Source organism: Siphateles boraxobius, unplaced genomic scaffold, assembly GCF_051911475.1.
Source record: "Siphateles boraxobius isolate OS27281-9 unplaced genomic scaffold, OSU_SipBor_1 29, whole genome shotgun sequence".
Classification (NCBI taxonomy): domain Eukaryota; kingdom Metazoa; phylum Chordata; class Actinopteri; order Cypriniformes; family Leuciscidae; genus Siphateles; species Siphateles boraxobius.
In genome coordinates, this window is record NW_027508908.1 from 5,784,809 (window position 1) to 5,856,897 (window position 72,089).

Below are 72,089 nucleotides of genomic sequence, written 5' to 3' on the forward strand. Positions count from 1 at the left end.
AAAAATAGGCTAAAAATTGCGTCATAACCACGCGACTTCATGTCGCACAATAGAGACATTACCGTATAGACAGGAGGAGAAGCTCGCACAGTCTCGCAGGCGTACTGACGTTAAATTTTAAATAAATAAATATTAAGCAAAATGACAAAATAATTAATCAGAAGAATACTTACCAAAAGTTGCTGCAGGTCGCGCTTCACCGTCTCTGTGTACGATTAACGTTGGGTGACTGTCTATGGGTGATTCAGATTTGTCTTGGCACAGCTACTAGAAGATTTACAACTGTCAGTCAGGTTGCTCACGTGACATCTACGTCATCAAGCTCAGTTTGAGCCTGCGCAGAACGCTTGGCTATCAGGAAGTGAGTGCCCATGTTCGGCTTCAACTCTCCGTTGAAATCAACGAGGTCGCTGTGTCCATTTCTTTTACTGTCTATGCTTTTCCAGCATTTTTCAAATATTCCCAGTGGGTGGAGTCAGGCTCTGACCAGGGGTTTAGTTACCCTTTAATACACACATACACATTACACTTTTTTAATATATATATTGTGTTTTAAATCTTTTCTGTCTTCTGAAATAAAATAACTTCAGCAGGATTGCCAAGTGTTTATGCTTAATTCTGACACAATATTTTACACTCAAATTGTGTATTGTATTGTATTGTATTGTATTGTATTGTATTGTATTGTATTGTTCCACCTTAACTGTTTTAAAGTTGTCAGGCAGAAAGAATGAGAATAGGATTGAACTGGTGCCTGTGCTGAGTGCTCAGTTTTAGTACTTCAGGCAGAATTTTGATCTGGAACGAATGGAGTCTCTAGAGGAAAACAAAATTGTTGATAAAAGCTCTTTTGTTTCTCCATTACTGCAGGTTACACTAGAGATACATCATTTCTGGAGATGGTGGTTGATATTGTACAAGAGCTGAAGAGGGCCAATCCTAACCTGGTATATGGTGAGTGTTTTTCAGTCTCTCTTATCCTAGGTTAACATAATGCTGTTAAGATCAGGACCTTTTATGCATTATAATTGTGTTTTTTACAGGCTTGTCTATACACTATCGTTTAAAAGTTTGGGGTAGGATTTTGCTTTTGAAAGAAATTAATATATATAAGAATCCTGGAAAAACATTGTATCACTGTTTTCACAAAAATATTAAGCAGCAACTGTTTTCAACACTGATAATGATAATAAATGTTTCTTGAGCATCAAATCTGATTTCTGAAGGATCATGTGACACTGAAGACTGGAGTAACTATGCTGAAAATTCCTTTTAAAATAAATTAAAAAAGAAAATAGTTATTTTAAATTGTAATATTTCACAATATTACTGTATTTTTGTAAAATACAAATAAATGCATGAGCATAATGCCTTGATGAGCTTCCTTCAAAAACATTAAAAGATCATAACAACCCCAAACCTTTGAACGGGAGTGTACATTAACCATGTACAGTAGAGAATAACTTGTTTAACTCTATTTTTCTGTCAGTGTGTGACCCTGTCTTAGGTGACCATGGCTCAATGGTAAGCTCTTCTTTCTTCTGTTCCTTTATGTTCATTATACAGGAAATATAATTTGGAGTAAGCTGACATTTATTATTCATAGTACTCTTTTGTCTTTTGCAGTATGTTCCTCAGAATCTCCATCCTGTCTACAAGAATAAAGTGGTACCTGTGGCCGATATCATCACACCCAACCAGTTTGAGGCAGAGTGAGTAAAATACCCTCCACTCAACATTTTTGTGTGTGTTATTGTGGGATTGGATGTTTCTGTGCTGCAAATGTCAAACCTCAGTGGTTTTCAGTCAGATTGCTGACATAAGAGTAATATTGTAGTGCCCTCTGGTGGTCAGTCGTGGCTTTACACTCAAATCTTCAGTCGCACTGATGTGCAATCTACTCTTCTAACTCTGTGCTCTTCATTCCAGGTTATTGACAGGGAAGAATATCAGCACAGAGAAAGACGCTGTTGAGGTGAGTTTAAACACACACACACACACACACACACACACACACACACACACACACACACACACACACACGTGAGAAATGGATCTCACAGTAGACTTGTAAAAAAGGAGGGAAGCAGAAAGCAATGTCTGAATATAAATTAGATGCTCTAACTGCAGTGCAAATGATACACAAACCACTTAAACTTCCAAATGGTGTTATGTTATAGTATTTTTTAATAATAAAGGTATTATTATAATTTATTATCATTATCATCATCATCTCCAATAATAATATAATGTTTTAAAATTATTGCTATATTATTATCTTATAATTACTAATGTTTTATGTTACAATGAAGAATAACAATTATTGTTATTATTAGGTGGTAATATTAAGGTAATAATAAGAAAATTCTTCTTAATAATATTATGGTCTTAATATTTTCTAATGAGTATTAATTATAATTACTAATATTTATGTTGTTGTTGTTACTATTAATATTAATCTATAATCAATTATTATTATTATCATCATCATCATCATCATCATTAAAAATACAAATAATGTTTTGAAATTATTGCTATATTGTTATCTTAATATTATTAATAATGTTTTATGTTACAATGAATAATAATAATAATTATAAGTATTATTAGATTATAGTATTAAGATAATTATAATATGAATATATTATGTAATCAATTACTATTATAATGATATATATGTATGTATGTGTGTGTGTGTGTATATTTATATATATATATATATATGGTCCTTCTCAAAAAATTAGCATATTGTGATAAAGTTCATTATTTTCCATAATGTAATGATAAAAATTAAACTTTCATATATTTTAGATTCATTGCACACCAACTGAAATATTTCAGGTCTTTCATTTAATTTTGTTAATATTGATGATTTTGGCATACAGCTCATGAAAACCCAAAATTCCTATCTCAAAAAATTAGCATATTTCATCCGACCAATAAAAGAAGTGTTTTTAATACAAAAAAAGTCAACCTTCAAATAATTATGTTCAGTTATGCACTCAGTACTTGGTCGGGAATCCTTTTGCAGAAATGACTGCTTCAATGCGGCGTGGCATGGAGCCAATCAGCCTGTGGCACTGCTGAGGTGTTATGGAGGCCCAGGATGCTTCGATAGCGGCCTTAAGCTCATCCAGAGTGTTGGGTCTTGCGTCTCTCAACTTTCTCTTCACAATATCCCACAGATTCTCTATGGGGTTCAGGTCAGGAGAGTTGGCAGGCCAATTGAGCACAGTAATACCATGGTCAGTAAACCATTTACCAGTGGTTTTGGCACTGTGAGCAGGTGCCAGGTCGTGCTGAAAAATGAAATCTTCATCTCCATAAAGCTTTTCAGCAGATGGAAGCATGAAGTGCTCCAAAATCTCCTGATAGCTAGCTGCATTGACCCTGCCCTCGATAAAACACAGTGGACCAACACCAGCAGCTGACATGGCACCCCAGACCATCACTGACTGTGGGTACTTGACACTGGACTTCAGGCATTTTGGCATTTCCTTCTCCCCAGTCTTCCTCCAGACTCTGGCACCTTGATTTCCGAATGACATGCAAAATTTGCTTTCATCCGAAAAAAGTACTTTGGACCACTGAGCAACAGTCCAGTGCTGCTTCTCTGTAGCCCAGGTCAGGCGCTTCTGCCGCTGTTTCTGGTTCAAAAGTGGCTTGACCTGGGGAATGCGGCACCTGTAGCCCATTTCCTGCACACGCCTGTGCACGGTGGCTCTGGATGTTTGTACTCCAGACTCAGTCCACTGCTTCCGCAGGTCCCCCAAGGTCTGGAATCGGTCCTTCTCCACAATCTTCCTCAGGGTCCGGTCACCTCTTCTCGTTGTGCAGCGTTTTTTGCCACACTTTTTCCTTCCCACAGACTTCCCACTGAGGTGCCTTGATACAGCACTCTGGGAAAAGCCTATTTTTTCAGAAATGTCTTTCTGTGTCTTACCCTCTTGCTTGAGTGTGTCAATGATGGCCTTCTGGACAGCAGTCAGGTCGCCAGTCTTACCCATGATTGCGGTTTTGAGTAATGAAACAGGCTGGGAGTTTTTAAAAGCCTCAGGAATCTTTTGCAGGTGTTTAGAGTTAATTAGTTGATTCGGGTGATTAGGTTAATAGCTCGTTTAGAGACCCTTTTCATGATATGCTAATTTTTTGAGATAGGAATTTTGGGTTTTCATGAGCTGTATGCCAAAATCATCAGTATAAAACAATAAAAGACCTGAAATATTTCAGTTGGTGTGCAATGAATCTAAAATATCTGAAAGTTTAATTTTTATCATTACATTATGGAAAATAATTAACTTTATCACAATATGCTAATTTTTTGAGAAGGACCATATATGTATGTATGTGTATGTGTATGTGTATGTGTATGTGTGTATGTGTGTGTGTGTGTGTGTGTGTGTGTGTGTGTGTGTGTGTGTGTGTGTGTGTGTGTGTGTGTGTGTGTGTGTTTGTGGAGAGAGGGGGATTATAATTATTATTAAAATGATAACATTTGAAAACTATTATTTTTATTAATATTATTATTGCCTTAATATTATCTAATACTTATTTATATATAATTGCTAATTATTATAACAATTATTTAACATTATTATAACCGTTATTTTGTTACTACTATTATCTATTCTAAACATATGATTAATCTATAATCAATAATAATAATTATATTATTTTCTTTAAATGATCTAATTTGTTATTAATATATAATTACTATTGAGATTATAATAGTAATAATAATTTTTATTATTATTAGGAAAACATTTGTGAACCTTTTGAATACAGGCTGCCTGTATTTTTGAGACCTTTTAAAAATTGAGACAAAGCTCAACCATCAACAAGAAACGTGTTGCTGTAAACATTATAATGGAGATCCAGTAAAGGCATCTGACTCTGTGTGTGTGTGTGTGTGTGTGTTCAGGTGATGGATCTGCTGCATAAGATGGGTCCAGACACTGTGGTCATCACCAGCTCTGATCTGCCCCCTCGTCTCGGAGACAGATTCCTGGTGTCTCTTGGCAGTCAGCGCATTTGTAAGTGTGTGTGTGTGTCCATGTGTGCTGAACAGTGGAAGATAATGTGGATTTTGACAGATGACACATCATGAGAGCTTATTGGAATGCATGTGAATTCAAATATTTTATATTTATTTTTGTATATGAATTTATTGCTTTGAACCACCATCACGTGGTTGTATAGCCTAGTGGTTGAAGATCAGGGCTGGTTCATGTATGGTGAATTCTTGTGAAGAATGCAGACATGAACAAAATACCCATGTTTCTGCAGTGATGCCAGACGGTACAAGGAAGACCCAGCGGATCCGAATAGAGGTGCCGAAAGTGGATGCAGTGTTTGTTGGGACAGGTGATCTATTTGCTGCTATGCTGTTGGCCTGGACTCACCATTACCCAACAGACCTGAAGGTACATAAATCATCATGTCATAAATGCATCACAGTGATCATGCAGCGCAGTAATAAAATGCTGATCAAGTGTTATTCTGTCTTGTTCTCTTTCTCAGACGGCATGCGAGAAGACTTTCTCCGTCATGCACCATGTCATTAAGAGGACTATATCTTTTGCTCATGGTAACACAGCAGCCAAACGTTGTTTATGTTATTGTATGTGCACGTTGTATGTGCACGTTGTTACAATGCCAACATTTGTTATCAATCTTTATCATAATTACAAATGAAAACGGTGGCACAAGGCTTTTAAGTTATTGCTCAAGTAAATAGTCAGTAATAACACAAAAATACAAATAAATAAGCAGTGCTTGATGTTTTCTATGCATCTTGCAGCAGTATGAAGCACTTCAATAATGACAAACTTAATAAAAACAGGATATTCACTTATACATTTGTTTGGTTTACAGTTGAAAAGCCTAAACATGTCACTCATCCATCACTATCATTGTTTCATTATGTATATACACTACTGTTCAAAAGATTTTGAAAAAAATTAATACTTTTATTGAGCAAGGACGCATTAAATTGATCAAAAGTGACAGTAAAGACTCGTACATCAAGAATCATGAGACTGAAGACTGGAGTAATGATGCTGAAAATTCACAGGAATAAATTACAATTGTATTCAAATAGAAAACAGTTCTTTTAAGTTACAATAATATTTCATGATATTTCTGTTTTGATCAAATGTATACAGCCTTGGTTAGCCAAAGAGAATTTCAAAAACATCTTCCATGGAAATTGTTCCATTGAAATGCTTTCCTGTGTTTTGTGTTGTATGTTCAGAAATGGCAGGTCCAGGTAGAAGACCCAGCCCGGCTCAGCTGGAGTTACGGATGGTCCAGAGTAAAGCGGACATAGAGGATCCAGCCATAGTCATGGAGGCCACCGTTCTATAGAGCCGCCACACGCCACGTCTCATCCACTCACCTCACCCTCCGCTCACAACTGCACAATGTATAGATGTTGTACATTTTGATATGTAATGTGACATTGCCTTAGAATCTCAGCCAGAGCACAACAGTTCCATTTCCAAGAGACTCAGCAGGGTACGGCCGAACCGGCGAGAGGGGGAGAGCGATCGCTTGCGCAGAGAAAAGAGAAGGGAAGAAGAGAATGGGAGAGATGATCGGCCTCTCATTCACACTCTTGCAGTCTTCACCATCTCTCTCTGTCTCTCTCTCTTTCTCTCAAAGCTCCTCAAGAACTCCGCTTCGTCCTGCACATAAAGTCCGGTCTCTGACATTTCCTGTCCAGGTCAGTTATGTACCTAAACTGCCATCGATCTAGTGTGGACCAATTTAGAAATGACGTTAATATAGATGTGACGCTTTCTACACTCTATGATTTTGAGTCAGAGCTGTTCAGCAGCAAACATAGAAAACAAAACCTCAAAAACTCTCAAGAAATGCCCAAGTCATATTTTTGCTCAAAATCAAAAGGTTATAAATTAGATATTTATTGCGTAAAGAAAAAGAAGCCTATTTTTAAGACCATTATCTTTTAGTGCATTATGCTATTAGTTTTATGTCAGTTAAGTGTAATAATAATAATAAATTATGTAATTTTGTTTTTTATTATAATATTATTATTTTAGTGAGTTAAGTGTATTTTTCTCCAAAATTCTCAGTAGCTTACTATATTGTGAAAAAATATCATTCTCATTTTCAAATCTTTCTCAAATTTCTTTTTTTAATTATATTATTTTACACGTTGTTTTTTAAAAATATAAATAAATATTGTATCCGGAGAGGATGATTTTCATGACTATTGCATTTTTTTCAGGGATAAAATGTGATTATTTGTCACAAAACAAATAATGTTGGTCCTAAAAATAGACTTCCTTCATGCAAAGTTTAATTCTGTATTTTTGTCATTTGAGAATTACCCAGAAAGCTTGGTCTTTTGCTCACTGCGGTTCGTGATAAGATATCTGTATCTGGAAAAGATATGTTGTGGCCAACCTGAAAAATGCAAGTAAGTTGTTAAAAATGTATTCCAGACCCAAAGCACTCATTCGTGTGAGAGTCCAACTTGTGTTTAAATGTGTATTTTATTGTTTATTTTGTTTTTTTGCGACTATTTTCTCCCAAAAAGGGAGATTTTACTGAAGAGATGCACTGCTGTATTTTGTGACTTGTTGATGTTTTTGGTGAGATGTACTGTAAAAATATTTGGCCTTTCTCATGTGTATGATTTACTTCTCTAGTTCCATTGATTTCGTTTTGCATTGAGCATTTACAAATGCAGAACTTCTAGCATTTCACTTCATGTTTGTTTGTCAATGTAACTAACATTATCATCTCATTTGCTTTGAACTGATTGTATTTGCATTGATAATCTACTTGTTTGTACAAGCAGAAGAGACTTTAAAAGTAGTTTTATCTTTTTATTTGATAGTATTTTCATATCTTAAAAAGGAAAAGACTTGTATGAAGTCTGAAGTACTGGGGATACGTCTTAAAATGCCTTGATTAAAAGTAGTTGTGTATGTGTGCTGGTCTGGTGACCTGCGACAGGTTCTCTCTCACTGTGCCAGAGAACATGCTGTCTCTTGGTTACAATGCTGTGAAAGATAATAAAAGGCAGATGAGTTCTACATTTAATCAGACTTGCTCTCCTTTGTTCAGTTCATAAGGAGATTGATTCAGGCGACATCATCTTTTCTTGTCTGTTTATATTTTGATTTCTCAAGTTTTATTTTTGCGTTAGTTTGACTTCTGTTTTACACCTAATTAATGCTCTTCCAAAATCATTCACATTTCTTTAATCCATCGGTTCATTCTTTGAGTTGCATTTGTCTTCTAACCTCTCAAAATTCCTACCGAGTGAATCTCACGAAAACATTCGTGTCACATTTAACCCCATACTCAAAAGAAGCAACAAGACAGAAATAGGAAAAAGTTGCATTTAAAAAGAACTATTTTAGGATTTTTTTTCACTTCTTTGTTATACAATACTTGTTTACGTTTAATTGGAGGAGCAAAAGAAGTAGAACAAAAACAAACATGATGTATAAATATTTTATATAATAAATGTAATAATCATGATTATTAATACTAATTTCAATAATATATTTTTGCATTACCATAATGACATGTTTGATTGTCATGAAAATAAAAAATAAGATAATAAAAATTGTCTAAATGTAGCATTTCAGGCCTACTAGTGCTCAAAAAAATCTGTTATTTTTTGTGACTTCAGTAGTTCTGACTCTTGACTTTAAGTGAGTGTTGGATTTATTTATTTTTTTTACAGTAAAAAAATAGCAATCATATAATTGGCTGAATTTTCTTCAAAGAAAATTTAAATTTAAATTTCTTTTGATTTTGGAGTGAAATATGACCCAGCGTTGTTCTTGAGGTTTCATGAGATTCACCTGTTTTCATCTATTTCAACCACTATCTTATTTTTCATAGCAAAAAAAAAAAAGATGGCCATGTGCAGGACTAATCAGGGGTCAGCATTGCTCTGAGGGGCATGTGCTTCAGCTTTTCGTGAGTTCCTGAGCTGTTATCTTACTTCTTATGTGTACTTGTACATTGTGTACGTGTAAGTCTGAATGACAAAAGGAGGGTTCTACTGTGAGCGTGTGAGTATTTGTGTTCTCTGAAGGAAAAATGAGGGTGTGAAGGAATAACCTGGGGAGAGGGGACATACAGATGAAACTCGAAAAATTAGAATATCGTGCAAAAGTTTGTGTATTTCAGTAATTCAAATTAAAAGGTGAAACGAATATATGTAATATATATATAACTGTATACATATGCATGATTATACTTTTCATAGGGCCGACATTTCTGTATTTAAAATCCTTTTTTTTAATTGATTTCATGTAATATTCTAACTTCATGAGATTTTGAATTTGGGGTTTTCATAAGCTGTAAGCCATAATCATCAAAATTATAACTTTTGCACGAAATTATAATTTTTCGAGTTTCACCTGTAAATAAATAAGAAGAGGCAAGTTTAGTTTTTGTGAATACTGACAGTGAGGTGGTATTCAGATAATCATGATATCACAGTCTCCAAGTGATCTGTACTGCTACCATTTGCTTTTAGCGTAACGGAAGCCAGCTATTTGGTGCCGTGACCCGGATGGGAATGAAGTCTAGGGTGGTTAGTGTAACTGAGGCCAGCTACTTGGTACATTTGGTGCTGTGACCTGGGTGGGAGTAAGGTTTAGTTAGTGTAACAGGCCAGCTAGTAAGAGCTGCGTAAGTAAACCTCACTTCCCTGGCCTCAAGAGGCGTGCTAGTGACTGATGCTTGAGACTGCAATCTTTAAGGTGATGATACACAGGGCAACTTTTTGAACAATGTTACTGAGATTGCCGAGCAATTGCTGCTTGGGCACTTTCCCATTAAAAATGGGCAATAAATTTCTATCTGGATCATTTAGATCGGTTGTGGGCCCTGTGTCTCTTCTGGTTGCCCGTTGACGGCAACATTGCCCAGCAACATTGCTCAAAAAGTTGCCCTGTGTATCATCACCTTTAACATCCTTGTAAGCACACCCACCTCCTGAGCGATTCTAAGCGATTCGAGTAGAACCTGAGGGGTTACATTTGGTGCCGTGACCCGGGTGCGAGTTAGGTTTAGGGGGGTGAGTGTAACAGATGCCAGCTAGTAAGAGCTGTGCAAGTAAACCTCAATCCCCTGATCACAAGAGGTGCACTAGCGACTGCGGTCTTTAGCATCTTTATTAGCATGTCCACTTCCTATGCCGTTTCGACTCCAGCTCGGAGCAGTGCGCGAGTAGGATTGGTTACATTAGCATTTGCGAAAGTGCTACTAAACAGATTCAGTTAAGGGTAAAATGGCTACTTCTGCTTGAAGATGCCTTGGTGAGCAGTCGACCTTTTCTTCTGCAGAAAAAAATGCATGTTAACTATATTTAAAGATGTCAATGATCTGCTTACAATGAGAGCCTGCTTGTGTTTACTGTTAATGAAGCAACGAGTGTTCTGATATTAGAACACCTGTCGGAACCTCATGAAAGACTAAAAAGAAAAAAGTGGGTGGCCAAATATTTTGACTGTTATAGCAGTGATGTCTAGTACATTCCCTGAGGGAACTGTGGTGAAGAACTTTTGAGATGAACTACATTTTTGTTTGTTCTGTAATGTTTGTAATATGTATATCGGTCTGTGGAAATTCTGTGTTGTCTATTGTAAGACTGTGTATCAAAGATGACCAAATGACGCTGAGCTCTAAGTGGACGGAGCTTATACCGTCTGGGGAAAAAACTATTCCACTACCATTATTCAGACTATAAACAAAATAATCTTTAGTATGTAGGTCCTTATTGCCGTTCTTTTTTTAATCTGATGAGTGTAAACAATGTCCTGACTCCATATAATATGGTTATATATTGCTTGGACTTATACCTCATCATGTATATGTCATTTCCTGTTGCACTGAGTTTTGTATTATTAGCTGCCTTCCATCACAAGGCATTGAATGCCTTACAACATGTACAAACGCATTTCAGGCCTGTTAGTGCGCAAAAAATCCATCTGTTCTTCACGTTAGTTGCGGCTTCCATAGCTCTGACTCTTGAAGTGAGTGTAGGATTTATATTGATAGTTTTTTTAAATGTCATTTTTGTTGAATTTCACTTCCACACAGACAGAATATTTCCAGAGGCTGTTTGTGATGTTGGATGAAACATCTCTAGAAAATGATGGAATTCGACAGAAATGATTCATTAAGTCTTGGAAATCATTTCATCTGTAAAATGAGTGTTTAAAACCACTGTGCTTGCTGTAATGTACTCTTGTCCTCAACCATTCTGTTTGATAGAAGATGCTACGGCAAGAGTACATGAGAATACACTTGAAAATGTGCCCTTCTCACAGAACGCCAAATATGTGACATCATAATGGGCAGTATGATATGTTGCCAGGGCAACAATTGGATGCACCATTCTACTTCTCTGTAAATATGTCTGTCTCTCTTAACAGTTCTAATAGTGACATGTCAGTGCTTCACGATTCATTTTGATTCCCTTTCTGTTGACATGGTTGGTAGAATTTTTATTTGTTTTTCTTTCATTAGTTTTTCGTTCTGAATGGGGTCAGAAAAGTCAATAAAAATAAATGTTTGGTAAAGTTTTTAGTGCTTTGTTTTCAAATTCTGAATATTTTATAATATGTAACAATAAAGATTGTAGTGTACAAAACCACATTTATAATGTATGTATGTTATAATGCAATAAAGAAAAACAAAGTATTATATTAAATGCTGTCTATTTGTTTGTCTAGGTGGGGAGGGGTAGTTATAGAATTATAAATGCGTCAAGTTAATGGTGGCTGCTCTGAGAAATGCCAGCTCAGAATTCTGTTAAGACTAACTCATAAAAGCCATACTAAAATTTCGCAACTCATCAAACTTTTTTGTTATCATAATGAGTGTGTATATTTCATTTTCATGACTATATATTCACAATTTCATGATCAGAAATTAATAATTTTCCTGCTCTGATGGTGCTTTGGTTCTGTCTAAATGAAATGCAGCATCAGTGCAGCCTTAAACTTGGTTATTGTCATCATGACAGTGTGTGTGTGTATATATATATATTTCATTTTCATGTGTATATATTCACTATTTTGTATTTAATGATTAGAAATAAATAATTTTGCAGCTCTAATGCTGCTTTGGTAATATGTAAATGAAATGCAGCCTCAAACTTTTTTGTTGTCATAATGAGTGTGTATGTATCTTTTTCATGTGCGTATATGGATAATTTCATGACTAGAAATTAATAATTTTGCAGCTCTGATGCTGCTTTGATTCTATATAAATGAAATGCAGCCTCAAACTTGGTTGTTGTCATCATTGCAGTTCATACATTTCATTTCCATGTGTACATTTTATCAATTTCATATTTAAAGATTAATGTTGCTGCTCTGATGCTGCTTAGGTTCTGTCTAAATAAAATGCAGCTCTAAAACTTTATTGTCATAAAAGCAGCTTATATATATAATTTTTTTTTCGAAATATATTTTCTGCTATTGAATCCCTGCGTAAATGCATATGCAGCCTCTGTGTGCAGTAAATGCACCTTTTTTCGACCATGCAGGCAATATATGCAACTTTTAGTCGGCTTTGCAGTTTAAAGTTAATTTAAGGAAGACTAATTATTAGTCTAAAACACTTACAAATGTATTTAATTCTCCAGAATTGACTTTATTGATGAGGTCAGCGTCTTACAGCAGCCCGCTGAGGATGCGAGAGGAGTGGTGGAACTACAAAGCGCCATTGTTTCTAGTCGAAAAGCAGAGTAATCGGACAGGAAGTCCAATGGCTAGATGCAATGTGTAGAGAGCTGGTAGAGAGTGTTGTGCGTGGATGGATAACGACACACGGACACAAAGAGTAGCGATCATCTGAGCAGTGCACCAGAAGCGAAGACACCAGTTTCTGACAGCACTATCACATTGCATCGCATTGAGCGGATGAGCACGAATCCTCTACGCAGATCCACTGATGACATTTAAGCAGGTAATGCACGCGCATGATGATGATGATGACTTTTCTCTAAACCCGATTAATAACCATCCTGACACTGTTGTTATTGATGTTGACAGATGGAAGCATGCGTCTGCTTATTTTATTATTTTGCATTTGTATTGCAAATGCATTTTTGACATTAGATATGTGTGCGCGTGCGAGCGCTCGAGGTGCTCTCTGTGCTGCAGTGGCCAGTTTATAGGAACAGCATGTTTATTAAGCTCACTGATTAGTAACCAATGCAAGGCAGTTTGACAGCGCAGGGAACACCCGTTTAAGATAGGCATATTTCTCCATTTGCATTCTCCATCTATCTTGTTCATTCAGAAATGATTTGCATTTGAATGGCTATAGATTCGTTGAAGATAAGTGGTGTTTGTGACTCGGTTGCCGTGTGTCATTCTCTTTCCCGACCTGCGTGCACGTCATTGTCGTGCGATGTCGGGGTTACTAGAGTTCAGATGGGGTGCTGGGCTTTTGCCTTCAGTTTAGTTGCTGACTGGGTTTTACTAATGCTCTGTAATTACCATTAGTCATGTTTTTATATCATTCTGGTACACGTGTAACTGCATTGGTCTTTAATATGTCGTAGTATTTTATTGGTGTTTGTTAATATTGTCTGTAATATCTAAACCTTTATTTTGACATTCAGAACCCGTTTAAAAATATATATCCGATTTGTCTTGACGGGAGCTGCACGGTCTTTTGTCCTTTTTTTGTTCTTCAAATAAAAATCACAATTCTGAACAGACCACTAAACAAAATAACAAGTAAGTATTACTAGAGTTTCTGACAAAATGTTAACTGCTGCAGTCTATTTAAATAGTTTAATTAATTTGAATGAGTTATTATTTATTTATTTATTTTAATTGGTTTGTTTGTATGTATGATTCAATGACTCGCTCATAAACGCTTGTTTCATTATTGGATGAAACAGCGTTTTTTAATGAATCTCAAATGATTAATTGACAAATTAATTTTTTACGTCACTTGTCGCCACCTACTGGTGTAAAGTGGTAATTTATACAATCTTTATTTGAAGTGTCAAGTTATTTTCAAAAGGTGATTTGCCTCTATTTTGATCACTGCCGTGGACGTCAGTGTTTATATTTGAACTATAAACTTTTATCCTGTGATCAATTAAATATTTGTAACAGGAAAAAGTACTGTGTGTTTAAAAATAATATTTGTGAATCTAATTCATACCTAGCCTAACTGCTCTCTCTGGCAGCACCAACGCAGATCTGTATGTTTCGGTGTAATTTTGTCAAAGATTTAATTGACACATGAGAATGGTCTTTTAGGAATAAGATCGCGTGGTTGTTTGCATCGAGATCACGATCTTTGATGAACCGATGAAATCATTAGCATACTGTTATTTTGAAATTCTTGTGCCACTGACTTCTAGTATTTCACAATTGACAATTGTGTAATTAAATGCACACATAAGTATGTAATCAGTGGCATTTAAAAAAGCACATGTGTGAATGAATGAATGAAATGTTTCCCTTTTTTAGTAATTTATTTTAATTTGTTGTTAGGGCCAATTATTGGATACTACATACATTTGTTAATGGAATAGGCTATTTATATTATATCGATATTTTACTGAGTGTAATTAATTTATACTAAAGTCTTAATCTAGACCTGTCGTTCTTTGCCAGCCATATGGAACATGCACAATATTTTCTAACCATCCCTTGATGAGCTTGTGACATTTCTTCAATATCATGGTAAAGTGGGTAAACGCATCATTGTTTGCCCTTTGCATTCATGTACTCCGATGGTTTGTCTCTAATATTGCTGCTGCGTTAGATCCTGCAGTAATAATCACTCCAAAGCTTTGTGGCAGTAATGAATTGGCTCTGAGATGTAATTGAATCAATTATGCATGATGCTAATTTTGATTAGGTTCATTTAGAATGCACATGTATAAAGTTTTTTCCAATAATATATCATGTTTTCTTTGTTTTTTTTACTACATTTTGTTTTTCAGTGTGCCGTTACCTACCATATATTTTTAAATAGAATATACATTCATTATTCTTTTGTCCCAATGGGTGTATCCATGACACTGCTTGTGCTTTGTTACTGCGTTCTAACCTTACCTTTAATCCGATACAGCTTGTTAATTAAACCTAACACTATTACTTTGCACCTGAGGTAGATAACAGCAACCTCATCCACCGTCTTGATTGGGGGCATGTATTCACATTGTTGTTGGGAAACTTCGTTTATCTCGATTAGAATGTGGGTCAGAGGTTTTTAGCAGTGAAGCCTTGGCATTATCCTCTTAACAGCTCTCTGTTTCCTTTCGACAGCAAACAGAGCGTATTTATCTTCTTGCTTGTGAAAAGGGCCTGAATGACATCTATTATAATGGCTTTGATTTTGTTTGTTTCAGCCAAAGTAGTTTGTTTGTGATGTCCGCTCATCTGTTTCAGGCTAGTCAAGTCTGGGAGATTTGAGATACAAAGGAAGTAGTATTTTAGTGCAGAGGATAGAAACGCTATCAGTTGATGTCATCTAACACTGTAAGTGGATCAGTGGTGAAAATAATTTGAATGCTAAATGCCGGTTTTGCTTCAGTTGTGTGTTGATAAAAAGATTCTTTGCAAAAATCTATACCTCACCACAGCAACCCAACTGAAAAGATCCAGAGTTTCATCCAAATCAGGGCCTGGTTTTCGGTGCGGGATTGCGCACGATTCTACTATTCTACTTTTTCTCGCAAGGTTGAAGTTTATAATGTGAGAAATTCACGCAAACATTAATTCAATATAGCAGTGTGGGTTGAATGAGTAAACAAAAATGAACAGATCAATTCAATAATTTGAAGTCTTTCTGTCAATCTGCGATTTTACAAACAGGACAAGTGAACCAGCGATACTTTCATTTTTCTTATTTCTTGGTTAAAATTCTATTCAATGATTGCAATCAAACTTCCTTGTGCCATTTTATGTAGGGTAAGAACAAACTAGCGTCCAAATTGAATGCTTTTACGTTTCAGTGAAATAAATGGCTTCCTAATAGTATAAGTATGATTCAGCACATAACTGAATAAATGTCATGAATAAAAAGGGGCATAAAAGTGTATTCTTCTAACTAAGGGATTCTACTTAAAATATATATTTTAGAAACACAAATACTTTGAGTGAGCAAACATTTAGGTGAGATAATTGTAATGTAAGAATCACCTAAGGGGGGGATTTTTCTAAATGAATTTCAGGCCCTGCCAATGTTGTTGAATTGCTGCTGCATTGTTCACAATGTGTGATAAGCCAGTGCTAAGGTTGTTAAAGGGATAGTTCGCCCAAAAAATGTAAATTGTGTCATCATTTTCTCATCCTCAAGATGGTCCATACCTGTATGAGTTTTTTTCCTTCTGTTGAACACAAAAGAAGATATTTCAAAGAATATTGGTAAACAGACTGTTGACGGTAGCCATTGAGTATTATATTAGGAAAAAATACAATGGAAGTTAGACATTACAATGGCTACCGACAACTGACTGATAAACCAATATTCTTTCAAATATCTTCTTTTGTGTTCAATACTTCTGTTCAAAGAAACTCAAACAGGTTTGGAACAACTTGAGGGTAAGTAATGACAAAATGTTCATTTTTGGGTGAACTATCCCTTTCATGTGCAGTTGAGGTTGGGAGGGAAGGGAAAACTGGATTGTGCAGTACAGAAAAAATGTGTTTGTACAGTTGAGTCCAAACACAACTTTTTTTAAGTTTGCTACATAAAAGTGGTCTGTTCTAGCATTCTTGCATGACTAAGAAATAAATGTATGTACAGAAGAAACTTTCTCAGCCTCATTAAGTTTTGGGAAATGCAAGGATTATTTTACCCTGTAATGTTGATAGTTATGATGATAGTCTTAGTTTGTCCAATACAGAAATCATTTTTAGAAACTCTGTTTATTGCTCAATCAAGAATGTGTCTAAGAATATTTTACTATGGTAAATGGCTCTAAGTTTTTGGCTATTAAATGTTGGCCAAAATGTTTTGAGAATATGTAAATAATAAAAAACTTTAGAATGGGACAGTGCATTATTAAATTGTGTCCCTATGTTGTTGGGTTCATAATAATATCTTCTTAATATCTTCTTTGAAACAACATGAGAGTGAGTAAATAATGATATAAATTTTGGGTCAACTATCCCTTTTAATAAAAAAGTGTCACAGCTTACCCTGCTCACCCCTGGTATTTCACCAGTTGTTTAAATAATTATTAGAAGTGTTTCTTTGCTTTTGTTTGCATGTGTAAGACCGATAAGATTATAGATTTAGACACCTTGACCTCAGTTGCAGTCCAGTAAGCTGCTTTGGTGAAATATGGCTCATAATGTATAGGTTTTATGATACAAAGTCTGTAAAAGATGTCGAAGAAGGCACTTTAGCACTGGCTGTGCACAGGATGTTGCACACTAAAGAATGCACGGACTCTCTGCCAGGATTTCTCATTGATTACAGTACAGCAACAAAAGACCAACTCACAACACACAACCTTATGACAAACAGTAATTACCACCATTTTCACATTTTGATCCATTGCTTCCCAAAAAAAAGCCAATGCCTTAATTTATCTTTCTGGCTTTCTCTAGTAAGTACGGCTCTTTTTCTCCTTTCTATCCTCATATTTCCCAAGTGGTCATCGCATCAGAAAGGTGATTTATTCTTTGTTCTCTTTTCCCCCTGTTTACGGATGGAGGAGCACTGAGGTATTTAACCGAGACCAAGCCATTGTCTTTCTTTTGAGAAACCTCCACATATCCTTGGATGCAGTTATGCTGACCTTTCTGAAATTGGAATAATTGAGGAATCTGAGTTTAATGCAGGTATACAGGGTTCACCGGGATAGTATAATCAAAGACAGACGGACACAAAGATAAAAGCAGACAGAGGAAATAATGAGATAAAGCAAGCAAGAGAAGCAGAACGTATAAAAAAAGGAAGCACCAAAGGGCTCTGTTGTGTGATGTGTAGGCCTGTGGCACATTGTGTTGTCCGTTTCTGCCAGTAATGCAGTTATGCAGCTGTGGCTTTGGGCCACAACCTGCCTGATCATCTTTGTCACCATCTCATCTAAACTGGACTCAGGGTCTGGTCAACCTTGGATACCAAGAGCATGTTCACAGATGTACAGTAGGCCAAGTAGAAGCTTACCCACCATGACATAACACCCACCAGAACCACTACCAAAGCGTATCATGCCTCCTTGTACAAGCTCATTTAAATGCCGAAGGTTGGGCTTGTCTCTAAAGGCTCCTCCTGGTGGCTCACAACTGTCCTGTCCCACTTAGCTCAATCCCATCCATCCTAGCTTGCTTGAGGTTGATGTGAATGCGATGTGACATATCCAGGGTGCTGGTCCAGAGTGCTAATCATTGGTAATCTAATCCAGAGAAGATTAGACAAGAGGAGGGAACACAGGATGCTGAGAACGGCTCTCTTTGTCTTAACAGAAGGCGGCCGCTATGTCCACGTTATGCTGTAAGGTTGTCACGTCTTTCTAAGGATTCGCTAACTACCACTGTGTTTAGAATTGGGGATTGCAGTTGGTAACATCCAGTTGGAGTTCAGCATTGGAACGGAAGACTTTGTCACTTTTTTCGTGTGCTGATGGTGTGGTTTTGAGTGGCGCCACCTTGTTTATGAGATCTAGAGATCTAGTTCTGTTCCTGCTTGCATCATCATAAAAGTGCTTGTCCTTCTGCGGGATTAGCATTAGCATGTGGCTGTAGCCCGAGTCAAACCAATTCTTGCGCCTTGTTCAACTTTTTGAATTTCTGGGGCTAATATTTCCAGGAGAACTTTCTTTTCACTGACCTGTCTCCAAGTTTCACTGACCTGTCTCCAAGCTTGTCGAGAACAGAACTGTCGCTCCGTTTTTGAACAAAACCAGAGGAGGTCATTTCATAATTAACCTGCTTTGAAGGTCCCATCACCAAAAGTGGAGATGCTGAACCAGGGGGCTGTGATGATATTCACAGGGGTCTGTGGGGCGTTAGTGGTCATGGCAGTGGCCTACTACGCCTACTGGTGAGTCCAGCTAATAGTTATCCACCTGCTGCTTATGTAAAGGGTTATTGGATTGAGCACAGGGAAAGGTCAAGTAAGATACTCTATGCCTCAGTCTTTAATATGTTAGTTTGTAGTTACTTGCATGCCTGTCATATTTGTGGATGTTCAGGGCACTATGATGACCACCTGTTGCTCAGTTTTATCTAGAACAACTGAAAGGTCATGTGTAGTTTCATTCTTTGTATCTTTATATTCTTTGTCCATATGAATTTAAAGCTTGCAAATTTTGGCAGATTGCAGATTGATGTGTTAAATGTATCTGAAAATTGGGCCACTTTGAAAGTTTATTTGCCATCTGAAGGCTGAAGCACAAACTAACTTCTTATTGTGTATATTTTGAGGCAGTGTTGCTCTGTGCGTTGCGTTCTCATTTTTCTTTTGCGCCCCGTAAGCTTTTAAGCTTTGTAGCCTTCTTTTTAGAGGCACATTTTTGGGCATCTTGGAAAAATATGGCCCCAGGCTGTCTAGTGATGCAGGCCAGACAGCTGTTTCCTCCTAAGCTGGTTGATCCCTCCATCTCTAATCCTTCCACCCTATCTTTTTTTATATTGCTGTGTAGTCCTCTTGCTACAAAGTGAATGAGGAACCAGATATAAATCACGATGCATCTAGTTTTATTTTAGTTTAATCATCTTAGGTTAAGTGGTATCTTTACAGTACTTACAAAAAATGTAAGATAAATATTTTACCCTAAAGTGTTCCCATTTATGTTCTTTCTTACAACGTTTTCAGTAAAATGATAGTAATCTGGAATAGGGGCTGTTGAACAATGAAGCACCTGTCGATACACATTTTCGGAGCCTTCTGACACGATTCAATGCCTTTGTATGAAAAACTGATGTATCTACATTTACACATATTCAAGCGTAATGCATCAAGACATTCTGTAACAGGTTTGATGCATTTAACAGCTACGACTGAAAATAACAAGTTGTATGGACCACGTATGTATGAACCCCTCTTTTTTTGCGGTTCCCATTCACTTTCATTATATTGAAGAGCAAGAGAAAGCACCAGAGCACATTAAATCTTTTTGTGTTGCATGTACAAAAATGTTATGTAATTTATGTAAATTGTCGTTTTTTTTATTATTCGCTTGAAGTTATCTTAAAGGGGCATTCGGCAACTATTTCAACTTAATAAAACCGTTCAGAAATCATTTGGATGGTTTAATAACCTGTTTTGATGAGAATGGAGACTTTCCCCGCTCCACCCAACGTTCCTAGGCGGAAAACCAACCTTGCAACATTAGGATTAACGTCCCGGTAAGTTGGAAATAGGAAGTCTCGTGAGAAGCAAGAATGAGCGAGAAACACAAACTGCTTTACGGCAATTCGACATAAACACACACGCCGCCCTCAATGTGTATGATGTATTACCCACCTCGGTAGACATAGCTCCACACTAGGCTTGCTACGGTAGTCTGTGTTTTTTTTAAATATTTAACGCAATTACGCAGTATCCATTTTTTTCTGTCACCCATTGACTAGCGTTGTATGATCACGCTCTTATTAATGTGAATGCTTTTAAGCGCGATAAGCGCGCGCGACCCACAGAAAAGACGCGCATAAGTATCGAGTTCTCTTTCGGGCTTGAACAAACCATAACACACACAAATTATGCCAAAATGTCCGTTTTGTCGAGTGTCCTCATAAGAGCGGTCTTAAATGATTTAAATAAAGTCTTAAATTAACGTAGAGATTTGTGAGAAAATGGGACGCGTGTCAGATCGCGTCTCTGTCAGTGCAGCGGCTGGTCTTAAAGTGTTGTTAATGTTAATCAAAGAACAAAGGTAAGAGAAATAAATTACTCACTCAGACCTGGAGCCAGGAGGATTATTATACCGGTAGCCTAATAATCATGAATGCACTCCGCTGTCTTTTAACACATCTCCGGCAAGCTTCACGCAAAAGAAAAACTCTTCATGAAGTGCAGTTAAATTCAGCGATCTATCGCGTTTCCTGATGGATCGTGTTTGTTCGTTAACTTCATTTTATACGTGCAACTCACGTAGCCTATAAGGACACTGACAACGCACTGACAGACAGGACCGAGCAGGTAATATTTAATATGAAACAAAGTCTCAACTTTCAAATTTGGTCAGTCAAAGAAAATGAAACAATAAATAGGCCTACCGTTTTGTGGCTCTAATGTGTCGCGAGAGATTGCCTCAGTTAAAGCCAAGTTCAAATCCACCGACGTTAATCTACTAATTCTCCTGACTGCTTTGTCGGACAAAAATGGTGGATTTTGATTTGTCAGATCGTATCAAACTCCATGCGAAGGATGAATTGACGCTAATTTAAAAGTGAAAGTGAAGTGCACACTGCTGCACCAGCTTTTTATAAGCGATGTAAAAAAAAATTTGTTTCGTTTTCAAATTAGCGCCAATTCAGCGCACAATAACAAAACAGTGTTGCTCCGCACGACCACCAATTATGCATGCCAGTGCAAATGCGCGCCTTTCATGTTTGCTTTTAAATTAGCGATTTAAAAGCCCCCGCCTGTGATACCGGTATTACCGGTGTTGTCACACGTCGATTAACCGGTGGGAAAATATATTCACCGTCACATCCCAATCCACACGATAAAGTTGTCCGGCTCCGATAATAACAAATGCACATGAGCAGCGGTAGAAAGGGGGAGGAGTGAAATATACGCCTCACAGCTGTGGGGGGAGCTCGTTGACAAAACATGCGACAACAAAAGTGAAAATCAGTGAAGAAATAGCTAGAGTTGCCGAATACCCCTTTAAACCAGAACACATGAATTAAGTGGGTTTAACCTTGTTGCAAAAGACTCGAGAATTGTGTAATTCACACTTTTTGTTTCATCAAATAGTTGTTGCTAATTTATGTCTCGAAATAACTTTCTTCATCCCCTTGGTCAGGGTTAATTCCCTTGGTTCAGTACCACACTTAGTCTGGCTGTTGTCTGTAGTGTTAATGATCTCAGTTGGTGGAGAAAGCGGGGTTTCTTGTTGGCTTGCTCTGCTCCGACAAGTTGATCAGGTGATCCCTCAGATAGCGTGGACACACTCTCCCTCACACACCTAGTGCAACTCATTAACTGGCATGAGGGGTTTTGGCATTCAGAGCACTCTGCCATTCCCTTGTTCTCAAACACACATGCACTTGGTGAGATTCCAAAGTTTGCTTCAAGTTTGTGCAGTGGTGGCCAGGAGGACAAAGTTCAACTCTTTCCTTTCCCACCCTCTCTCTTTTCCAGTCTTTCAGTCAGTCTCTCTGTCCATACTAAAGTCACTGTTAATTTAGCACACTGCCAGTGGATCTTCATCTAAGGTTAGTGCTGTTTGTGTTCTGTTTGTCTTGGCTGATATGCTGTTAGAGGAACCAAAGCATTTTTGCCGGTTTAAACCTTTACACGTTGGTCTCAATCAGCCCACCTGCGTGAAGTTGGCCCCCCACCCAACGCAAAACGTCGTCAAACTATACTCAATCGTTTGTGCTCCGTTTGTGCTGGTTTGTGCTGTAAAAAGTTTCGTTTGTGCTGTTTCGGTTTTTTAGATATTAAAAGAATATTTTTAGGTCATTCTGAGGTCACTCAGCCCCCCCACATGCTCCAAATTCACCCAAAATAGGCTCGTTCGTTTGTGCTTCGTTTGTGCTGGTTTGTGCCGGTACAATTTTCGTTTGTGCTGCGTTGGGTTTTAAAATATCGGAAAATTGAATTATAGACGATGACGTCACCAGCCCCCCACATGCTCCAAATTCACCCAAAATAGACGCAATCGTTTGTGCTCCGTTTGTGCTGGTTTGTGCTGTAAAAAGTTTCGTTTGAGCTGCTTCAGTTTTTTAGATATTAAAATAATATTAGGTGGTCATTTTGAGGTCACTCAGCCCCCCACATGCTCCAAATTCACCCAAAATAGTCTCGTTCGTTTGTGCTTCGTTTGTGCTGGTTTGTGCCGGTAAAATTTTCGTTTGTGCTGTGTCAGGTTTTAAAATATCAGAAATTGAATTATAGACGATGACGTCACCAGCCCCCCACATGCTCCAAATTCCCCCAAAATAGTCTCGTTCGTTTGTGCTCCGTTTGTGCTGGTTTGTGCTGTAAAAGGTTTTGTTTGAGCTGCTTCAGCTTTTTAGATATTAAAATAATATTAGGTGGTCATTTTGATGTCACTCAGCCCCCCCACATGCTCCAAATTCACCCAAAATAGTCTCGTTCGTTTGTGCTCCGTTTGTGCTGGTTTGTGCTGTAAAAGGTTTTGTTTGAGCTGCTTCAGTTTTTTAGATATTAAAATAATAGGCTATTAGGTGGTCATTTTGAGGTCACTCAGCCCCCCACATGCTCCAAATTCACCCAAAATAGTCTCGTTCGTTTGTGCTTCGTTTGTGCTGGTTTGTGCCGGTAAAATTTTCGTTTGTGCTGTGTCAGGTTTTAAAATATTAGACGTTCAATTATTGTTGATGACGTCACCAGCCCCCCACATGCTCCAAATTCACCCAAAATAGTCTCGTTCGTTTGTGCTGGTTTGTGCTGTAAAAGGTTTCGTTTGAGCTGCTTCAGTTTTTTAGATATTAAAATAATATTAGGTGGTCATTCTGAGGTCACTAAGCCCCCAAGAGGCCAAGAGAACAGCAAAACTATCCTCGAGGTGAGCACACTTTTAAAGTAGAATTGACGAAGACGTTCTGTCATTACATAATTTGTTCAATAAACAATTATCTTCACTTCAGTCTCTTCTGATTGTATTTTATTTTTACGAGTCTCATCTGCTACACTTCACTGCCACCACTAGGGGCAAGTGACACTTCTGTTCAAGAATGCTCTTGTGTAAAATGCTGTAGAGTTGGTGGAGAAAAGGTCGATATAAATCAAACTACAAAAGTCGTTACTAATCCAAATTTCTGGCCAATGTAAGTATACATTGTTTTAAAACTGTCAGTTACAATATTAGTAGCTTCAAGAATAATTGTACAGCATTCAAGAGAGCTTGTTACTTGTTATTGAACAGAAACCTCATTAATAACACTTATGTTACTAATTTAGCTATGAAATGCTGATTACAATTGCAGAAATGTGCCTTTTAGTATTAAAAAACGACCATGGGTCACATGTGCAACTGTATTTAACATTTCATAGCTAAATTAGTGATATTAGTGTTAGCAATGAGTTTTCGGTTCAATACTGACAATCTAGGTGTCAACATACCATATTGGTCCTAATATAAGGTATGTTATCCATCTACATTATCCTTACTATATTATATTATCCTATTATTCTTATATTCAGACCAATACAGTAATATATTAAAACAAATTTATGCTGTACATGATATTTTTTGGAGTCAGGATAATTGAGGGTAATTATGTTGTGCTTATGCCAGATGCCCAAGAAACCAGCAGTCGACAGGGATTCCATTTTCACAGTCCTGTGTTCATCAAAAGAGGCCATAGTCCAAAATGGCAACATAGCTACTCCTAATCAGAGCATCTGGACAGAGCTTAGTAAACAGCTAGACAACAAGATCACTGCAAAGGCACTATACACTTTTGTTAAATTAAACAGACACAATATCTGGACTGCTTTAGGGTTTACTCATGAAAGTGATCATGAAACAAGTGGCAGTAGTGATGACACTGATTTTGAGCCAGGGTCCCTTTCCTCCAGTCCAAAAGATTGCTGCACTTTTGATTTTGAAGTTCCATTTCAGAAATGGATTGAATTTATGCCTGAAACAGTAACATACAAAAACAAGTTCTCTAAAACAAAAAAAAGGGAATACACAATTTTGAAGCCTGGTATCTGGACGCATGTGATAAATCATCACATTTGGCAAGAAGTGAAATGCCCCTGCACATTTGCTTTTAAAAGAGCCAAGGTCTATCCATCAGTCACAGACAAATTTATTGTAATCAGAGGCAGCTGTAAGGAGTGTCGTGGCCACATTCACATAAAATGTGACAAAAAGCCTGAAATAAACAGCAAAATGAAGTTCAGGTGTTCACTTAAAAACACTGATGACTCCCTGCACACTGGCTGTTCCAAACGTGCGATGTCTGGTAACTTGCGTGTGCAGATATCCAAAGAACTGTGTGAGGGTAGAAAGGAACCCCATGTATGGAGGGCATCAGAGGCAACAAAGCTGATGGATTTTGGAGATCCTGAGCCAAGTCATCTGCCTAATTTGGCCACCCTGCGCAAAGCAAAGCAAGAGAGAAATGATTTAGAATTAGGCGACAAGGATCCTATTCTGTCATTGCAGATGCTAAAATACAGTGCACCTCACAGTGGTAGCATTAAAGACATTGGACTAGACAAGTTTTTCTGTCACTATTGGAGTCAAACACAAATGTATATGTACAAGACATTATCAAAGACATCTACTAACCCGACTGTGAGTTTTGATGCAACTGGCTCAGTGGTGAGGAAACTACAGAGACCAAATGGCAAGTCTGGCCATATATTCCTATATCAGGGTGTTGTGGCAGGGGGTGAGAGCTCAAGTGTCCCAGTGGTGCAAATGCTGTCAGAGAGACATGATGTTAATGCCATAACACATTGGCTGACAGAATGGATACGCGCAGGTGCACCTACTCCAAAAGAGGTTGTGAGTGACTTTTCTCTGGCTTTGCTCGGAGCTTTGGTCAAGGCTTTTACTTCTCATCCTGATCTTAAGACCTACATCAATGAGTGTTGTGGTGTCTTACTCGGTAGACAGTCAGCAAAAGTCCCACCTTGTTTCGTGCGGGTTGATGTTGCACACTGCATCAAGATGATCTGCCGGTGGGACTGCTTGAAAAAAAAAACACATCGCATTAAAGATTTCTTTGTTAGGTCAATAGCTCAGCTTCTCATGTCACAATCCATGGACGATGCAAGAGAGCTACTAAGATGCATTACTATTGTGGCTCTCAGCGAAACAGAGGGTAGTGACAGCTCTGGAGCCCCCCTAATTTCTGAAAGGTGCAAGAAATACCTAAAAGCCCGAATTGCAGAAGAGCGTGTCATCATTCCAGATGTAGAGGGTGCGGACCTGGAAGAAGTGGATCCATGTGACCAAACACAGACAGACCTGCGGCAGTGGGTAACAGACATATGTGAGGAGAGCAGATCACTTGCCACATCTAATGGTGATCATGACAATATGCACTTCCTCCCTGAGATTATTCCAAATATAATCTGGCTTGCAAATTACTTACCTCTCTGGACAGGGGTAATGATCCCTCACTTCCGGAGCTCCAACATCACCGCAAGTTCAGCCAATGTCGAAGCTGAGTTCAAAAACATCAAACGTGGCCTTTTCAAGCATGAACACTTGCCTATTCGAGTGGATCGATTCATTGCTCGACATCTGTCCTTCATTGAAGGCAACATGCGTATTTTTTCTGCAAAACAAAAGAGTGTGGAAAAAGGTGAAGAGGATGAGGCTGTTGCGACAGTGATCGACACAGGAGTCAATCCACTACCCACCGCAACCTGCAGGATAGATGGAAGGCCAGAGATGGATGCTTCCTGCTCTGGGAAGTCTGACACCGTCACAAACATCCATCCAACAGATGAAGAAGCTGTTGAAAACTGGAGAGGCTTAGCGGTTCCACCCAAAAAGAGGAAGAGGAGTTCATACCTCTCTCCTTGTCCTGAATGGCTCCATGCAGATCCATCTGTGAGAGGGAAAAGACTAAAAGTGGACCTGTTGAAAAATGGAAACAATCAACAGCCTGTTAAACTCAGGAAATCAAGAATATCTGTGCTTAACACATGTGCATTTGATGCTTTTTGTCAATGCTTATGTTGTGCTTACTGTGATAGTGTCACTTTTGAAAATATTGTTTGCAATGAGGATTCCAACAACCTCCTCCAGCTAGTGAAATCCATCACCACAAAGGGTCTGAATGCACAGGCCTACATACAGAGGGCAGAACAGCTGAGCGAAATATTCAAAGCTGTCCGACTGAAGTCGGGTGCTCTCCAAATCGATGCACAATGCCACATCTCCACTATCATTGAAAAGTCAATGACAAAACGCACTTGTGTTTCATTAACAAAACAGTGCTCCTCACAGTATTGTGGTCTCAGCAAACAAGTCACAAGGGAAATTGCATTTGTTTGTACTTCTGTTGCTGTACTGCAGGCTTCTGGCATGGCTCATCTTCAGACCGCAGTGGAAGAAGGCCTTGACCTTCCGGAGTCCCCCTGCCTCAGGCCGATCCAAAGTCTGTCACAGTGTCCCTCTGCAATCAAGACAGATACCTCAGAAAAAGTGCTCTGTGCAGGGAAAGTTTCACACAGTTACAGTTTGGGAGAACTTATGTGGATTGACACTGACCTGGGAAGCAACTCCACAGAATTTCCTTTGAGTGAATTTCCCTCCAATCTGATGCTCCAGGGAAAGAGATTTACTCTACGGGCAGTCATTGCTTTTAGAGGAGGCTTAACCCAGGATGCTCTTGGGCATTATGTGGCCTACTGCAGGAGGTCTCCATGTGTCTGGGAGATGTATGATGACCTGAGAAGTGGAGTGACAGCAGCGTCAGATAAAAACAAAATATGCCCACATGCTGTATTATACACAAAAGACTGATTGCACTATTTATATTTAATTTCACAAGTTAAATTATTTTGGTTGAACTTTTTATGCCACATACCCTTGTTTTCCTACTCCTGTGCTATTTTATGGAAGTTTGCACTCAAGTCTATTATTTTGTGTGGTATCTTTGGTTTGAAGACAGATTTAAACTTGTCAGTATTAAGTGTTTTTAAGTTTAAGTTTTTAAAGTTTTTTTGTTTTTTTGTTAATGGATGTTCGATAGTAAATAATTAAATTTCAAAAGTTAAATCATTTTGACTTAATTGAGTCATGAGTTTCCTCATACATAATAATAATAATAGTAGTAATTAAATGATATACACACAGACACATAAATACACAGACAGCAGCCTAGTCAAAAGATTTAAAAGGTTTATTTTTTAATGTTTCTCAAAGTTTAATGTTCCCTTATGCTCACTAAGGCTATATTTATTTTATCAAAAATACAGTAATATTGTGAAATATTATTCCAATGTAATACTGCAGGTTTATATGTGAATATATAGTAAAGTGTAATTTATTCCTGTAATCAAAGCTGAATTTTAGCATCATTAGTTCAGTGTCAAATGATCCTTCAGAAAACAGTTGTGCTGCTTATTGTTGTTCTTTTCTTCTTCTGAAAACCAATATATACAACAATTCAAAGATTTTGGTTAAGTGATATAAAATAATACTTTTATATAGCAAGGAAGTAATAAATTAATAAAAAGTTGATCAACATTGATCAAAATTAAGAACCTTTCTTAACTGAGCATGCACGAATAATAATTGAGCATACAATCAACATTTTACTATGATTTCTAAAGAATCATGTGATATCGAAAACTGGAGTAGGTCTAATGATACATAAAATTCAGCTTTTACATCAGTCTAAATGACATTGTAATTATATTAAAACCGAAAATAGCTACTTTAAATTGTAATAATATATATGTTTCATCAAAAAAGTGAGCTTAAGAGACATAAAAAAGAAGAATCCAAACTTTTGACGCCATAGCCAATAGGCCTTTACACACATAAACACAGCAAACAGATTATGGTGCGTGTATTTGTGACAATTTTCATATATGTTATAAACAAAACACAACATACAGTAAGTAAAAACACTAACCTTGAAGTTGCATCCACATCCTGTATCCGCAGTGTTCGTTAAAAGTTGAAAACGCACAGGATAACATAACCTAAGTGAATATTGTGATTTGGTTTGCCGATTCTTTAGGTCTTACCTTGTTACTTTAACTAGCCTACTGTTAAAAAAAAGTGGGCTGGTGCACTGTCTATAATTCTCTGTCATTCAGTGTCTCGCCCAAACGGAGCACAAACGAACGAGACTATTTTGGGTGAATTTGGAGCATGTGAGGGGGCTGGTGACGTCATCAACAATAATTGAACGTCTAATATTTTAAAACCTGACACAGCACAAACGAAAATTTTACCGGCACAAACCAGCACAAACGAAGCACAAACGAACGAGACTATTTTGGGTGAATTTGGAGCATGTGGGGGGCTGAGTGACCTCAAAATGACCACCTAATATTATTTTAATATCTAAAAAACTGAAGCAGCTCAAACGAAACTTTTTACAGCACAAACCAGCACAAACGGAGCACAAACGATTGCGTCTATTTTGGGTGAATTTGGAGCATGTGGGGGGCTGGTGACGTCATCGTCTATAATTCAATTTTCCGATATTTTAAAACCCAACGCAGCACAAACGAAAATTGTACCGGCACAAACCAGCACAAACGAAGCACAAACGAACGAGCCTATTTTGGGTGAATTTGGAGCATGTGGGGGGGCTGAGTGACCTCAGAATGACCTAAAAATATTCTTTTAATATCTAAAAAACCGAAACAGCACAAACGAAACTTTTTACAGCACAAACCAGCACAAACGGAGCACAAACGATTGAGTATAGTTTGACGACGTTTTGCGTTGGGTGGGGGGCCAACTTCACGCAGGTAATCAGCCCTCATGTTGTAACACAATTGTTTTGTGTTTGTTTGAAATTGCAGCACATAGATTTGGCAGATTTACTATTATGATTTAATAAGGGCATTGCTATATGGTTGCTACTGCTAGGTGTTCCATGACTCCCAAATCTTGTCTTTTCTTCAATAGAATAGTCTCTGGTATTTAGTGTCAATACTAAATCAATACCTTAAGTAATAAACAAGTGACCTGGCTGATTAAATGAAACAAGTACGGTCCATAGATTTAATAATTCAATGTCAGTGTCAATGTTGTTTGCCATCATTCTTATTGTTTTTCTGTAGTTAATGCATTCAGTTTCTTCAAAGCATTTGCAATTCATTCAGTAGAAATCCATTGTGGAATATGTGTGCATAAAGGTACAGAATGGAGGTAGATTAAACACAACCACTTCCCCCATGTTTTACTCAGATGTTTTTGCTGCTATCATATGATGATTGTTTTATTAATTTTTGCACAAAGATACCATTTATTGCGTTGTTGTTTGGGTCAGGCAGAAATGTGCAAAATTCTAATATATAATAGTGAAAAGTACCTACTGGCCACAAAATGCTTCAGATGGAGATATTTTCTTTATCATTGTAAGGCATCATTCAAACTAGATCTTATGACTCTCCAAATCCACTATAACCATTTTGCTTGCTGCTCGCTCACAACAGGGATTTTATTTTACACACAAAGACTGTGCTTGTCAGATTATGTTAGACTGAAAGTATGGGCCATCGGGCAAAACGAATGTAATTTCATCACAACAGTATTACACTTTGTAAATGATATTAGTTATTGTAGTAGGATGGTTGACTATACTGAACTTTGTTATCAGAGAAGACACAGATAACACTTTATTTTAGTGTCCTGACTTATGCCCCCTGTATTTTAAGAAAGAATATTTATTTATGATACATTATTCATTCACAAAGAAAATTGGTGTCCTTACGGTTGGATAAGGCATTACGATCAATTTCCAAAAGATGATTTTTTATTCCTCTTTTTAGTCAACTTTAACATGGGTGTATTCACTTATGCTAAGCACTGTAGTTACTTTAGTAATATCTATAAATTATGCATAATTACATGCAACTAACCATAAACCAACCCCTATTCCTAATGCTGACCCTATAGTAAGTAGATGTAGTTAATTATCATTACTCGCTACTTAAATGTATAACTACGTTGTAACACAGACATCTTAAAATAAAGTGTAACCCAAACACAAAGGCCTACTAACAGAGAAAATGATAGTATTAATGGGGTCAGACGGGTCAGCTGCAGGTTACGAGACGGCCAGTTAAACTAGTTTGGGAACTTCATCCAGAGTATCAGATAGCCTAAACCTGGAACGTGCAGAGTGACTGGTTTTCTGCAGTAAGCTGCAATCCTCTCTTTTCATTTGGTTAAGCAGTGCTTTAAAAGATTATTTGGCAAATAAATTTGCTGAAACGCTTATTTTGTTGGAGTATTTGATATTAATCCAGTGCTTTCTCTTGCAGTTGTTGTCTTGTTATCGGATTAGGCAGTGCTGGAATATAAAGCTTGATGAGCTTTCAAAATCAATTTGAAAGTGGAGACCTTTAGATACAGTTCTAGTGTGTGTGAGGGTGAGAGTTTTGTACGTGACAAATCATGTTGAGATGCTGTCGTGTTATAAAAGAGTGAGAGATAAAGTTTGGGGGGAAAGGAGCTGCAAAAACGAGGCAGTGTCAATGTGAGAGAGAGAAATTGGGAGAGAGAGAGAAATTGGAGGAGGTGACTGGAGCTCCTCCAATTGGGTGAGAGGGTGTGTGTTTGCGTGGGGCATGTGTAGTGCAGTTTTATGTGCGCACTGTGCTGCTACATGTGGAATTTTTGGTGCCTAAGGGCCTGTGGTCATGAACTCTCGCCTACTTTACGCTGGATCTTCGTATATCGGCACAGGATGTGGAAGTAAAAATAAACAGGACTAAATGTGATATTGGTGACGGTTGTATTTACGACTCGGGCTGTCATGAAATCTCTAAATGCGCTCTGTCTCCTTGTCTCTCAGGTCGGTGGTACTAAGTGAAGGGCCGTGTAAAAGAGGGTTGTAGAGAAGAACCCACTGTGGTGAGTTAAACATCCGTTCACAGTATTGACTTGGATAACTGAGATGATTAAATGTATTATTAAACATGAACATGAGAGAGTACTTGGATTCACTGGTACATGATTTTATTTTTAATGCAAATCCTAGCAATAATATTGATCAGTGCTAATATACATGCAGTTGTTCATAACAGCATGATTGTGAGTGTGATTTTGATATTATGTTAATATTTTGTGCGTTACTGTGTCTGTTGCTTAATGATCTGAGTAAGTTTGATTTGTTCTCTTTCAGCAGTGTGTGTGTGTGTGTGTGTGAGTGATTGAGTGTGTGTGTGGAAGGGGCTCTCAGTCATGGGTGTGGTGGCGTGGCTGAAGAGCCTGTTCGTACTGCAGCTCTTGATTGGCTTCGTGTTCGTTGTGAGCGGCCTCATTATTAACTTCACGCAGCTCTGCACCTGTGTGCTGTGGCCCTTCGACAAACAGCTGTACCGCAAGATCAACACCAGACTCTCCTACTCGCTATGGAGCCGTGAGTTGGTTTTGTCGCTGCACACATTTTGCATGTGTTTTTACAGACATGTGTTAATGAGAAGTTATAGTTGCTTTTAAGGGCATTTATTCCAAATCTTATGTACCTGTTACTGTAGTATATAAAGAAATTGCAGATGAATAGCACTTAATGTGTTTTCTTTCTTTTTGTTAAACATTTGTTATATCACTTTAGTGTTCTGTTGAGAAATGTAATGTTGTATTCATTTATTTATTTGCCTGCATGAGTTGTGCAGTGCAGCTTACTGGAGAAGGAGCTAACGACATCATTCTTATAATGCAAAATTATGTGGCATTATGGTGTTTGTACCACACTTCAAACAGATTTAGCAGGACTGGTTTTGCATGTTACATGTATGATCAGTGTTTCGGTAATACATTAAGCACACTTTCCATGAAGACGATACTTTAAAAAAAAATTTAAATATAATTTAATTTATAAGACACAAATCCCATGCTTTTTGGTGTCAGAACAATATCTAACATAGTGACTAATATCTACCTACTATATCTAGTACCTAGGATGAAAAGGGTCCTTTTTGGAATTACTTTTTTCTAATTGGTGATTTAAATTCCTGTCCATTTATTTTTGTTTAATAGCTCAAAGTTTAACGTTTATTGCTCGAAAATAAAACCACTCCGATCAGCATTTTAAACGTTTAGATGTCCAAAGTTTTCCAGCTCTCAATTCAAATTCATAAAATTCAAATTCGTTTATTCATTTAGCAGACGCTTTTATGCGGAGCAGCAATTGATCCAAAGGTGGCAACAATTTGCATGCTGCTTGTCACGATATAGATCATTCTAATTCATATAGCATCATAACACAAATATAATTACATGTGTCGAACTGTAGAGCTGCTTATAGCTGAATTGAACTGAATCAACTGAACTGAAATTTTTCGAGCTGCTTTACAGCAGTACTTGAATTTGTCTCCGATTTGATGAAGGTTGCATAATTTATTCTGTTATTTTCCTGTTTATCTCTGTAAAGCTATTTTGAAACAAACTGTATTGTACAAAGGTGACGCGACTTTATTCTACTTTCCTAACAGAGTTGGTGATGTTGTTGGAGTGGTGGTCTGGCACAGATTGCACTCTGTACACCGATCAGGCCACAGTGGATAAGTTCGGTAAAGAGCACGTCATCATCATCCTCAACCACAACTATGAGATTGATTTCTTGTGTGGCTGGACCATTTGTGAGAGATACGGCGTACTGGGGGTGAGTCCCGACGAGCAGTGAAGACAGCAAAATGAAGTGAGAAATTGTGAAGGGTGGTGTTAGCTTTGAGGTGTAATAGTCGTGTAGACTTGTCGATTTCAAATGCATCCCAACTGAAATGCAACCTCATAATGTGTGAGAAAATTGTGCTCATGATGCGCAAAGTTTTCCACACGCGACACTTTAATTTGGATGTTATAATGTGGCTGAGATACTCCTATTAGTAAATGAAGTTTTAAATAAAAAAACCAAACTCAAAAATGTTCACAGTTCATTGAAACTAGTATTGGGATTCATAATGGATCATAATATATTTTGTAATGAAATTTTGGCTGAAAATGTATTCATGAGAGAGCATAATTATGCTAAATACAGTATTAATTCAATTCAATTCAAATTTATTTGTATAGCGCTTTTCACAATACACATTGTCTCAAAGCAGCTTTACAGAAAGTGCATTTCGGAAATGTACATAGAAAAATACAATTAGTTAATCATGTATTAATTTATGGCATAACATATCGCCGGCTTTGAGTCGTCTCTTCAGAGGCGTCGAGTCGTCTCTTCACAGGCGTCGAGTCGTCTCTTCACAGGCGTCGAGTCGTCTCTTCACAGGCGTCGAGTCGTCTCTTCACAGGCGTCGAGTCGTCTCTTCACAGGCGTCGAGTCGTCTCTTCACAGGCGTCGAGTCGTCTCTTCACAGGCGTCGAGTCGACTCTTCACAGGCGTCGAGTCGTCTCTTCACAGGCGTCGAGTCGTCTCTTCACAGGCGTCGAGTCGTCTCTTCACAGGCGTCGAGTCGTCTCTTCACAGGCGTCGAGTCGTCTCTTCACAGGCGTCGAGTCGACTCTTCACAGGCGTCGAGTCGTCTCTTCACAGGCGTCGAGTCGTCTCTTCACAGGCGTCGAGTCGTCTCTTCACAGGCGTCGAGTCGTCTCTTCACAGGCGTCGAGTCGTCTCTTCACAGGCGTCGAGTCGTCTCTTCACAGGCGTCGAGTCGTCTCTTCACAGGCGTCGAGTCGTCTCTTCACAGGCGTCGAGTCGTCTCTTCACAGGCGTTGGGGCATCTGAAGTCTCCGTGAGAGGCTGGATACAAACTGGAGCTGACGAACGCTATTTACCTCGGGACTAGCGTCCCGAGATAACAGCAGAAAGGCAGATGGGAAATAATTAGCATAGCTGATGTTCATAATGTTAATGCATTCGAACTGATTCAGCAGTAGTATTAGACATCTCTTATGTAGGGGTTTGGCCTGTGATGGCCGTTAAACGATAACTGTGACTATATTAAAATGCAATATCATCGATGAAAAAGACTTTACTAAAATGCAGTTAAAAAGTAAAAACTTTACCAAAAACTTTATTTTGTAAAAAAAAGAAAAAGAAAAAAGAGGAGACAAAATATTACAGACTGCGGGACAAGCCTCTACTACAAACTTTCTTGCCTACGGTTGCCAAATATCACAAAATTAATTCCCCCAATCCAAACTTTTCCTTTAAAAAGGATACATTTTCAACAATGCAACAATTTTCTCAAGTGCCGCTGATGATACAAAAATAAAAGCTGGAGTATAGCGATCTCCATTGAGATATTCTGCTTAAATGAAAGTGTGTCGAAGTTTGCGATCAAACATTCTCAGTGATGAACTGTAATAAATCCAAACATGAATCTGGTTGCTGAATAAATGCACTTACGAAACTTCTGTTTGACGATAGAGAGTCTTTTATGCTGTTGTGCGATTTTATAATTTTAAGCAAAATAATCATGAATAATCAATTCAATCAATATGCAGCATGATGAAAATGTGACTGCGTTTTCATTGACTGAAACTAGACTAAAATGCCCAAGCATTTAGTCAACCAAAACTTGACTGAACAAAAAAAAGACAAGGTTGACTAAATATGATGAAAACTAAAAAGTACATTTGACACAGGACTAAGGCTAAATTCAAAAAGAGCTGACAAAACTTAACACTATTGCCCATGCAACTTTTCTTTAATTCATTTAAGTTTGTCATCAGAAGATAAAATAAATGAATATTTAACTTCTTTATTTCAATTAATTAAATGTATTTAAATAGTTTGTTTTAACACTGCTTTGTTCTATATTTAGTAATCTTAGGCTGAATCCCAAGAGATTAATTTGTTAGATGTTGGATTTAGTTGTTTTGATTGAGTGGGTGATTTCAATTATTCACTTTCCTCTCTTCCTACCTCTCTGAATTCTTTTTTTTTTTTTTGCATTTTCTATCCACCCTTTATTTGCATATTTCGTATCCAGAGTTCTAAGGTTCTGGCTAAACACGAACTGCTGAAAGTGCCACTGGTTGGCTGGACGTGGTACTTCCTGGAAATAGTTTTCTGTAAGCGGAAGTGGGAGGAGGACAGGGAAACTGTCTTCAGTGGGCTGAACCGTCTTCGAGATTACCCAGAATACATGTGGGTGAGTAAACTGACCGATCAGGATGCTCTAATGACCTGGTAATTAAGCAGAGCTTTGACAAGTCACTAAAGTGATGTGTTTAGAGTATTTGCTTATTTGTTTATCACATTTAAAGCTAACCAAATCTCACTCACTCCAATTTTTTTAATGGTTCAGAACAATTTAATACCCTTGATAGGCATATTTTAGTTAACCTGCACTTTAGACTTATTTTAGACTTTTAGAATTATTTTAGACTTTTATATTTAGACTTACACCTAGACTTTTTGTTAGTTTTTTGGGGTGGTTGAATTTTTGGTCATCCTTTCTACAGCCATGCAATGTTGCAGTTTCGAATAAAATTACTTGACAAACCCAATTCACATTTGGAGCTTAGTGTTACTTTTGCTCAGTAAAGGTGCATTGACACATTTAACCAAGGCTCAGAGATTGCAAATAAATAAATAAATAACAGAAATCGCAAAGAAGTGTGAATGCAAAGTAAATATTGTCCCTTTACTCCGTTCATAAGAAAGTTTTTCTCTTTTAAAGGTAATAAAAAACACTATATTATAATTATAAAACCTAATTAGAGGCACATGGCCATGTCTTCATATTCATTTATGATTCCTTGCAATCTTGTTTGGATTATGTAGTTTAGTGGGTTTATGTATTTATTTATTCATTCTATTATATACCAACAATAATACAGGAAACACTACCAGGTAAATGCACACCTACTCCCCTGTGACCAATTACCCAGAAATGCATACTCAAAATAAAAATAAAAGGCAAACCTTTTCTGTACTTACAAATATTATATACACATATACACATGTGGTTTGGATTTAAATTGGAAAATGCTTAAGAGTCTATGATTGGATCATTATTGCAGATATTATTATGTTTCTAGCATGTTATATGTTTGGCAACAGTTCTTCTAACCCTAATCGATGGAGTGTGTATTTATTAATTTCTTAAACAACCATGCAGGACGACATATCATATCCATATTCCACAATGTCAAGATTCATCACCTCTAAAATTGTGAAGGGATGGTTGGGAGGGAGCATGAAGAATCATTTTCACACATGAATTGGCACCTCTGAGTCCAAACCTTAAATTCATTCAAGTCTTTGGGATGTGCTGGAGGAGACTTTACAGAGTGCTGGACTCTTGCATTGTGAATTCAAGATCTTGACCAAAAATGAATGGACCTCTTGATGGAAATAACATTACAACATTTATTTCCATCAAGAGGTGCATACATTTTTGGTCAAGAACTGCCAAATATATATCATGCTAGAAACATAATAATCACTGAAATAATGATCCAATCATAGACTCTTAGAGTCCCCCTGTAATCAATAATTGTATCCGTAAAACTCATCTTAGTTGTCTTAAAGCAGATTAAAAACACCACATAGACATATACAACATTAAAAGCTTGATTTACACAGGGGGACTTTAAGCATTTACCTATTTAAATCCAAACAGCGACTTTTTTTTATGGCTGGGCAGTGTATGTTTGTATATATGTCAGTGTATCTCCAACGTGAGGTCACTTATGACGTGGTCCGATTGGAAGTTTCCATTGGCAGAGATTACAAAGTGATAGGATTACTCTGTTTAACACTGACCTAAGAGTAACAATCCTCTGGTGTGTGTGTGTGTGCGTGTGTGTGTGTTGTGTGTGGTGTGTGTGTTTGGCAGTTCCTGCTGTACTGTGAAGGAACGAGGTTTACAGAAAAGAAGCATCAGATAAGCATGCAGGTGGCTGAGAGTAAGGGTCTTCCAAAACTGAAGTACCACCTGCTGCCTCGCACCAAAGGATTCACCACTACACTGCAATGCCTGAAGGGAACAGGTCAGACGAACGCTTCCACACACTCCATCACTGTCATAGAGATAATGTTTACACAGAGCTACTATGTGTTACCCTGTTAAAAGAGTGTATTGCTTCCTGGGTGAGTGATGAGCACCAGGACATGAGTTAAGAGAATCCAAGTGTCCCTAAAGTGTCCCATCTGAGAATGCTCTAAACCACAAATGTGCTCAACAAATGTGATTTCTGGATTTTTACCACCCTGGTGTCTAATACTAATGTTCAAGTATCAAGTATTCCTAGAATTGACATGTTCCCAGAAAGCTCTTTGACACGTTGCCATAAGAAAATTCCACCTCAGTGATCGAGAGACTCGTATGTCTGTCACATGCGTTCTAAATATAGGCTGTGAGTGTAGACTATATTTTTAGCTATACACTGCCGTTCAAAGGTTGCTCACTAAGGCTGCATTTATTTAATAAAAAATTCAGTGAAAATGTAATATGATTTTTCTGCATCATTACTCCAGTCTTCAGTGTCACGTGATCCTTCAGAAGACATTCTAATATGCCGATTTGCTGCTGACGAACATTTATTTGTATTATTATTATCAATGATGAAAACAGCTGCTTAATAATTTTGTGGAAACCTTGATACACTTTTGATCAATTTAATACATCCTTGCTGAATAGAAATCTTAAATATATATATATATATATATATATATATATAAAAACTTACTGACCCCCAACTTTTTAACATTGTGTAAATAAGAAGCATAAATCATTGGGGTCCAGTATTATTTTGACGTGAGAGTGTATCCTCTTTTTAGGTATGAAGCAATGTCATGTCATCACTACACATCATAATATGATGCTTATTACAATTGTTTGTTTGATGCATGTGTGATATTGGGATTGTGTTCCATGATGCCTTCTAATTCTTCAGTAATTACTTTTATTTGACCTCACTTGCAAATTGCTTGTTTCAATATTGTTCTTCCTCTAATGAGTTGACTGAAACGGATATGTGAACTTGTTTTGAATTCGGATGGGGCATCATGAATATGTGCAGCCACGCTGCACTGGTTTTCACACCAATTATACTCAATTTATACTCTCTTGAGCTTCTTCCCCTCTTATCCTGCCATGAATACTGTTATGAACTGCTCTGAGACACGAAGGTTGAGGATCCAAATGCAGAATTTATTAAGAGGGTTATCCACAATCGTAATCCAAATCCAGGCAAGGGTCATACACAAACAATCAATCACAACAAGGCAGGAAACAGGCAAGGAATCCAAAAACCAAGAGACATGAAACCAGGGAGAATGCTTGGAATTGCAGTGTAACACTATACAAGACTTCGCCGATAATGAATGAGAAAACCAAGCTTATATTCATGAGCTAATCAAGCTAATGAGACACGGGTGAATGTGATAATGGATGAAGAGTCCGGGCAGTTTGTGAGGGAATAACAATAGTCTGATGTGGAGTGCCCTCCGGTGGCTCTCAAGGGCACTCCAGCTGGTGCCCGTTACAAATACTATGCAGTGCTCTCAATCTTTAATTACATTAGAAACGCTATTTACTTTAAAGGAGTTGCAAAAAAATGCCATTCATTGCTCACCTTCATTTCCAAACCTATCTAATACTTTTTTTCCTCTGTGGAACACAAAAGAAGATATTTTTGAAGAACGTGGTAACCGAACAGTTTTGGTGACCATGGACTTCCATTGTATGATTTCCAGAGTGAATATTGACAGAATTTTCATTTTTGTTCAGATATTCCATTACATCACATCAGAATTTATTTGTCCTGTTTCAACAGTAAAAGCTGTGTACGATGTCACGCTGAACTTCAAAGACAAGCAGAACCCAACCCTGCTGGGAATTGTTAGCGGGAAGAAATACAAAGCAGACCTGAGCGTCAGGCGAGTTCACTTCATTCGTTCATTTTAAATGGGTTTAATAGATTAGCTTCTTTACTTGCATAATCTGAGATTTTAACTTGGGGTGGATAAATCAAGATAAATTACTGTGAGTCCAAGATTTTCATTCACAAAATTTGGAATGTTTTATATCTTGCTGCTGGCCTGAGTTCTTAAATATTTGGATAAAGGTTGTAACCAAGAGGATCTGCACCTTGTTATTAAAGGAATAGTTCACTTAAAAATGAAAAAATTCTATCATCATTTACTCGCCCTCAAGTTGTTCCAAACCTGTATGAATTTCTGTCTTCTTCTGAACACAAAAGAAGATATTTTGAAGAATGTCGGTAACCAGACTGTTGATGGACACCATTGACTTCAATAGTGCTGTTTTTCCTGCTATGGAAGTCAGTGGGGTCCATCAACAGTCTGGTTACCGACATTCTTCAAAATATCTTCTTTTGTGTTCTGCTGAAGAAAGAAATTCATACAACTTGAGGGTGAGTAAATGATGACAGAATTTTCATTTTGAAGTGAACTGTCCCTTTAACGGAGTTGTTCTGCATGTGGTTACAGCGCCCTCTATTTGTGTGTTTCATGTGCTGCTCTGACCCCTCACTGTTCTGTCCGCAGGCGCTTCCCTGTGGAGGAGATTCCTGATGATGAAAAGGAGTGTGCTAATTGGTTACACAAGCTCTATCAAGAGAAGGTATGAAGCTAAATCTTTAAAAACCTAGTTCAAATATATAGTTTTATATGAACATGTTTGAAACATTACCCTCTCCTTCAAGGATGCATTACAAGAGCACTATGAGAAGGAGGGCAGTTACCCCGGCCCCACCATCATACCCAAACGTCGGATTTGGACGCTGCTTAACTTCCTGTTCTGGGCTACTCTCCTGCTTTCTCCGCTTATTAACTTTGCCTGGGATGTCTTTGTCAGTGGCTCTCCCCTCCTCATCATTGGCTTCATGATCTTCCTCATTGTTGGTCAGTTGTTGTTTTCTTAATGTGATATCAGAGTTGTTTTAAAACATTTTATTACAGGATAGCTTTTACTTGATTACTGGTTTAATTCTGTGGTTTGATTTCCCCCCCCTTGTCTTTGTTGTAAAGCGCTTTGAAAACGCTACTTTTATAGGCACTATTTAAAACAAAGCTATTATTATTATTGTAGCTTATTTATAAAATCCCCATGAATTAAAATGATAGTTTACATGGGCTTTAATCCATATCTGATAGATTAGAGATCAGTGTGCTGGTGTACACTTAGATGACAAAATTAGCTTTCAGTGCAAATACATATTTAAACTAAACTATCTGCTGGTTTTTTTTTTAAGTAGTGATGCACCAAAATAAATTTTTTTACCAAAACAGTGAAATTATTCATTTTGCTTAACATTAAAAAACTGAAAATAAAGTTTGGGTAATTATTAATTATTATTGGGTTAACTCATTATGCTGTTCAGGTTGTAGTGTTCTCAATTGATACATTTAAATCAGTTGTAGTGTATATACTACGATACACTGGCGTTTTTTTTATGTTTTTGAAAAAAGTCTTTTATGTTCATCAAGGTTGCATTTATTTGATGAAAAATAGAGCAAAAACCTAATTTCCTGAAATATTATTACAATTAAAAATACCTGTTTTCTATTTGATTATGTAATAAATGTAATTTAGTCCTGTGATGTCAAAGCTGAATTTTCAGCATCATTACTCCAGTCTTCAGTGTCACATGATCCTTCAGAAATCAGTCTAATATGCTGACTACCTGTTGTAGTTTTTTGTTGTTGTAGTATTTATTTATTTATTTGCTGTTTCAGCCAAACGTTTTCATTTGTCGTAATTACGGTGCATCACAATTTTTTCCAATAAAATGTTATATAGAATGATAATGTCCATTTCCTCTAAATTATAAATATGCCTTTGCCTAGCAATAATCAAGATTCATCTCTTTTTCCTCAGTTATTCTGATTATTAAAATGATTTTTTAATATTTACTTTATTACCTCTTCCACACATTTATTGATTGGGTGGTTTTGCCATGTTTGAGAATGGCGTGAACTAAAAGCTATTGGCTATTTGGTAACGCTTTAGTTTAGGGTCCAATTCTCACTATTAACTAGTTGCTTATTAGCAAACATATTACTAGTATAGTGGCTGTTTATTAATACTTCTAATACTTCATTGAGGCAAAAGTCGTAGTTAATAGTTGGTTAGTTAATACTGAAAATTAGAACCCTAATCTAAAGTGTGACCAACTATTTTTAATCACATCTTTTTACTTGGTGAAAAGAAATAGAAATGTAGTGTGTAAACTTTCTTCTTATAACCTTAGGAGATCGTACTGAAGATGTTGTGAGAAGATACAAATGTTGTAGTTACGTTGTCAATTAGCAAGTCACGAAATTACTTTTCATGATTTTTATTTTATTTTATTAAAAAGTCCAAAAATAAATTATTTAAATTATAAATTATTGTTATACCAAAAATAAATAATGTAACTGGTACATCGTGTGTTAGCTGGGAAGGATTTGCATACGGGTATGAATGTTAAGCAAAGTGGGATGGTACTTCTGTGCGTGTTAACCATTTTTGAAAAATATATCAGCTTGGTTCAAATTCCGAAAAATGTGGGTTGCGGATTAACGACCATGGGAAAATGTGGGTCCCATGGCCAAACCAGTTGAGATCCACAGCGGTATGGCATCAGTTAATGAGTTCTGGATGAGGGATAGAGTTGAGTGCACTAGTTAATTCTTTATCCCTGTCACTGTTTCTCTCTTCGCAGCTTCTGTAGCAGTTCGCCGGCTCATTGGAGTAACCGAAGTAAACAAGACCGGATCCAGCTATGGCAACGTAGAGGCCAAGAAGGAGAACTAAACATTTTCATCGTGTCAACACCATGTGGCCACTGTAACGCTCACCCTACGGTCCAGCCTCAGGCACAGAGCTGCCCTGTGTGCAGTTATCCTTCTTTTTACAAAACAAAAATCTAATGAAAAAAAAAAATTTGAATGAAATATTAAAAATCTCTTCAATGCAGCATTGGGGGGTATATAGGGATATAACTATAGATATAACTTAAACACGCTAGTCTAAAAACATTATGATCATTTTTATGAACCAACTAAATGGGAAATAGAGGAGAAGAAACGCTCAACAGCTGCGGATCGATGCCGACAGATGCAGACAGACCAACCGCTGATTCTAGTTACCCTATCAGTGACTTTTACCTCCAGTTTAGCCCCGCTCATTTTCCCAAACAAGCCCACTTGCTGTCCTAGTTCTCTATTAATATTTATCAAGTGCTTTGTAACACTTCCTTCTCTGCATCTACACTATCAGCACCTCCATATCGGTAGCCGTTTCCTCACAACGTTTCTCTTTGGATCTTCACATGAAGAGTCACTCGCACTGATTTTCTATGCTCAGAATTTCACGTTACGGCCCGGCAGAGCATGTTGAAGTTGAAGAAGATGACAGCCCAGCCAGTCAGAGATGAGATGGTCATTTCACAGTCCCTAACTAACAAATGAACTGCTGTAGATCTTTGTCTGGTCTATTGCAGCTGGAGTGACATTGGTGGAAACTGTTATATGACCAACTTGACGTTAATAGAAATGGATTGAGCAGGGTTTCTAAGGAAAAGGATGTCTTCTGTAACTTTACCTCACAATGGTGTCTTATCCCACTCCATCACCATTGCATTACTGGGTATACTGAATAAGCAATACATGTTTTCTACCAATGTACTCCTATATACCTAGAGCAGGGGTGTCCAGACTCAGTCCAGGAGGGCTGCTGTCCGGCAGACTTTTGCTCCAACTAGCTGAACCCTGCAGGACAGTGGCGCTCCAGGAGCAGGGTTGGACAGCCCTGACCTAGGGCACCTCTTTAGTCAATTTTGTCCAAATAATTAAAGGCCTGTGGACTGAGATTAATTTGCCCACTATCTCTAGTCATGTGTAACTAATGAAATATAGGGGTTAAAGAGTGAGATATTGAGAGTAGCTAAATGACCAAGAAGAAAAGATCAGTTCTGTCAATAAACAAAGATTGTGAAACCTGTTTAGTGTGATCTAATGACACTAATGGTTTGTAAATAAAGTTTAGAAGTTTCTTCTTGACCCAAACCCATCTCATTTAGATGAATGCACCCACCACCCCCCTTACAATGTGCAACTTTCATGGCGAAACAGGAAACGACCCATGCAAGCCTTAACGGAAAAGAACAGTGCAGCTTCTTTGGTGTGTGCTTGGACAGTCCCGTGTGGTTGTGATTCTCACATATTGTGCCGGTTTGCTGGTCCTCAAATCATCCTTCACTGTGAGATACACAACATTCATGTAGGGATTTGAAAATGTGGAATTCATAAGATCTGCGTGACAAGTGTAGCAGATGTGGTTTATAATTTCGGTCAAAGACCAAAGTTCATGAAACTAAAATATGGATGTACCGGGTTTTGTTTTTACCTGGTTGGAGGAATAGCGAGTTGACGTATTTTTATTTTCACCAGTTATTGCTGAGAGACTGAATTTATTAATTTGACTGAAAGCAGTGATTGCCAATGCTAAGTTTAGAACTTTTTTAGGAGATGATGCTTTACATGTATCTGATTGGTTTGCGTAAAAAAAAAGTAATAAATGGTTGACATTTCAGAGTAAGCTTGCTGATCTGGCATCAGTGATTTTAGTTAAGACCACTACGGACAGGATAGGACTCTGAGCCAAGATCAGTTCCTGTGCTCTAATGCTGTTAATGAATGTGTTACCTGATATGAGGCCACAATTACCTCTGCTTGTAATAAATGTTGCTACTGTACTGCAGTGTCGGACTGACGAAATTTAGTTTGTAAAGTACATACTAAATGACTGACTGCTAAACAATATAGAGAGTGTTTCTGACTTGCATTTAAGTTAAATCCCTTTTCGAAAAGGCGGTATGTGAACGGAGGCTGAGTAGTACTAGAATTTTACTCTGTTAAAATCCCCAACTTTTTTGTATTTTCTTCCTGATTAATTAAAGCATTTAGTGTATGATTGGAACTGGATTTGTTTCATTTCATACTATGAATAACCAGGTAGTCTATAGAAATATAATATAATGAAAGTTGCATTAACTGATTACATCTTGTAAAGAATAGAACTGCAAAAAAAGTCTTAATTCCCTTATTGATTACTGGAATATGTCTCTGCAGAATTATAAATAAACCAACAATCTAAATTTTTGACATGCTTGACTGCATGTTATGAAATCTTTTGATCCAAAAGCTTATGCTTCAATGCCTAAAATAAGTTTAGTAGACAATTTAATTAGTGTGTTATTTCAAATTTGTAATGACTGAAATGAAATGTGTATAGTAGTAATAAAGAGTGTGTCCACATTTTTGACCCTTTAGTGCCTGAAAAAAAAATGCTGATTAGGGACTTTCATTTCAGATGAAGTCTTAAATTTGAGGCTTTGTTGCGAAATGCAAGTACTCCCTCAGTTTAGACATTGTCAGCTGTGATCTCTTCCCTGGAATCGCATGACTTTGGTATCATCAAGTCATGCAAGTCTGCTTTTCTTCTCTTTTTCAGCTATTCTGTATTGTTTTTGCAAAATAGAAGAAAAAAATAACAACAGTAGAGTCAGAACTAACAGTCATTTTTATTAATATATTCCACAAATATGCTGTTGCAAAAAAAGAGTAGGGTATCTTATAATTTAAAGGGATTGTTCACCAACAAATGAAAATTCTGACAACATTTACTCACCCTCAAGTTGTTCCAAACCTGTATGAATTTCTTTCTTCTGCTGAACACAAAAGCAGATATTTTGAAGAACGTCGGTAACTAAACAGTTGATGGACCCCATTGACTTCCATAGTACCCCCTCCCTCCCCCAAAAAACCTGAATAAATGCATGCTTGGAACAACTATCCGTTTAAGGGTTTAAACTGCTAATTATGTTTATTTCTTTTGTGTGTTTATTGGAAACAAACGGTTGTATAGCCCGTGTAGGTGTGCGAAACAACCTCCCCACCCCCAGTTAACCGTTTTCTGAGCAACTCAAATAAAGGAGGCAGGACTATCAGGTCACATTTGCATATGTAAGCAAGTGCTTATCACTCCAGACACAAAACGATGGGGAAGTCGTTGACGAAACCGTCTTCTCCAGCAAAAGAAAAAGAAAAAAAACCTTAAAACCGGTCATTTATACGTTGTTTCCCCAGAGCCTCGTATCTCTCGCATCATTAGTGTGACTGTGCTCAATGCTGCCGATCCGTCGGTGACCAGGTGACAGACATGGGGCTCTGCTCTTTAACGCATCAGATCGATGCCTTAAACATCCTTCATGAACTGCGAGCTCACACCACAGCCAGTAATGCAGATGGCGAAGGCCAGTGTTCAGATGCTTTAGCGGCCGGTAAAGTCGCGGTTCGCCCGGGCGATGTGATGAAGGAGCCCCGCAGGATGAAGACTATCGCGGAGAGAGCTCGAGAGAGCTGCCTCACACGACTACTCGAGATACTGACACAGCTCATATCTGTCGAGGAAGACTTTATAAAAGAGGTTTCCTACGAGAAGAGTTTGCTGAAGCGTAAGGTAAGATGTTGTGTTTCTGCTGTAACGTTAGTCTATATAGTGTACATTTTGTGTTAACACTGTTGTACCTATGTTGGATTAATCATTTATTTTGGTCTAATAGTAAAGCCATTAAACTATTAAATAACGCAGTGGACGTATTGGAATCAAATGCATTCGAAGCAAATGAAAAATATTTTATTTCAAAAAGGTTTTTTAAACAGTATGTGTTTCCACACGTGCTGACTACAGGCATTTGGTTGAATTGTGATTAAATATAGGCCTACACTCGATCATCGAGTGATGGTTCAATATTGGCATCTATGGTTCCATGAAGAATCTTTATCATCCATAGAACCTTTCCATTCCACAAAGCTTCTTTTTTTTTTTCAAACAAACAAACAGATAATTCAGATTAAAATGTTCACACCAAGTCAAAATGGTTCTTGATAGCATCTCTGTGAAAATCCCCTTTTGGAGCCTTTATTTTAAGAGTGTGCATGTACAGTTTATAGTATGTGGATGCTAAACTCATCTGGCTTTACTTGAATGTGATTATCTAGGCTCTTTTTCAAATTAATCATATTTTTTTGTCCTTTCTTTCAGGACAGTGTTGAGCTGAAGAACATATGCTTGAGAATGGCTATTGCAGAAGGTAGTTCTTGCTCTAATAGAGATTTGAGGGAACTTCGTGACTGTCTTCGACATATTGTCGGTAACCTGCTTGCATGTGTGCGAGATGAAAACAATCTCTCGTCCACCGTGACCACAAGCAGACTGAGGGAGCTATCTAACTCCTTCCCTGATATCTGAAGATCAATATTTGTGAATTCTAAGGAACTACCTCTAACTCGTAAATAAGAACACACTACCTTTTCTTAGGAAAGAAACAAGCCAAGAACTAACCGTGAATCATCAATAAATGTGAAATCTGATTGAAGGTGTTGATCTTCACAAGAAGTGTTTTGCGATGAAAGCTGTCTACTGTATATCTTCAGGTTTTTGAGAGTTGTCCTCATATTTATTGTTTTGCGTCAGTCAGTACTCAAGCCTAAGGATGACAGAACCGCATTCTCTCAACGCATGCCAGTATCATGAGTCTGTACGCTGACTGTACAGGTAAATCAAGTTTAATAGCTACTAGTGCTGAATCTACTCTCAACTCAGTGGATGGGATGGCTGTCACAGCTCGGGATGGTCTGGTGTGGCTGCCTTTGTCATCTGCTAATAAAAGAGTTAAGGAGTGTATTGGGTGGGGGAGGGTAGTGTATAAAATGCATGTTGTGTTTGTGTATTTGTTGAATTAAAGGATTATGACATTGCAGTGTAATTATGTTACAAATAAAATCATTTTCAGTGTTACAACTCACCTTGTTAGTCTTAAATATTTGATTATGAATTCCAGGTTTTACTTTTTTTTTGTCTTGTTTTCATCGTTCAAAAAATCAATACACTAATTAGCCAAAATATTATTACCACCCAATATGCTGTTGGTCCACTGCGTGCTGTCAAAACAGCGCCGACCCACAAAGACGTGGACTCTACAAGACCTCTGAAGATGTCCTGAGGGATCTGGCACCAAGACGTTAGTAGGAGATCATACCAGCCCTGTAGGTTGCAAAGTGAACCCGAAGAACTTGTTGGTCCAACACATCCCACACATGCTCAACTGTATAGATCTGGGGAACACCTTGAACTCTTCTTGTTCCTGAAAGCATTCCTGAACAATATGTGCAGTGTGGCCGGGTGCGTTAGCCTGCTGAAACAGGCCACTTTCACCAGGGAACACTGTTGTCATGAAGGGGTGTACCTGGTCTTCAACAATGTTTAGGTAGGTGGCCTGTGTCAAATTCAAATCCACATGAATGACCCGACCCAGATCCAGTTTGTCCATCCTCAGACCACTGTTGGTAAATTCTCACCACTGCTGACCTGAAACAACCCACAGGCCTTGGCGTTTCCGAGACACTCTGACCCAGTCGCCTTGCCATAACAGTTTGGCCCTTGTCAAAATCCCTCAGATTTTTATTTCTGCTGATTTCTCCTGCATCCAAACATGTTGATTATGAGAACAGATTTACCATCTAATCTACCCAGACCCTAATACTTGGCTTTGGTAGGAGATGATCAACGATATTCGCTTCACCTGTGATATACCAGAGTATTTACATAATGTTTTGGCTCATCTGTCTATCATTTTGCTGTGTGAATGAATTAGAGGAATTTAAGCATGTATTGAATCATCTCTCGTCACTAGATGGTGCACAAAACCAGCTTTATACTAATTTAAGCTGTCTTGAGCCCAATGTCTGAAGATTTTTCAAGTATTCAATTTTTACTTGTGCTGATTGATTATGTTACATGGTATGGTTTTATTTCAGTTAGCCTAATAGCTGGTTTGATTTGCATTGAGAGATGATCTTATGGAAAGTACCCCATGCCAATCTCTAGGTATGGTGATGGGAATGTGATGATGTGGGTCTATTTTAATTCCAAAGGCCAAGGGAACTTTATCAGGACACATAGTATCCTGGATCCATGAAATAACTGGCCTTTAAAAAATAAAAATATTCCTGCCTCTATGGGAATTTAACGTAGGGGTGTCCTGACTTATTCACCCTGTATTTTGAGGAAGAACATTTATTTATTTACGATACATTTTTCATTCACAAAGAAAATTGGTGTCCTTAAAGGTTGGATTTTCCTCATTTTTTTTTACATTAAGGCATTAAGATCAATTTCCAAAAGATGAGTTTTTTATTCCTCTTTTAAGTCAACTTTAGCATGGTTGTATTCACTTATGCTTAGCACTGTATGTAGGCTACTCATTAAAATAATAAAATATCAAATCAAGAGGGAATTACTTCAAAGAAATATAGAAAAGTAAAATACTGTTTAAGAAAACATCTATTTGATAATGTTATGTCATGTAGTGTAGGCTTACATTTAAAAAGGCCAAGCTAGTGAATGTATTAAAGGTGTTTCTCAAGTAGGGGTCCTCAGAAAACTGCACAGAAGCCTCAAGATGACTTAAAAGTATATTAGGCCTAATTAATACATTATTATTATTATATTAAAATAAACTAACGTAAATTAAGCCTAAACTGAAACTAATGTAAACTGAAATGTATATATAATTCAGTCAAAAAGGTTGAGAACCACTTAGTCTAGGATGATGAATATTTTTGTGAGATTGTCAGTATCAAGTCTGATCAATAGAGGGCGCCATTCACACATTTGATGTGTTTTGTAGTTTCACAGAATACGACTCAAATTCAAAATCTCTCAGATTTGGTTATTCATTATTAGAGGGAATCATGTGTCATCTGTTCCACATTTGAAATTGTGCGTTGAGCTGTAAAGATTGTCCTACTTGTGAGTAATGACAGCATTCTAGATTTATTTCAGATTTACCATCCAAGAGGAAGTGTTGATGACCACTTGAAACTGAATTAAAAACAGCTGAGTCAGTTAAAACAGGCAAACTTCTCATTTTACCTTGTAATATCCTTCAGTTTTGGAAACCCATTGAAGGCCGTTTTCTACTAAAGATCTTCTCATCTGATTCAAGTACCACTCTTAGAAAAAAAGTTTAAATGGGTTTCAATATGCAGAACCCGATAGGTTCTTAACTCAATTTTAAAGAACCCTTTATACCAAAAAGGTATAGGAGAAATTTCTTAAAAACGATCGCATAATATTTTCATGTTTAATAAGTTAATTTTCCTAGCGATAAAGTGTGTTTAAAAGCTGCTTATTTAATACTTTTTTTAAATAAATAAAAACTATAACATGACCTCCTGATGTGAATCCCTAAAATGTTATATATAAAGCGCCTGCAACAGCATCACCATTTTAGGGTCTATAAAGAACATTTTTAACCATACGTGTTTCTAAATAAACATCCTGTAGTTCCAAGTTCCAATCAAAAGTTTCATTTTCTTTAACAATTTTCCCTCCCCCTCAAACATCATCAGACCCATCACAAACTTTCTGAGGAGAAAACTTTTCTTTTGTGCCGTGTCTGAGGCTGGTCTCTCATGACGTTGTTGTCTGTTATTTAGCATCCACATCCACAAGACCGACTGAACTCTGCAACCCCAGGCTCATGGAGGTCTGGGTTGAACCACTGTGGGCTCCTGACAGGCCAATAAGAAGCCAGCGCTGTGACTGTAGACAGTTGGATAGCTGGGCTATTATGTCACTTCCTGGGACATGGCAGAGCAGACCCAGACAGATGAGTAAAAGGATGAGTGTTGTGTGAGAGGAAGATCAGAGGAGAAGGACAGGCGCTGTTGGGGGTCCGGAACTGCCTGTCTTTGTCTCTCTTTCGCCCACAGTCGACACTTAATTTTAATATCTTTCTTGTGTTACTTGTTTTTGAGTGTCTCTCAAGCTTCTCCTTTTGCATCAACATTTTTTCCCTCATCCTTTTCCCTCTTCGGTTTTATTTTTTATTATCTCCACCTGATAGGAGTTCTTACTATTCTTTTATATATATATATATATATATATATGAGACTGGGGCTAGTTGACACACTTTTTAATCTATTTTAATCTATTTCTGTTTAGGCATATACATTAATGGCTAGATCTTAAAAATACTGAACATTTCTACCATTATTGCCCACAAAATAAGATACCGCTGGGTAAGTTTTCCCAATGTAAAGCTTGGGTTTTTCTGAATAAAAAAAAATATATAAATATAGATATATGAAACATCAGCAAAAAAGTAATGATGCAAAATATTGGAGTCAGTATTTGACAGTAAATTATTTTATACTAAAAAATCTATATTTAATAAAGGCTGTTCTTTTGTCCTTTATATTCATCAAAGAATCCTGAAAATATGTATCACTGTGTCAATAAAAATATTAAGTAGCACAACTGTTTTTAACATTGAGAATAATAATAAGTGTTTCTTGAGTCGCAAATCAGCATATTATGATTTCTGAAGGATCAAGAATAGAGTAATGCTGAAAATTCAGCTTTACCATCACAGGAATACATTATATCATTAAATATATTAAAATAGAAAACAGTTATTTTAAATTGTAATAATATATATATATATATATATATATATATATATATATATATATATATATATATATATATTTGCTGTATTTTTGGTCAGATAAATGCAACCTTGGTGAGCTAAGTGACTTTCAAGTCACATAAGACTTTTCAAAACATAAAAAAAATCTTTCAGACTGTAGCATGTATTTTAAAATCTTGGCTAAATATATAAATAAAAAATCTCTTGAACATTTCTACCTTTATTGGGCAGAAAATAAAGAAATGTAACTGGGAAAGTTGTCCCAATGGAAAGCCACCACGAAACAGCATATTACAGGTTTTTCAAAATAATCTGAACAATTTATGAAACATCAACAATGTAAAAAGTATTGTACAAAAATATTGCAATACAGATATTAATTCATTTAAAATTTTATTAAATTCGACTTTTGCCTAAAATATACTTTATTATGCAACTATATGACAAAAAATATGATATTAGAATTTTAGTTTAGACAGAATTCACAAATTATTCATAATTTATAAATGATCCAAATTTACAAGAGTTTTTAAAAGGTGTTTGAAACCAGCATACAAAACCACTGCAATGTATGATTTCATCTGTGATTTAAATCGACTTCATAGGCTACAGTTAGTAAGAGACAGTCATTGTGACAACTTCCATCTTGGGCAACATCAACATACCTTCGGTCTCCCGTAGCATATTATAATCTTGATCTACACTTTATTATTTTCTTTCCACTCTCATCTTCCTCTGTTTTTGCATGGACATGATGTGTCCTGTGGGGTCACGCTGTTCCCTCAACTTTTCCTTTCTATTAATCTCTCCCCTCTTTCTTTTCCCTCATGAGGCCAGATGAGGACTCTGGGTGGTTGTGAGAGCAGTGGGGCTGACTGGAAGTGTGCGTGCGTGCGTGCGTGTGTGTGTGTGTGTGTGTGTGTGTGTGTGAGAGAAATCTCGCCCTGCGAGTGGGTGGTGGGTGATGACCCCTTACTCTCCAGCTCTGTGTGTGTGTGTGTGTGTGTGTGTGTGTGTGTGTGTGTGTGTGTGTGTGTGTGTGTGTGTGTGTGTGTGTGTGTGTGTGTGTGTGTGGTGGGTTCGGCCCCATGACGAATAACTCCAGGGCTCAATCTCACGCTGAATAGAACCTCCACTGTGTTTCACTGCGGGGCTTTCCCGCACGCTTCAGTCTCTATGTATGATTCATTATCCAATCAGAGGGAGGGTGACGCATCCGTGAGTGATCTTATCGAACCCTGGTGCCCACGTTCAGGCTTCCAGATGCTCCCTCTACTAAAGAAACCGAATTAATGGAGTTATTTTTAGTTCTGAGAACCTTAAAAATAGACTCAGAAGGGTGTGGTGGGACCTCTCACGATCACGGCCTGTTGCTGCAATGGGCTTGTAGGAAGTCACGAGAATCTTCGTGACTTGTGTGTTTGGTGGTTTGAGATTTGTGATGTTTTTGCAGTGCATTTCATTTTTCAGAAAAGAAAAAGTGATCTCTCTTAGTGTTAAAGTACATACCATAATGTTCAGTCTAAATCTTTTAGATACTGTACTTAACTCCTTCCCCACCAGATTTTTATTTTTTTATTATTTTCACAAAATTTTCATTGGCCCCCAGAATATTTTATTCTAGCTTCATGCATGCATTCTTTTTTTTATCAGCACTTGATTATGGGTAAGTTTCATTAAAAAAAAGCAACACATTTTTCAAACACTATCTGGATTGGATTCAGAATTATGATCAAAACAGAATGGAGTAGATCGAGATCACACCCCCACAGCTTGTATATTCCTGTACCACTTCATGAGTTCGATATTTTATTTGGTAACATTAGGCAGTTTTAATATATATGCTGTTTAATGTTAATGGTTGCGATAGATTACATGTGCGTAAGCAATGCTTCACTTATACATAACGTCAATGGTGATGAAGAATGCCGTCATAAATGGCAGAAAATTCCATAATGGCATGGAAAGGGTTAATTACAGTTAATTACACCTCAGTTCCGCATTAGAATGGAAATTCATGCTAATCACTTTCATTTTAGATGTTCAGATTCTCAGTATAATTAATACTTTATCATCAGTCAACAACTGTACAATGTTCAATCTTTAACCTAAAGCTTGATGTTTTCATATTATACTCTGAATATTATACCCTTAGAGTTTAGGAGAGCCAAATGTTCAGTTTTGGGGATTTTGTGTTCCTAAGCAACAAAATGGCACAGCACAGTTACTTGTTGATGCCTTTTATCATCCATTACTATTTTGTTAGCTGTGTGTCACATAAGTTTTACTTAAACAACATGTTTATTAAAGAAGCACCATTAGTTTGATCCCCTTAAGCATTAGTATTAACATAATTACAGTCAGTCTCTTGGGCACTGTGAAGAATAAACACTTTTCAATGGTTCTTTGAAAGAACCCTCTTGCTATGAAGAACCATATTTTTATATTCTTCATGTTTTTTTTATTGTGAGATCTTTAAGAGAGATTGTTTTGAATTCTTAACTATTAGTGTATTGTAATATTTAGATGGTTTGTGTGTAACCCTGTTACGAAAAAAAATACAAAATTCCATAAAGTTGTGAATTAATGTCATCATTTGGAGTGCCAATCTCAACCCATTTTTTTCCAGTTTTTACACAAATTTACTATTTAATCATGTTAACCAAGTTACACTTTTAAAAATAAAGGTTCAAAAAGGGTTTTTTCACAGTGAAGAACCATTTCCGGTTCCCTAAAGAACCTTTCAGCAAACAGTTCTTAAAAGAAACATGTTTTTCTTTGTGTGAAGATCATTTTTTTCAATATAAAAAACCTTTTGTGCCGTGGAAAGGTCCCATGGATGATAAAGATTCTTCATGAAACAATCAATGCCAATAAAGAACCTCAAGTTTTAAGACTGCATTGCAAGAAAAAATAATCAAACAAAAATTTTCATCCAATTTATGTGAAGTTTATCAGTGACCCTCAAACCAATTTTGGAATTAAACTAGCTAGCCCTTGATTTAAAATAATTTTGGCTTGAGTTGGCTGGATCTTGAAGTTGTTAAATTACATTAGGCTCTTCAGATTTGTTTCTAGCTCCTTTAAAGCACTTTGTGTAAGTTTCTCCTTTGACGTCAGACTCTTTCTTGTTGTTGTTGTTTTAGACTGTCAGTGCTTGCATTGTGGATTTAAGTGTTCCCCTCAATCCAAACCACATTTATTCCTCTGTGAAAGTTATGAGATAGTAACGTTCCCTATATGCTATAGACTCATTTCCCATCAGAATGGCCTCGGACTCTTTTGTGAGCAAGTCGCTCATTATGAGAAAACAGGAAGCTGATGGCCAGTATTGTGCTTGGGCTCAAGTAGGGTCATCAAAACACGTCTATGAATGTTTTAAGAAGGAATTTGTGGCTACAGTGATTTCTTTGTTGTTGTTTTTAAGAACAATTAAAAATGACTAAAGTCTGAGTTTTCAACTGCTAGTCCAAGTGGAATATATGTAGGCCTATAAAATGAAATATAACTTTAAATCTCATGTCATTTCTAACTACTGACTAATCTTTACCGTTCTAAATAATACTTGCATAATGTATTATTATGTTGTTGAAGTTATTATAAAATATACTGAGGGTCCCTGTATCATCTGTCTGGTTAGGAGCCACTTTTTGAAATTTCAAACGAATTTTTATTTTTGGGCTTTATAGCTTTTTGAATGGATGTTCTTTTTTCCAGTTGGGATTAGGAGAAACAGGGTCTAAACTTAACTTTCCAAGTTATTTGCCCCTGATTTGACTCCGTCTGTGAGGGTCGCACATTAACAACAGTTTGTCTTGCCTGTGTGTGATTGGTTTTATATTTGCATTATAAAAGCGGTGCACTAAAAATGCAAGAACGACACACAGTCATAGTCGCACAATTGAGATTCATTATCAGCATGAGTCAAGCGTAGGGAAGAACCCTTTTCTTTGCTGGAGAATATGATGTTCCAATTTTGAGGTCATTCCGTGGTTGCCATGACATCACTTTGGGAATGTGAATTTGCGGTATCAAATCAAACTTTCAATCAGCCTATTAACCTTCTCAGAATCTCTTTATTACGTGTTGTTCATGTGTCTTACATTACATTGAGCCTTCACAACATCAAGAAACCTCATTCTGGTTACAAGATGTATCATTGTCTGACTAATCTGACCACAATCCTGAGGTTGTGCCTGAAAACTCTTGTTTTGAACCACAGACTAAAATTGAGCTCAGCACCTGTGAAGGGCTTGAAAAGTTTCCAGGCATCTAATTCAAGAAAAAAATATGTTTGCAGAATTGCAGATGTCAACTGGACCTATAACATCTTCTACTTCTTGTCATCGGTGCTTTGTCTAAGTCAGAGTCTGATAAATACTCCGTTGCATTGAGTTTCAGCAATACGAGGCCTGTATGGAACACCCGTCCTACAATTGTAAAGTTTATCATATGCCGTTCAAAGTTCTGCTTTTACAACCGTGACTTATTTTCCCACCTCTCCCGACCATTGCCGTGTAAAGAAAGCAAATCAGGTTACAGCAATCCTCTTTTTGGATTATTTTCTTAGGGTTTGGGTGTATAACTCAAATCACTCCCAGCCTCTCTCTCTCTCTCTCTCTCTCTCTCTCTCTCTCTCTCTCTCACACACACACACACACACACACACGCAGGCTCAACAAACGTTAGAGGATAATTTATCTCACAGTTTATATTGCGTACACACCAGCATGCAGGTGTCTGCTCTGAAATAAAGCCTTGGTGTCAGAAATCATTCCGGATGGGTTTCTAACACACTCCATGTATGTGCAGTGCTGTGTTCACTTAACCTCATGCAAGAGCATTTAACTGAAGGCTTATGAACACTCAACATTGCCCCTTGCCCCTCTTTCTGACACAATTGGACCGGCTGAAGGTGTCTCCTGGGAGACATTAGTCAGTGAAAAAGCAAATACTCCATTTTGAAACCATGTTTTCAATTTGGAGGCACATGGTTTGAATTAGGGTCATGCTTACTGAGGTGGGTGAGTGGGAGGGTTAGCCTCGGGACAGAGGTGAGCGAGAGCTTCCTATACACCCACAGAAAAACACACCCACTTCTACACTTTAACTATCAGCTTTGTTTCAGTTTTTAGGGACTTTTGGATTCAAGGCGGTTATTGTAATTGATTTAATTTAATAGTGCAGCTAACAAAATATAGTTCGCACAAAAATCTAAATTCTGTCATCATTTACTTGCCGTCGTTCCAAACCTGTATGACTTATTGTCTTCTTCGGAAAACACAAAATAAGTTTAAAAAAAAATTGTCTGTGAAAAACCCCACTGAAATGTAGAATGACACAAGGGCAAAAAGGTGACTGAATGTTAATTGTGGATGAACAATCCCTATAAACTCTTGTGTAAAAATCTGAAGTATTTTGAAGTGAAAAAAAAACTATTTTATATTTAAAAAATGTGCACTGCAATTCAATATATAGATTTCATTTGTTTAGCACGGATTTGAAAAGTTGAAGAAAACTGATTACTGAGACCCAGAAAAAAAAAGTTTTGAAAAAGTTGTATATTTTTCATGTAATTACATTGTTAAGAGCATAAGAAACAAATGAATTTTTTTTTCTTTTTGAAAAATGATATTTCATTCATATGTTATGCTATGTCCACTGTAGTGTAGTGATTTTTCTTCATTCACCAATCAATTTTTATGTTTCTGGATTTTTTTAAATAAATATCTTTCTTTATGAAAGATATAATGGAATGAATTGATATACCATTTTACTTTATGCAATATGTGGGTAAAATGGCCATAAATGCCATTCCCATTCAATAAAATGTATACACTGTAGCATATAATGTGTTTCTTGGGGCGACATGTAATGAAAAAACAAGTGTAATAATAGGAGTTATAATTGGCAACATTGTCATAATAATATCTAATATTTCATAGGAATATTTATATATAATTTCTTTCCCTATTCACTTGTCACCAAAAATGCCTCATAAACATGCTTTTCAAGTCCTGATGTCCACTACAGCGAACATGAAATCAATGCCCTGTTTTGTAACAGAAAGTCATATTAAATTGCTCCAAAAATCAGTTATTTATTATATAATGTTACATGCAATGCTGTATTCAATATAAAATTTGAATGAATATCAAATAGGGGTGTAAAATGGTGTTCCATTTTTGAAGAGAACAATTGTAAAGACAGACCAATATGAATCTAGTGTTATTATAAAAGGCCTACATTTTATGTATATAGCTCGTTCCAAAGTTCAAATGCAATTTATAATAGATATAATAGAATAAAAATTATAAACAATAATTTCCAGTGCATAATGCTATATCATTAAAAAGTTGCTGTAATGGTTGCTAAGCCACCCCATGTTGCAGCCTAGTTTGTCTATCCAAACCTATTCTTTGGTTTCCATGAAGATTTCCATTGCCTTTTCTAATTGGCAAAGCAAACGCTTTTGGCATCTAGATTCAATTTAATTGAGGGATTAGTTGTTGTTTTTTTACCCTACTGCTACTCGTTTGGAAAAGTTTTCTGATTCTGAAAATAGGCATGATGGGTAGGCTAGTCTGGAATTCTTGGATTACATCATCCCTTATGATGTCATCGTCATAGGGTGACTTTGGCACGTTACCGAACGGGTGAAGTCAGGCAGAAATTTTGCTCTCGCTGCCCAGTGCAAATCATTTAAAAACGGAGCCTCTGGGCGTATCAGTACGGGCAACTGTTAACCCCCATCCACTCTCCTTTCCTTTCATTACCGGTTTCTTCTAGGGGACGGTCGAGAGAGGGTGACGTCTTCGTTTTTTAAAAATCAAATGGCAAAGAAAAAAAGAAGCCATTGTAAGCCTGCGTTTTTCTCTTGGGGGACATCATAATGATTTGATTTACTGGCGGTCATTTGATCAACAGCGCGCGCTCCACTCCCTAAACACACACACACTCCTCCCAGAGAAACTCGCAGAAGGTGCAGGCTGCCGGACATCTCGGGGCTGGAATCACATTTATTCTCATTACACCGCGATAGTGTCAGCTGGAGGCTGGGGAGGCACGAGCCAGGGCCATAAAAACTACCTCACTACCTTTTCCCGCCATTACCTCATACAGATCACATCACACCCAGTCAGTCCTTCTCAGGGGCGGACTGGGACCAAAAAGTGGCCCTGGACTTTCTGGCCCACACCACATCCCAAATCATAACACATTGGCCCATTAATGTGCAGAATATTTTTTAACACCACTTATAGCATAAAAATATAACACAATACAATAATAAATGCTATTTAAACATTTATTTTAAGTAACAACATATATTAGGTCATATTTGCAAAACCAAAGGGAAACAAGCAGAAGAACATTAAGACACACAACATTATTAATATAAAACTATCAAGACAGCATATCAGCTAGTCAGGGGGAGCTAGAGCCATCAGAGCCTGTTGAACTGCTACTCTTCGCGCCAAATGTATAATCTGTTAATTTGAAGCATTTCACAGCATCTACCTCTAATGCTTTTTTTAACCGTCGGCTGAAATTGGTCCTCGTCAGCTTTTTTTCGGCCGATTCGACATGTCGGTGAAAGAGGGAACTCTGATTGGCTGTTCAGGATACTGAACGAGTCAGTGCACTGCACGAGAATAATACCACAAAACAGCGAGCAAAGAAGTCAAAACAGCACAGATAGAAGGCTGTTCTAATGCTACGTCATATTACCTGTGTGTTCCTTGGCGAATATTTAAATATTAACATGAGAGGAGTGGAATAAAGAAAGTGTTTAGCAGGATTGATATTCAGAATGGTAAGCACGCACTGCTTTGTTTACGGTGTGTATCTGCAGCCGCCAGCCGGCGGCGTCGGTTTCTCTTTTTGAATGACGAATATAGACGAATTTATCTGCAGAAATAGACAGTTGTCTCATTTACACCCAGGCGCAGAACGCGCATTCTAGCTAACAGTAGGCTGTAGTTCTCCCGGTGTGTTCAAGTGCGGCTTTTTTCCCGCGACACAGGCGATGCGAGGCGACAACACAGTCGGCTTTCATCTGCGCTAGTTCGTCGGCGTCGGCTTGCTGTGTTTCCAGGACGTGAAAGAGGGCATGTTTCAAGATACGCAATGGAGTAGACCAAACTTAACAGGGAGGGCAATACACTCACATGCATGCACACGAAACACACTCCTTGTCGGCCGCGCCCGCGCGATCGATTCCCTCATCCATTTGTTTAAAAAAGAAATGTAATATTACGATTTCCGTCATTTTTTATATATAGGTAGGCTATATTTTTTATATGTGTACCGGGCCGGCCCACATTGGCCAGCGGCCCACCGGGAAAAGTCCCGGTGCTCCAGATGCCACACTCCGCCCCTGGTCCTTCTCCAGTCTCCGCCGAGCCTGCGCGTTGCCATAGCATATACTTGTAACGATCCAGTCGCTTTTTTTTGCCGGTACGGCTACTTGACAATATTACTCTACTAATGGAAATGGTCCGTCTTAAAATTTGAAACATAAAGCAGTTTTCAACAGGTTTTTGGATTGGGTGAGTAATTTGCATATGCACGTCAAGTTCATATGCAAATCTTCACGTGTCTTAAGCAACCAAAGTAGACTTTCTGCATTTGCGTATACCCTTCCATTGATAAGAGACAATAATAATGTTCTACTGCAAATTTCCCCAGGGGAAATTTTTAACCCAGGGAAAATTTCAGGTTAACCCCATGTAAAATAATTGTAAGTGAAACATTTTAGGGTGACAACCTGTGTTTTAAAGAAAAACAACAGATTTTATAGGCTATTTGACAATTTAGCAGTTTTTATTATTATTTTAAGCATCTTGCACAACAAGAGCATTCAGTTAGAAGTAGTGTAGCTTTGAAGAAATGTGTTGAAGGTCAAGGAATATTTTAATATTTTCATTCTTGTAAACTGCATATTCATCACACTCATGTCAATTTGTATATTTCGGTGAATTGGCACCATATTGGTGGATAATTCATATGAATCTTTATGATCTAATTCATACATTTTATTGTGATCGGCTTACTTCACATAAATCACAAAATCGCCACCTTGTAAAATAGTTACGTTAAAATCGGGTTGGCATATTTAAGGACATGAATAGTATTGGAAAAATCATTCACATTCTAGAGAGTGTTTGATTGGATAAAGATCAGTGCAGTGCAGGATGAGTCATCTGTGTTTTTGTACACTAGATGGCCTAAAAACATACATGGACTAAAAGACATATCTTTTGGGGGAGAAAAATGTCATAGGGTCTTCAAAATATACAGCTAAATTAAACTTGAAATAAATATGCCTTAAAAGAGACCCACTGGTTACCACACATAGGGCCGTGACCTCAAGGTTGAGGACCTCTGCTCTAACAGTCATCAGATCTTCTTCTTTTCTTTTTTTTGCCACCGAACCGCTTATCTCCCTGTTATAAATCAATCTCACTCCACAGACATCAAGAAAGCTTCTATTTTAGTTTTGTCATGGCCAGTTAGTGGCAGTTAACTGTGCACAGGCTTTCCTTTGGCCAGCCAAACCCCCCTGCCCCATTTGGTCATTTGTCATTCACAGTAAATATTTTGTCAGGATGCTTTTTACAGATGGCTGTTTGTTTTACAGCGACAGCAGAGGTCAATAGAGATGGCTCCACGAGATGAACTGACTCTCTCCCTCGAGACGTGCGTTCTCAGTGAGGCCCTGTGATAGATGAAGTGTGGACGGGATCGGTTCGGGCCCGTGTTCAATCAAACTTCGTGGCTTACATTGGGTGAGGTACAGGCGCTTTATGGACCTGTTTTATGTTCTATAGGTCGTGGAGCGTGGCATTGTTTGTACTGGTGAGTGCTTACTGGATATTAAAATCAAGATGATTGGTCATTTTGCATGTAGTAAATTCAGTGTCAATTTAAACTGAAATGGTTGACATATCTGTTGATTTTCCAGGAGACCACCCCATATCCATTTTCACATTGTCTACGTTCGTACATAGATTGAAAGCTGGCGTAAGTGTTTCAGCTTTAACAGAATTTAGATTCCATACAATGAAAATGAATAGAGACCTCAGTTTAGTTTGATCCCATTTAGTTTGTGTAGAAAAGAGCAGCTTCACTGAAAAAAAGGTGTAGAAACAATTTTCATTAAAAAATCATTAGCAAATTGCACAATTATTGACAAAGAAAACGCATTGAATTAAATGTGAAATTGGCTGACATCTTGTTTTCTTGTGAAACATTCTCCAATAATCTTTATTTAAAACTTTGAAAAATAATGTTTTACAGTTGGACATTGTATACAGTGGACATGTAAATGACACTTTTCTCTTGTTCAAGCTGCTTTACATTTGAATTCTGTTTGCATCAAGTGAATCATTATTTTCCTGTATATCACTGTGAAGCTGCTTTGAATCAATCTGTGTTGTATAAAGTGCTATAGAAATAACGGTGACTTGACTTGACTTGACATTGTGCATAACCTCTCCTTTTGTGTTCCATGGAAGAAAGTAAGTCATGCAGATTCAGAACAACATGAGTGTGAGTAAATGATAATGCAATTTTCATTTTCGGGTCAACTTTCCATCTAATCTTTCTTTCATAAAAGTTTTCAAGGATATCAGCGGTAGCGAAAAGACAACAGCAAACACACCGAGTAGAAATGGCATAAATCAAATGAAGTAGTGAAGGTAATAAATTTAAAAAACGTTTCTTTTCATCAGAACGGTGTTTTGCTTACTGATTTGATTTATCGTCCTGTTATCTTTCTTTCTGTCTCTGTCGTACACACACACACACACACACACACACACACACATAGCACACACACACATAGCACACACACACACAGCACACACACACACACACACACACACACACACACACACACACACACACACACACACGCACACACAAGCTATCATGAAGGCCAAACACACAAGACTATTGAGGTGTTTTTTGGGATCAAGCCACATGCAGTGATGTCACTGTGCTTATTCTGAGTCTTTGGTCTAATGTATGCTGACTTAAGCAGACAAGAACACACACACACACACACACACACACACACATATAACTATACCGTTTACTATATAGCTATACGGTATGGTTTAGTTGAAAGGCTGCCTTCTGAAATGGTTTTGAGAAGATTTGTGAAAATAAGTATGTTCAAGCTATGTGTCTTTGTACTAGACAGTTGATTATTTTGCAAGGTTGTCAGAGACAGCAGGGATAATTATAACACTTTTTTAAAAACTCTTTAGCCTTAAGCTAACATTTTTCTCCAAACATCAAACATTTGAGTAGTCATTACCTGTGTCAAATAAATTGTATTAATTAAACTAGAAGTAGACAAAGGCTACTTTATTTTAATAGCTGAATAGCTCTATAATGTAAATATATATATTTGATTTTTACTGGTCTAAAGGAGACTAACAATTATAGAGGATCATTACGTTTTTTTCAAGCAAATTCCTAGAAAAATCGGACCCAAAAACATATAAATAAAATTTTGACCATAGAAAAGAAAATTGCTTAAGATACTTTTACTCGATCAAATAATTAAAAAATATAAACTTTTACTGTAACTTTCTGCTGTTCTGCAAGGAAGAATTATGCATGCATATACCAATTTGGTTACAGTGAGTGAATTAAATTATTGCTCAACATTTATTGAGCATTACAGTTATCCTGCTCTTCCCCACAGTTTTGATGAGTAGTAGTCTTACTCAAGGGCAGTAACATGGATTGTCCTTCTTGAGGATTTGAAACCTACAATCTTTTAGTTACCAGCCCAGATCCATTACACACGATATTTCTTTCTACAGTCTTGCATATTTAATGCACATTTATGCTGTCTTACCAAATCATGTGGCATTTGTTTCATTGGTCCATGTATTGTGCTTGCTTCCCAGACACTGAAGTTAATTCCTGGTTTAGACTAACCAAAGTGTTTAAAGCACATTAGTGGTGGAGTATTTTAGACCAGACAATCACGTAATGACCAAAAAAGAAAATTATTCCTGCGAGGTTTTCTCTGTTTACCATTTCTTAACTTAGACAAAACACACACCATTTCATTTAAAGGGATAAGTTACCCAAAAATGACAATTCTGTCATCATTTACTCATTGTTATATTGTTTCTTATGTATTTGACTTTTTTTTACTTGTGTGGAACACAAAAAGAGATTTTTATCAGATTGTATATAAGCTGCACTTTTTTTACACAATGAAAGGGAACCCTATCCACCTAAAGGTGCTCAAAGCGATGTCACGCGTTTTTTAGGCCAAATCATTTCTTGTCACATACAGCAAACATCTCCTCACTATCCGCTAGCTGCCTGACACCTGAACACACTGTAAAAAAACACGGTCTCTGCAGACACCCCAGGTTCCACAAACGGCAACAAAAACAAACTGGGCTTACCCGCACCACGAAACATAACAGACTGTTCCAGCCAATAACCGGCAAGAAGGATTTGGGGGGCTAGTGCGCGGATTAGGAGGAGGGAGGGTCTAGCTAGCCTCCGTTTTGTTTGACAATACTTTAAACGTCAACAAGAAGTGACGTCACCCGACATCACTTAGAGCACCTTTGAAGGAATAGTTAACTGTCATTATTTACTCACCCTCAAGTTGTTTCAAACCTTTATACATTTCTTCATACAGAAGATAGATATAATTCGAAAGAGGATATTTAAAAAAATTTCGGTAATCAAACAGTTGATGTACCCCATTGACTTCCATAGTATTTTTATTCCTATAGTATTTATTTTTTCCTTTTTCCCATCAACGGTTTGATTACGACATTCTTCAAAATATCTTCCTTTGTGTTCAGCAGAAGAAAGAAACTCATACACACTTAAAGGAGAGTAAATGATGACAGAATTTTTATTTTTTTTAAGTGAACTATTCCTTTAAATGTACACTATTTAAAGTTTTTTATGCAAAAATGCAAGTTTTTTATGATATCCTAAAGGATTGTTGGCGTAATTATCAGAGAATTGTTAAAACTGAAAAGGCTAAATACCTCTCTGATGTTATCGATAAAAATGGCCATAAACCTCATGTTCTTTTTAGAACAATTAATTCTGTTCTTCATACCCCCCAATATATAATGCAGGAAGAATCTACTTTGGCCTGTGAAAAATTCCTCCACTTTTTTGTGGAAAAGATTACCACTATTAGAGCTAGCATTTCACCTCCAACCTTTGATCCTTCCATTTCCATAGAGTGTGCTGCAGTACTCATTGAGTTTGAGCCTGTTTCCGTCTTGGCCCTTAATGATATTGTTACACATTTAAAACCTTCAATCTGTCCCAGTGATATCATCCCACCATGTATTTTTAAAGAGGTATGGAACACTATTGGACCAAACATTCAAGCAATCATAAACAGTAGTCTTACTTCTGGTTATGTACCACTTTGTTTTAAAGAGGCTGTGGTGCAGCCCCTTATCAAAAAACAAAATCTGGACATTTCAGTTCTTTCAAATTATCGCCCGATTTCTAAACTTCCTTTTGTGTCCAAAATTTTAGAGAAGGCAGTCCTAGTGCAGTTACAAGCCTATTTAGATCTGCATGGTATTCTTGAGGTGTTCCAGTCTGGTTTTAGAGCACTTCATAGCAAAGAGACTGCACTTATAAAAGTTTTTAATGATCTTTTGATTTCAACAGATTCTGGAGATTCCGCAATTCTGATGCTTTTAGATCTCACAGCAGCATTTGATACGGTTGACCACAGTATTCTTTTCTCGCGTCTCGAGCACAGCGTGGGAATGAAAGGTACTGTATTAAAATGGTTTAGATCATATCTCTCAGAGAGAGTGTTTAAAGTTGGATACGGGGGCTCTACTTCACCAGCAGCACCAGTGACATGTGGAGTACCGCAGGGCTCTATTTTGGGACCGATTCTCTTCTCCCTTTACTTGCTTCCTTTAGGATCCATCTTAAAGAAGCATAATATTAGTTTCCATCTGTACGCAGATGATCTACAAATCTATCTGCCTATAAAAAGTAACGGTGAGGATTCGATAAAAAGGCTGTTAGATTGTTTTTATGACATTAAAGCATGGATGGCTTTAAACGCTTTACATTTTAATGAAAGTAAAACTGAAATTATGATTTTTAGACCTAGCAGTTCTACTAGCACCTCCAAATTAGACCTGGGACCCCTGACGCCCTACGTCAAGTCTATGGTAACGAACCTTGGTGTAAAGTTGGATAGTGATCTACACCTAGAGAAACAGATAAACTCTGTTGTTAAGGCTAGTTTCTTTCAACTTAGGCTACTTACAAAATTGAAGCCATTTTTATCTTTCAAAAATTTGGAGAGGGTTATACATGCGTTTATCACCACTCGCCTGGATTATTGTAATGCTTTATATATAGGACTAAACCAGGCTTCTCTCTCTAGATTGCAAATAGTTCAGAATGCTGCCGCTCGACTCCTTACAGGAACCAGTAAACGAGAGCACATTATGCCTGTTCTTGCCTCTCTTCATTGGCTACCAGTTTGTTTCAGAATACAGTTTAAGATTTTATTGTTTGTTTTTAAATCTCTTCATGGTCAAGCACCAGCTTACATAAATGATCTACTGAAGATGCATGCTCCATTGAGGTCATTGAGGTCCGCTGACCAACTACTCTTATCTGTTCCTAGAACACGACTTAAAAATAGGGGAGATCGAGCATTTTCAGTCGTGGCACCGAGACTTTGGAATGATCTGCCTATGCGTATCAGAGTAGCTCCCAGCCTTGACATTTTTAAATCACAACTTAAAACTCACTATTATTCATTGGCTTTTAAACCAGCCTGAGAGTTAATTAATGCATTTTATATATTCATTCAGTTTGTCACTTGTTTAACTGTGCTTTGTGCTCATGTCATGTGTTTATAATTTGTCTGAAATTATGTTCAGCACTTTGGCTAACCTCGGTTGTTTTAAATGTGCTTTACAAATAAAATTTTATTGTATTGTATTGTACTATGTAACTTTTTTGTTCAAAATTAACAACATTAAATACATCATCTATCGGGCGGCCGGGGCGAAGCAGACGAAGACCCTTCGGGCGGCCGGGGCGTTGAAGACCCTTCGGGTGGCCGGGGCGGTGAAGACCCCTCGGGTGACTCAGGCGCAGGAACAGCAGACACCGGCGCAGGAACAGCAGACACCGGCGCAGGAACAGCAGACACCGGCTCAGGAACAGCAGACACCGGCTCAGGTACAGCAGACACCGGCTCAGGTACAGCAGACACCGGCTCAGGAACAGACACAAGAACTGTAACAGTATCAAGAACAGACACAAACACTGGCTCTGGCGCTGGAACAGGCCTTGGCTCTGCCTCCGGCTCTGGAACAGGCCTTGGCTCTGCCTCCGGCTCTGGAACAGGCCTTGGCTCTGCCTCCGGCTCTGGAACAGGCCTTGGCTCTGCCTCCGGCTCTGGAACAGGCACTGGCTCTGCCTCCGGCTCTGGAACAGGCACTGGCTCTGCCTCCGGCTCTGGAACAGGCACTGGCTCTGCCTCCGGCTCTGGAACAGGCACTGGCTCTGCCTCCGGCTCTGGAACAGGCACTGGCTCTGCCTCCGGCTCTGGAACAGGCACTGGCTCTGCCTCCGGCTCTGGAACAGGCACTGGCTCTCCCTCCGGCTCTGGAACAGGCACTGGCTCTGCCTCCGGCTCTGGAACAGGCACTGGCTCTGCCTCCGGCTCTGGAACAGGCACTGGCTCTGCCTCCGGCTCTGGAACAGGCACTGGCTCTGCCTCCGGCTCTGGAACAGGCACTGGCTCTGCCTCCGGCTCTGGAACAGGCACTGGCTCTCCCTCCGGCTCTGGAACAGGCACTGGCTCTGCCTCCGGCTCTGGAACAGGCACTGGCTCTGCCTCCGGCTCTGGAACAGGCACTGGCTCTGCCTCCGGCTCTGGAACAGGCACTGGCTCTGCCTCCGGCTCTGGAACAGGCACTGGCTCTGCCTCCGGCTCTGGAACAGGCACTGGCTCTGCCTCCGGCTCTGGAACAGGCACTGGCTCTGCCTCCGGCTCTGGAACAGGCACTGGCTCTGCCTACGGCTCTGGAACAGGCACTGGCTCTGCCTACGGCTCTGGAACAGGCACTGGCTCTGCCTACGGCTCTGGAACAACAGACACTGGCTCTGCCTACGGCTCTGGAACAACAGACACTGGCTCCGGCTCTGGAACAACAGACACTGGCTCCGGCCCTGGAACAGACACTGGCTCCGGCCCTGGAACAGACACTGGCTCCGGCCCTGGAACAGACACTGGCTCCGGCCCTGGAACAGACACTGGCTCCGGCCCTGGAACAGACACTGGCTCCGGCCCTGGAACAGACACTGGCTCCGGCCCTGGAACAGACACTGGCTCCGGCCCTGGAAAAGACACTGGCTCCGACCCTGGAACAGCAGACACGGACATGTCCAGGATTCGAGCAAAGACAATTCAGATAGTCCAGGTCCATGAAGGCAGACGGAACGTGAACAGTCTCTGACTGGGCAGACGGAACATGAACAGTCTTTGACTGGGCAGACGGGACGTGACCATTCTCTGACTGGACAGACGGAACGTGAACAGTCTCTGACTGGGCAGACGGGACGTGAACAGTCTCTGACTGGGCAGACGGGACGTGAACAGTCTCTGACTGGGCAGACGGGACGTGAACAGTCTCTGACTGGGCAGACGGGACGTGAACAGTCTCTGACTGGGCAAACGTGACCTGAACAGTATCTGACTGGGCAGACAGGACGTGTCTCTTCCTTCTCCGGAACACCGGACTCGGGACCACCAGACTCGGGACCACCGGACTCGGGACCACCGGAACAGGGACCACTGATGAAGTCCGTCTATCACCTCCTCCCCTACGGCCTCCGCGGGTTCCCGAGAACCTAGCCAACCGAGTTCCCTCAAATCGCTGAGAGTCAGCAGGGGTCTTAACATGACTGCCAGTCACAGTCCTGGTCTCACCTCCTCCCAACTGATCACCGGCTGTCCTGATCTCCTCATTCCCCTGCGCGCACATGGCAAAGTATTTGAATAGGGAGATCCCGTTCTCCCTCTCCGCAGGACAGAGTTCACTCCGCTGAATCCACATGTTTGGCTGGTTCATTCTGTCACGGAATGGTAGACAAAAGACGTGGATTCAGATGCAGAGGGATTTAATAACAAAACAAACAGGGTAGGTACAAACTTCAGGGCTTAGACATCTCGGAAGGAACAGGAAGACACGTAACATGTACAACGAACCAGCACTGGACTGCAAACACAAAGGAGATTATATAGGAATCAAACACAGGAGACTAACGAGACAACCCAGGTGAAGAACGTTAATTACTAAACAGATAACGAGATGGGAGGGGCTGACAATAGACAGAAGAGCACATGGCACAAGGAACAACATAACAGCCATGTGCTCACAACAGACTAGACAAGACACAAACACACGACAACCCGGGAGTGTCACAGCTCTGTCACAAAACTAAGAGGAAACCCAGACAAGGAAGACAGAGCTGTGACAGTGTCTCGTCATATCCGTAAACAGAGAAAAAGTTGCTCTGGATACTTTGTATGGTGTTGGAGTAGCTTAAGTTAGTTGATGTCACAACTAGCAAGAAAGGTTGACATGGAGATAAATCTCGAACCTCCGGGAATCACCCGCTTAAAAAAAAACGCAGAACAGAGGAGAGTCTGCTGGCAAAAAGAGAACTTGACAGAGCTCGTAATAAAACCAGAATCAACATTGGCTTGAGAGATGCAGAGATGCAGTTTTTATTACTCAATGGGTGAGTAAGGTACTTTATTGAAAAGATAAATGTGTAACTCTCTAACAGAGTTAATCGTAAAGCATTATATTTGTGAAGGGTCATTTCATTTGGTTGTTGTAGTGCTGTCCTGGAATACCATGTCTATTAATGGGTATAGCAAAAGTAACGTCTTCAGCTAGACAGCTTGAGATCCTTTCTACCTAAACTAAACTGGTTATATCACTCAATCCTAGTAAATGTTTTATGAGCAGAGCTGAAGCACAACCAAAACAATGTTCTTTCGCAAAATGCATGCAGTTTTGTTTTTTAACTGCTAGAGGACCAAAAGTATTATAGTGTACATTTAAATAAATTAAAAAAGTAATACATAATTTCGTAAAAGCAGTGCAAATGTCTATTGTATATTTTCTCTATTATATTACGTTAATAATTGAAGCTGGTAAACATTCTTCATTTGAAATGTTGTTGTAAAGTATTTCTTTAAAATATCAGTTGGATATGCTAATATTTCAAATTCTCTCATTCTTTTTTTTTCAATACAGAAACAATTGAAAAAAATCCATGTTACTGCAACTTTCTGTTAATCTGAAAAGAGGAATTATGCATGCACATACTGGATATGGTTATAGTGAGTGCGTTGTGCTTTAAATTATTATTCAACATTTGTTGAGCATTAAAATTTCTCCCTACGTTTATGTTTGTATATATTACGTCCATAATTAAAGCTGGTAAATGTGCTTCAATTGAAATGTTGTTGTAAAGTATTTCTGTAAAATATCAGTTGAAAATTGTAATATTTCAAATTCTCTCTGTCGTTCTCATTCTTTTTTGTTTTCCCAGCAACACTTGAAAAAAAATGTTACTGCACTTGAGAGTCCACATAACTACACCAGTGGGAGTTGGACAGGGTGTATGTTTAGTCTACTGTATGACCGAAAACGAGACAACAAGCATGCAAACACTCACATATTTTATGCACAAATAGAAATTGGATTAGTATGTTTCATTTACCAAGACATTCACACTGTGCAGGGTAGTATTTGTGCATGTGTGATCAGTGTGTCTGGCTGTGCTGCATGTCTTTGTATTCAGAGGTGTGTAATGATGACATCATCCTCCCCTGGCCAGCATTGTGGGGGTTATTTTGACAGTCTCCTGTGCTATTGTTGTCGAAACTGCCCACAGATTGGGGCATGTCTTCTATGGGCATGAGCGTTGGGCACACGTACCTCACGTAAGAGGTTTTACTTTTTTGGTTGCTGTTATGTATATAACATATCTAATACAGACACGCATAATATACTCAGTGGTGCTGTGAGTCTGATAAAATCAGTTTTTAATTTTGCCAGTCAGAGATCTAAACCGAGTCGAGGTCCTTTCCTCTGTCGTGAGGTCATGTTTGGCAGGGATGGGCAGAGGTTCCCTGTCTATCACTTGTATGCTGTAGGGTGGCTACAGATGTGTCAGTCCCACGTATGAATCATTGTGATTTAGACGTGTCTTTTCAATCCCCCTGAGTGGCTCATTCAGTGAATTAAGAGCAAGGCGTTGAGACAATCAATTTTATCACAATGGGGCCTGTTCCAGGGTGACGTCATCGCCTACTCACAGGAGTGATTCGGAAGAGGGGAACAGAAAAAAAAGAGATTTTACCATGATAGTCATAGTTTCAGCTAAAAATCTATAGTTTAGTGGATCTCAACATTTTTGACTGCAAGGCCCCTCCATTGTTCATGACACACACTCACAATTTCTACCCCATAAAATATTGTAGAGCTTGGCATAACTAGAAAGATATATATTCATTATAAAAATAACGAAATAATGAGAAATATTTAGATTATTGTAGTTGTTTTAGCATGTTTTAATGCTTGTTTTGTCTAATTTTAAATAATTTTAAGTCATCTTGAGGCCCTCTGTGTTGAGGCCCTCTAGTGGGCCCCCGGCCCCCTGGTTGAAAACCATTGCTCTAAAGCAAGCATCTCTAGCACTTGCCCATACTTGAATTAAGGGATTTGAACCAAACCCTTAATCGCAAGTATTAAATATGGGGTGTAACTTATCCCACACTTTTATACCTCAAATTATTCGCTTGTTATGGAGAAGTATAATGTTATTGTTTTGCATGATCAGATTTACTATTTTTGCCTTCCAGATGATCAAATCAGCTAAAAAAATATATATATCAGAGACATGAATAGAATGGAAATTTTTATATTGGCTGTGTTGACTGGGGTAGATACCCAGCAAGGAATTTTGCGTTTAAAAGACGTCAAATAGCCGTCCAAACACAGGCTAAAACAAGGCTGAGTTTGGTCTGTCAGTGAAAATTTAATAGACATCAAAACCATCACCAAGGAATAGACTAGTCATCAATTAAATAAAGAAATGAAATGAGTGAAGAAATTAAACCAAACACCTTGTAATCACTGTTTACTTTGATTACATGATGGAATATCATACATCTCGCAAGTTATTTTTGCAAGTTTATTTTGGCTAGAAGTGTGTTACTCATAGCTGGACTATATCAGGTCAATAGTTAACCTAGACAGTGAAATGACGGCTATTACTTGCTGGGTAGATACACAGTTTCCACAAGCAGCACAACTGTTTTCAGCATTGATAATAATAAATTATCAAAATAATAATACATTTGAAACTGTTATTTTAAAGTGTAATAATATTTGACAATATTACTGTTTTTACTGTATTTTTGATCAAATATATGGAGCCTTGGTAAGCATAAGAGACTTCTTTCAAAAACATTTTAAAAAATCATACTGACCCCAAACTTTTGATTTTTATATATTAATGTAGGTATATACATGTCTACATTTTGTCTGAGAGAGGAATAGGAAATCTACAGCTCTTATTGGTGAGTATTCCTTTCGAATCCAGCCATCGTCTCATTCATACTGCTTTATTTAACACGGGTCTGGAAAGCATAATGTCAGGGAAACATCCCTCGCGCAAGTTCTCAGAGTGTGTTATGACATCACTCCACCCCTGCAAAGGTGAGATGGGAACCTTTGTGTAG

The 72,089-nt window shown here is 38.0% G+C and overlaps 3 protein-coding genes and 1 long non-coding RNA gene across 20 annotated transcripts in view; 3 read left to right on the top strand and 1 right to left on the bottom strand.

The window, feature by feature from the left end:
* The window catches only part of pdxkb (pyridoxal (pyridoxine, vitamin B6) kinase b), a 30,877-nt gene extending 23,934 nt beyond the window's left edge, over positions 1–6,943 (top strand). Inside the window, exons 4-11 of one of the 2 annotated variants that reach the window (XM_077246226.1) lie at positions 871–954; positions 1,490–1,524; positions 1,627–1,712; positions 1,930–1,975; positions 4,922–5,033; positions 5,287–5,423; positions 5,521–5,587; positions 6,254–6,511. In XM_077246226.1, the coding sequence (XP_077102341.1) occupies positions 871–954; positions 1,490–1,524; positions 1,627–1,712; positions 1,930–1,975; positions 4,922–5,033; positions 5,287–5,423; positions 5,521–5,587; positions 6,254–6,366 (680 nt within the window). In that variant the 3' untranslated portion in view covers positions 6,367–6,511. Of the gene's footprint in view, positions 1–870; positions 955–1,489; positions 1,525–1,626; positions 1,713–1,929; positions 1,976–4,921; positions 5,034–5,286; positions 5,424–5,520; positions 5,588–6,253 lie in introns of both variants that reach the window. The other variant, XM_077246225.1, reaches the window with a different exon arrangement.
* Positions 6,944–12,684: 5,741 nt separating this feature from the next.
* agpat3 (1-acylglycerol-3-phosphate O-acyltransferase 3) lies at positions 12,685–44,685 on the top strand. Of its 16 annotated transcripts, none has more exons than XM_077246262.1 (10): positions 12,685–12,972; positions 31,647–31,705; positions 31,977–32,213; positions 33,289–33,458; positions 35,740–35,901; positions 37,594–37,747; positions 39,536–39,638; positions 40,269–40,344; positions 40,427–40,625; positions 42,428–44,685. In XM_077246262.1, the coding sequence occupies exons 3-10, from the start codon at positions 32,036–32,038 to the stop codon at positions 42,517–42,519; spliced, it is 1,134 nt and encodes a 377-aa protein (XP_077102377.1). In that variant the 5' UTR covers positions 12,685–12,972; positions 31,647–31,705; positions 31,977–32,035; the 3' UTR covers positions 42,520–44,685. The 16 variants fall into 16 exon arrangements, with proteins under 16 accessions (XP_077102377.1, XP_077102383.1, XP_077102386.1 ...); XM_077246268.1 differs by having other exon boundaries at positions 12,754–12,972; positions 31,957–32,213; XM_077246271.1 differs by having other exon boundaries at positions 12,754–12,972; positions 31,980–32,213.
* LOC143753670 (uncharacterized) lies at positions 25,474–26,097 on the bottom strand. Its single transcript, XR_013207791.1, has 3 exons — positions 26,021–26,097; positions 25,639–25,833; positions 25,474–25,567 (listed from the first exon to the last, which is right to left on the bottom strand). It is a non-coding gene; the product is annotated as an uncharacterized LOC143753670 (long non-coding RNA).
* A 1,127-nt stretch (positions 44,686–45,812) lies between the features above and the next one.
* dleu7 (deleted in lymphocytic leukemia 7) lies at positions 45,813–47,571 on the top strand. The gene is made up of 2 exons (XM_077246280.1): positions 45,813–46,227; positions 46,813–47,571. The coding sequence occupies exons 1-2, from the start codon at positions 45,928–45,930 to the stop codon at positions 47,017–47,019; spliced, it is 507 nt and encodes a 168-aa protein (XP_077102395.1). The 5' UTR covers positions 45,813–45,927; the 3' UTR covers positions 47,020–47,571.
* Positions 47,572–72,089: the final 24,518 nt, after the last annotated feature.

Bases quoted from the DNA above. Each gene is read 5' to 3' on its own strand.
- dleu7 (XM_077246280.1), top strand. From the start codon at position 45,928: ATGGGGCTCTGCTCTTTAACGCATCAGATCGATGCCTTAAACATCCTT. The intron at 46,228-46,812 runs GTAAGATGTTGT...CCTTTCTTTCAG, and splicing joins AGAGTTTGCTGAAGCGTAAG to GACAGTGTTGAGCTGAAGAA.
- agpat3 (XM_077246262.1), top strand. From the start codon at position 32,036: ATGGGTGTGGTGGCGTGGCTGAAGAGCCTGTTCGTACTGCAGCTCTTG. The intron at 37,748-39,535 runs GTCAGACGAACG...CTGTTTCAACAG, and splicing joins GCAATGCCTGAAGGGAACAG to TAAAAGCTGTGTACGATGTC. The intron at 39,639-40,268 runs GCGAGTTCACTT...TTCTGTCCGCAG, and splicing joins AAAGCAGACCTGAGCGTCAG to GCGCTTCCCTGTGGAGGAGA.